The sequence below is a fragment of the Ovis canadensis genome, chromosome X (assembly GCF_042477335.2).
Source record: "Ovis canadensis isolate MfBH-ARS-UI-01 breed Bighorn chromosome X, ARS-UI_OviCan_v2, whole genome shotgun sequence".
NCBI lineage: Eukaryota > Metazoa > Chordata > Mammalia > Artiodactyla > Bovidae > Ovis > Ovis canadensis.
The window spans coordinates 24570081-24642169 of record NC_091727.1 but is presented as its reverse complement, the minus strand read 5'-3'; the positions used below and the strand labels follow the sequence as shown (position 1 = coordinate 24642169).

General features: G+C 40.7%; 1 pseudogene; it reads left to right on the top strand.

Moving 5' to 3' along the window:
• Positions 1–16553: 16553 nt before the first annotated feature.
• LOC138930628 (small ribosomal subunit protein eS21 pseudogene) lies at positions 16554–27118 on the top strand (annotated as a pseudogene).
• The last annotated feature ends 44971 nt before the right edge of the window (positions 27119–72089 follow it).

Sequence of the window (72089 nt, the reverse complement as noted above, 5' to 3'; positions counted from 1 at the left end):
AGTGGAAAGAATTTAATTACCTAGACCCCCAGAATCTATCAGAAGAGACATCAATATTGCTAAAATTCCTCTGAAAGCAGAACTAGATTTCCAGGCAGAAGAAAGGAAAGAGACCAATAAATTTGGTTCATTAGCCCACATTGGCTCCCTTAGCAAGAAAGCAAGCAGGGGCTCTGAAATGAAATAAATAGAGTACTTGCCAATTAAAGTGATCTATCAAAAAACAAGATCAGACTCACTGTACAGAAAAAACAAAATCTCTACAGTTTCAAAAGTAGCAGGAAGCCCAGAATTCCTGGGCCCTGTTATTAACACAATAGCTTTCATAATATATTGGAATAAGCCCATCAAATCTTTTAGACAAACTAAATGACACTGTATGATGTGCATGCAAAAAAAAAGAAAAGAAAGCAAAGAAACTCACAATAATCTCAGAATAATGCATGGAAACCAAAAGTAAGATGGTCGTTCCTAAGACATTTAATCTGCTAAACCAACACTGACCAACAGGGCAGCTAGCAACTAACTTTGGCTGTTGAACACATTACATGTGGCCAGTCCAAATTAATATGCACTGTAAGTATGAAATATGCATTGGGCTTTGAAGAGTTAGCATGAAAAAATAATTTAAAAAATAAACTAATAGTTTGTATATTGATGATGTGTTAATAACATTGGATATATTTAGTTAAAATACATTATCAAAATAATTTTATCTGTTCCTTTTTGCTTTTTTAATCTAGATTAAAATTATATATGTAGTTTGTATTATATTTCTATAGACAGTGTTTCTCTAAGCAAATATGCAAGAATGAACATGTTCACAAAAAAACTCCACCATTTTAAATACTACCCTGTCTTAACAGATTTATCTACTCAACTGTTGTAGCCTTCTCTCTTACTTTTTCAAATTTACATACATAAGTGTGTTTTAATGATTACAGTTGCTATAACTATCCACTGGTCATACAGGCATACTATAAGTAGAGAGGCATAATTCAGGTGTTAAGCTTGTAGATTCTGAAGCCAAATTTGAATGCCAGGTCTGCCCCTTCCTATCTGTATAACTATGGGCATGTTATTCAAATGTTTTTGTGTCTCAGTTTCCTCAGATGTAAAATGAGAATAAAAATAGAGTTATGCTCAGTTGCTCAGTCGTGTCCAACTCTTTGTGACCCTATGGACTGTAGTCCACCAGGCTCCTCTCTCCATGAGATTTTCCAGGCAAGAATACTGGAATGGGTTGCCATTTCCTACTTCAAAAAATAGGATTATTGAGGGGATAAAACAAGTTAATAAATTAATCCTTTCCTGACAATGCCCAGCAATTAGAAAACATTATTATTAATGATACAGTTGATTTACTCTTTATGATTGACAGTTTAAAAGAGAACAATGAACATCTGATACCTTCAACTATTTTCAGAAGGTTAAAGAAGCATCTACTATATGTGCTTCTAAAATTATATCACACTCTTCAAGTAATGATTCATACAGCAATCTTTCTGATCAAGTCACTTACAATATTAACAATTTCTTCATTTTTTCTTTTTAAGAAAATCCATAATATATCTTCATTTTTTTTCTAAGTCCTTCTTGCCCCTTCCTTTGGTTAATCTATTGTAACCATGTTTTCCCTCCCCATTACCAAACCTTCAAAGCTCATTCAGACTCTTAATTGTTTCATCTAGGTCTAAAAAGCAGTTTCTTCATATTCTTTCCCTTTCTTTCCTAGAAATCCCTCATTCCTAGTCACATCTGCCATTTTTCAGACATGGCCCAAGTTCCAACTTCCCCACAAGGCCATCTCCATCTGCATTAGCCTGTGTTATTCCAATTCTCAAACTCTCACATTGTTGCCTATTCATTCCTTCAAGTAATGGTTACTGACTACCTACATCAGAGAATTAGGTCCAGGGATACCAAGGAAAGTGAAACACACGTGAATTTTCACCCTCATGGAAATTACAGCCTGAGTGGAAAAAGAGACATCAGATAAGTAAGTCCTCCTAAGAAAGATGAATGTCATGATACATGAGCCAGGGAGCTAAGGCACTGATATCAGGACACATGACAATGTTTGCTTCCCTGTATCTTTCATTTCTTTAATAACCTCTCCAGCATCCTACTAGACACATAGGAGGAATTTAAATATTGGTTGGACAAATATATACAATATTTTTTTATTAATTACATCCTATCTCTTTCACAATACCTACCATTTGACTCCCTAAGGTTCAACTTTTACCCTTGATTATTGCATGGTATAGAGAACAAATCGTGCCACTCAGGTGACCTAAGCTAGATCTCTGCACCCAAACCCAACTATACATTTGCATCTGTTAACCAAAGTGCTGTGCAAATTCAAAGAAACTGGCATTTTTGGTCTATTCCTGAAACATCTTCATCTCTTTAAAATTCAGCAAAATTTCCCCAAGTTCCTTTCCTTACATAACTTTAAAAAATTTAACTGCAATTCAATAGCCCAAATATAATCACTGTTGATAATTTCATGTAGACCTTTTCAGTTTTTTTTTTCCATGCACATATATCCATGTATTTTGCTTTCTAAAATTGGGGTCAAATGGTACATACATTCTTATAACCTAATTTTCATCTAATATACAATGAGTGTTCTCCCATATCACTGTAATTTCATCTACACAATGGTTTTTAATGGTCATATAATATGGATAGAGAGTAATTATTGAGCATTAGCATTGGAGGTGATGGAATTCCAGTTGAGCCATTTCAAATCCTGAAAGATGATGCTGTTAAAGTGCTGCACTCAATATGCCAGCAAATTTGGAAAACTCAGCAGTGGCCGTAGGACTGGAAAAGGTCAGTTTTCATTCCAACCCCAAAGAAAGGCAATGCCAAAGAATACTCAGACTACCACACAATCGCACTCATCTCACATGCTAGCAAAGTAATGCTCAGAATTCTCCAAGCCAGTCTTCAGCAATACATGAACCGTGAACTTCCAGATGTTCAAGCTGGATTTAGAAAAGGCAGAGGAACCAGAGATCAAATTGCCAACATCCGCTGGATCATCAAAAAAGCCAGAGAGTTCCAGAAAAACATCTATTTCTGCTTTATTGATGAAAGGTTGTTGTTTCACGCAAAGACGCCGGGATTCTAGGCCCCGGAGGAGAAGAATTCACTCCGGGGCCAGAGACGAGGCTTGATCACTCAGAGCTTTTGTGTAATAAAGTTTTATTAAAGTAGAAAGGAGATAGAGAAAGCTTCTGACATAGGCATCAGAAGGGGTCAGAAAGAGTAACCCCCTGCTAGTCTTCAGCTAGATTTTATGTAGTCACCAGCATTCTGTTAATGAAAGAAAGGAATGTCTTAAAACTCGGAATGGCACCAGGCCTCTCACCCATAAGATGCATTTTGGGATAATCTTGGCACCAAATAGTTCATCCTGGGCCATAAAATGATTAACTTGAATCTTGAAGAAGGGCAGATCACCATACAAATAGTTTCATTTACATAGATTAGAGGAACAATATCTGAGTATAACATACTGGTTTGTCGAGTAGGTTCTGAGCCAAAAGGTGGAACCGACTTGAAGACAGAGTTTGGGGTAAATGCATAGTACATTAGCATAGCTTAAGAAAAACATTTCCATAAGAAAAAGGCATTGGTTATCTCTACGTTTGAGAATAATTAACTTCAGGTGAAACCAGGTGTCATTATGGCAACACAGAATTTTAAGAGAAGCTTCCTTTTAAATTCGTATAGAGAAGGAAAAAATATCGCTAGTTTGTTTCCTCCTGCTGCTTAAGAGAAATAAATATGCCTGACACTTGCAGGCTATTTCCTCCGTTTGGAGACCCCTGGCCTTCCTGCCTGTTACCTTCTCATTGACTACGCCAAAGGTCTTTGACTGTGTGGATCACAATAAACTGTGGAAAATTCTGAAAGAGATGGGAATACCAGACCACCTGACCTGCCTCTTGAGAAACCTATATGCAGGTCAGGAAGCAACAGTTAGAACTGGACATGGAACAACAGACTGGTTCCAAATAGGAAAAGAAGTATGTCAAGGCTATATATTGTCACCCTGTTTATTTAACTTATATGCAGAGTACATCATGAGAAACGCTAGGCTGGAAGAAGCACAAACTGGAATCAAGATTGCCAGGAGAAATATCAATAACTTCAGATATGCAGATGGCACTACCCTTATGGCAGAAAACGAAGAGGAACTAAAAAGCCTCTTGATGAAAGTGAAAGTGGAGAGTGAAAAAGTTGGCTTAAAGCTCAACATTCAGAAAACAAAGATCATGGCATCTGGTCCCATCACTTGATGGGAAATAGATAGGGAAACAGTGGAAACAGTGTCAGCCTTTCTTTTGGGGGGGGGGCTCAAAAATCACTGCAGATGGTGATTGCAGCCATGAAATTAAAAGACACTTACTCCTTGGAAGGAAAGTTATGACCAACCTAGATAGCATATCACAAAGCAGAGACATTACTTTGTCAACAAAGGTCTGTCTAGTCAAGGCTATGTTTTTTCCAGTGGTCATGTATGGATGTGAGAGTTGGACTGTGAAGAAAGCTGAGCGCCAAAGAATTGATGCTTTTGAACTGTAGTGTTGGCAAAGACTCTTGAGAGTCCCTTGGACTGCAAGGAGATCCAACCAGTCCATCCTAAAGGAGATCAGTCCTGGGTGTTCATTGGAAGGACTGATGCTGAAGCTGAAACTCCAATACTTTGGCCACCTCATGTGAAGAGTTGACTCTTTGGAAAAGACCCTGATGCTGGGAGGGATTGGGGCAAGAGAAGAAGGGGACGACAGAGGGTGAGATGCTGGATGGCATCACCGACTCGATGGACATGAGTTTGAATAAACTCCGGGAGTTGGTGATGGACAGGGAGGCCTGGCGTGCTGCGATTCATGGGGTCGCAAAGAGTCGGACACGGCTGAGCGACTAAACTGAACTGAGCATTGCTTTTATTTTCAGTTGTCTATTTTCCATTAAATGGGCTTCCCATCAGCGGACAAAGCGGGGAGCAGGTTACAGAAAACAGAGGTGTATTTCTTCCTCCTACCCCTCAGCTTAACCCAACTGGTAAACCAGTATTTATTTCTTCCCTAAAATTTGATTCCCCAGCTTATGGTAAACAGGCTATGCACCACTATTTTCTAGCTATTGTCATTCAAGCTCCTTCTTATCAAATGAGATGATGGCTATGAAGCACTTTATAAAGTACTTAAAGATACAGAATTAGAAGCATATACACTTTTTTCTGAGCTAAAAAATAATGGCATGTTTACATAGCTAAAGATATAAAAACTATAACCATATGATTGTTCTGTTGTTACCATGGTGAAGTTTGGAACCATATTTCCTAGGGTCCTGTTCCTTATGTGCTTTCAGGTTAGAGTAGGCCAAAAAACTTTACAAAACTAAAAAATAAAAAATAGCATGTTTAATATGTATTGCTAAAAATAAGAACTGTTCACAAAGCCAGTGTATAATATACTCCTATTAGAGAGAAAAGTATCTATTTTACATAGATATATTGGCAGGCTATAACAAAAAATTTGACAATGATTATTCCTGGGTTTAGAACATGTGGTGAGCTCTAATTTCTTTCTTTCCTTTTTTTTTTTTTTTTTTTTTGCTTTACTTACCTGTAATTCCTCCCATAGCTACATTATTTGAATAGAGAGAAAGATTATTTTGAAGTATTATCTAAATATGATTTTGATGCTGTTATTTTTCTAATTTTATATTCCCTTCTCGGGATCTTCCCAACTCAGGGATTGAACCCAGGTCTCCTGCACTGCAGGCAGACTCTTAAGCATCTGAGCCACCAGGGAAGCCCAGCTTTATATCATTTTTAATTTATGTGCTTATACTATGACATGTATCAAAAAGGGTGATTATTGTCAAATTCTAATTACTGATTAGATTAGTTTCTTAGAGCTTCCTTAACAAATTACCACAAAATGAGTGGCTTAAAGAAACAGAAATGCATTGTCTCATAGTTCTGGGAGCTAGAAGTCCAAAATCAAGGTGTCAGCAAGACCATGCTTTCCCTCTGCTGGTTTTAAAAGCAATCCTTGGCATTTCTTGATGTGCAGTTATATAACGCCAATCTCTGCCACCATCAGCAGATAGTAATCTTCCTGTGCGCCTCACACTGTCTTCCTTAAAGACACCTGTCACCCTGGATTAAGGACCTGCCTATGCCAGTATGATCGCATCTTAACTAATTATAGCTGCAACAACCTTATGTCCAAACAGGGTCACAATTTGAGGTACTGAGGATCAGGCCTCCAACATAACAATACTATTACTACTACTACTTCAACCCATATGACTAATCAAGGGATTTTTTATTTTATTTTAAAAGCTACACATTTAAATAAATTATTCCCTCAGGTTTTTTTTATGTCTTGCTTTTCAAAAATTGATATAGAAAGTCACTTGACTAGGTCTACTCTTCTCAGAACACCATTCCAGGAGCGTTTCCACACTGTATAATTCATCATCTCTACATGATATGTTGGAAAATTATCATCTATACAGAATGAGTTTGAAAACAAAAAGCCCTATGTATGTGAACCATTTATCAATGCCCTGCCAGGAACAGATACAGCTCTTCTGTCACTTGAAAGACTGAACATTTCATAACACAACACCTTGTGAATTTGAGATAGATTAACAAAACATTTTTTCTTCTTTTACCAAGACTAAAATGTGTTTTTCAAGTCCATATGAAAGTATCACAAGAAATAAAACAGATTTCTTCTTTTATTTTACACTGTACTGAGAAACTGTTTCTTGCAAAGAAAAAATGGAGAAGCATAACCCTTAAGTAATCAAGATGAGCTCTTGAAAAGCAAAAAAAAGCTACTGAAGTCTAAAAGGCAGTGGATCCACCACACTGTGAACAACTCCTAAGTGTATTTAAGCAATCTTTTGAAAAAGTACCTTTTCATGTACAGCTGCTGATGATCATTCTCTGAAAAAAGTGAAACCTCTATTAAAAAGATACCTTTTGAAAAAGTATTAAAGGCCAGAATAAAAAATTGTCATAGTGTTGTTTCATAAAGTAACAAGTATATTTTCCCCCCCAAAATAAGTTTTTCTCACTAAGGGCTTCCCAGGTGGTGCTAATGGTAAAGAACCTGCCTGCCAATGCAAGAGACATACGAGATGGGTTTGATCCCTGGGTTGAGAAGATCCCCTGGAGGAGGGCATGGCAACCCACTCCAGCATCCTTGACTAGAAAATCTAATGGACAAAGAAGCCTGGCAGGCTACAGTCATGGGGTCACAGAGTTGGACGCAACTGAGCACAAGCCCATGATGGCCTTGGTGACGAGTAAGTGATAATGCCAAGTGGTTGAGAAATTCAATCCTAGGTAGGTACAACTTAAGACTTCAGTTTGGATTATTCCAATGAGAAATAAAATCACTAAGACAAGTAATTCTGCAATGATAACATATCAGTTAGCCACTACCAATAATAATGGTACATACCAAACATCTACACAAATCTCCATGGCTTTCAACAATAAGCATTTATTTCCTGCTCGTGCATCTATGAGATAGTTGGGTTTTTACTGATAAAGGCTGTGTTCAGTTGTGATTAGAAGGTATGAGTTAGGTCTACATCTGTTTCACACAGCTCTCCTCTGTCTTGGACAAGAAGCAATCCAAAGCCTATTCTTCTCATGGTGAAAGGCAAAACTGAATACATAAGCACATTTCAAATCTTTGTCTATATCATATCCACTAACATCCCACCCACCTACACAAGTCACAAGGAGAAACCTAAAGTCAGAGGAGAGGGAAGAAGTCTCTTGTCTTCCATGAGGCTATGACAAAGAGATCAAAGGACAGAGACCAGTGATCCAATCCACCACAAATAGCATATGAGCTTTATAGCACTAAACAAGATTCTTCTTCTTGAAATATACAGCGCAAATAAAAACCTATCCCTTGAAAGCATCTTGCCCACCAGGAAGCCACAAGGCCAGGGCAACCTATACCATTCTTATAGATTATTTCGTTTAGTGCTATGAGTGTTAAGCACCTCAATACAAATTATGATGGTATAGTTTATTGTTGTTGTTTAGTCACTAAGTTGTGTCCCATTCTTTGGGACCCTATGGATAGTAGTTCACTAGGTCCCTCTGTCCATGGGATTTTCCAGGTAAGAATACTGAAATGGGTTGCCACTTCTATCTCCAGGGGATCTTCCCCACCCAGCGATTGAACCCATGTCTGCTGCATTGGCAGGCCAGTTCTTTACCACTGAGCCACCAGGGAAGAATGATGGTATAATTTAGCCTCTATTATTTTGCCTTCTACTTTTATTTACATGATTATAAATTCTGTTGTTCCAAAATATATTTAATGATCTCTCTAAATCTGGCTGGCATACTCTTATTATTCATATTATCTATCACTATCCCTATTTAACTGTTAGAGAGTTTTTAATAATTGGTCTGTACAAAAATTAAAGTTTTTACATTCACCAGTAATTATTATAGTATTTCAGTCTTACAATACCAAATACACATTTATATTTCAACTGATGATATTTAAACATTTCAATATATCTGCTATGGGTTGTATTGTGCCCCAAGAAAGATGTTATGGTCCTAAATGTGAGCTTGTTTAGGAAAAGGGTCTTGACAGATGATCAAGTTAAGACAAGGTCATTAGAATGGGCTCTAACACAATATAACTGGTATCATTATAAAAAGGGGGAACCTGGACATGAGACAGGCACTTCCAGAGATAACACAATGTGAAAGTACAGGAAAACTGCCCTCTACAAACCGAGAACTGCCTGATGCCAGCAGTGGCAGGGGAGGAGCACAGAACAGATTCTCACAGCTCCCAGAAGGAATCAGCCCTGCAGACACCCTGCTTTCTGACTTCTGCGAGAGAATACATTTCTGTTTACACCACCCAATGTGTTACTCTGTTTTATGACAGCCCCAGGAAACTAATGTAATCCAATATAAGGAGAGTCTATATTCTAAATTAAATAGAATACTCGATATTACTAATAAATCCAAACGATGTACCTTTTATCTTACTGATATTGTATGCATTTATTTAATGGCAACCTATATGATCACATGATCAGCAAGCTCGGAAGTGTCAGAAATTACACTCAAGTAAGTATTTCGCTATCTGCACTTCTAAAGCTCAAAGACAAAGCCACTTTGGGATAAGCAGTGGAGCACAAGCTAAGAGCGGGTGCGTCCTCATTTATCACTGTCTAATATGTCATATATCTTTACTTCTTTATTTTGTGTATGGTCTACTTCCCTACTCCTCCTGTTACAGTATAAGCACCATACAGGCAGAGAGTTTCTTATGCTTTGCTCACCCTGGTATTCCCAATGCTAGAACAATGCCTGGTATATAACAGGTACTTAATTATTTGTTCAAAAAATGAAATGAATCTCCAAGCAACAATCTAATAATACTCCTCTTTAATAATTCTATAGCTATTTTCTGTCATGTCTTCACTTCTGCCCTTGGATGACCAATGATATACACAAGCTTGGCTTAATTTTTATCCTTCTCAGAGGAAACAAGGAAACCCTAAAACAAGAATATATGCTTATTTTCCAATTCCCCAAATATAAACTGCAAAAGTAAATCCACCATAAGGAAACTCCCAAGAGGGTCAATTATTTCAACACTGCTCTGAGCTTGCAATATTCCTTGGAAACAAATTCTTTCAGATGAACAGCAAGAACTGTAAGGTAGTTGGAAATGCATAGGCCTTGAAGTCAGACTAACCTTGGTTAGAAGCTCACTGCTACCATTAAAAATCTCTCCAGTTCCCTGGCTCCTCCCATGAAATGTAAAGAATAATGCTTCCTTCATAGGGTGTGGTACCATTAAACTGGATATATATGAAGACCCTAGCATTATGAAGGTGAAAGATTCAGGGACAAATCTGAGGAGTCATAGCATTATAGCCAGTTGAAGAGCAGCCAGTTCTGTCAAGACAAAAGATATGCCATCAATAAGTTCCTTAGGGACATCCCTGGTGGTGCAGTGGCTAAGAATACCTCCTGCCAGTACAGGGGACACAGGTTTGATCCCTGGTCTGGGAAGATTCCACGTGCTGTGGGGCAACTAAGCCTGTGCGTCACAACTACTGAAGCCCATGTGCCCTAGAGCCTGTGCTCCTGCAACAAGAGAAGCCACTGCAATGAGAAGCTCTCACACCGCAACTAGAGAGTAGCCCCCACTCGCCGCAACTAGAGAAGAGCCCACACAGCAACGAAGACCCAGCAAAGCCAAAAATAAGTAAATAAATATTTTTTTAAAAGTTTCTAAAAGTTTACTGTGTAATTTCTGGCTTTACTTAAAACTGGTATAAGAAAAATCACTGTGAGAGCTATTTGCCTCAAAGGTCAAAGGAGAGTTGTTGTTTCCTCCAGTTTCTAGAGACTGTGTAGATTGCTCTGTGTTGAATGGTAGCATTAGCTGAAGCAGCATTTAGCAGTTCAGCACATGGTTGAGTAAAGCCTGGGGGAGAATTAGATGATAACATTTCAAGGGGAAACTGCCAATGGACAAAAATAGCAAGGAGGCAGGGTTTAGCAATAGAATTTTTAAAGAGGCAAAGCCACACAGTCCTATTCTTTTCAGTGAGTATGCTCCTGAGAGCCAGCTCTTTACCTCCAATCAGTGCTCTAATAGCTGAAGACTGTGGCCTTTAAAAGCTACAACAATTGCTGAGACACAAGCTGAACTAACATTTAATTCTGCATTTGCTGTTTCTTCCACTCAGACTGTGAGGCGCAAACCCTGTCTGCCACCAGAACCAAGGATTTCACAAAGCTACATCTGCAGATCTAGTATTTCCCATCACAGAGGTTTCAGGGAGTAAAAACTCTATAGACTACAGCTCACACTGTTACCATCTGAAAAATGAATGCTATAAACCAACAACAGCTTGGAAGATGATTATCCAACGTGAGGATGATCCTAGTCTTCCACTGCTCATTTCTGGCACTTTAATAATTTTGCCAAGTCTTCACAGAGGTTATGCATTGGCCTCCAAACAGGAACTTCAAATAACACATTCTGCTATTTATTAGCAGTTCCAGGGGTATCTTTAACAGAGGTCATTCCTTGAGTTCTTGTTCACTCCACTTATGAACAGAGACATGATTATTGTCACCAAGAGTCAAAAAGTAGTCATTTTACATTTGACTTCCCCTTACCCTTTAGTTGTTGGAAATGGTTTAGGACCAAGCATGTAAGCAGCTGAGCTAACACCTTCAAGACATAATTATTACATAGTTTAAGATTGATGGCATCAGTATGTTTTCCCTCTAGCACTTCATTAGAAGAAATACTCTATCTAAAGTCTCTAGCACTGGCAGGGCACATCATTGAATATTAGTTCACATTCACCCCCTCCCCAAATCAATCACCTAACCTCCCCAAACCTTATTCTCCACATCTACCCTTTCATCAAATGTCATTATTGCTAAAACTGCTAGAAGAGCCGAATACCAGGACCACTACTTTCTCATCTCCAATCCTTCAGACATTCACCTGGCTTATACACCATCTCTTGAGAGCAGGATCGCTGCTTCCTGAAGTACCACCATGAAATAGAATAAATTAATTTGCATTAAGGTAAAAATAGTAAAATCCTAGAAACAGGCAGAGGGGATGTTCATACCTCTCAGTGGCAGTTAACATGTCAGGTGGGCAAGAGTTTCTTTGAACACAAAGAGAAGAGAACTGAGATGAACTTAATCAAATCCACTAAGGCTTGAAGAATTGTATATAACAATGTCTTAGAAATTAAATATATATTTTCTTAGTAAATTCACCAATACTCTATACTCAAAGAGACTATAAATACAAAGTAGGACTTCTTATTTCTAGCCATGGTTTGCAAGTTTATTCAGATAAAACTACCTTTTGAAAACAGGTGGGGCAGGAGCTGGATAAATTTATTTTTAATCTTCTTAAATCATCATCAAATTGCTCAAAGACTAAATTCTGGGTGAAAGCCATTGTTGCCCAGAGTGCATTTCCCCATGTAAAACTACACATTTATTTCAAAGTGGACAGAAAACAAGGCCAGGGGCTTCCAAACATAAGAAATCTTACAGGAGGGTCTCCACGTACTAGGTTGTAAAACAGAGTTACACACTCTGATCCCTGGTTCCCAAGACTACTAGAGTAAAGAGAAGTCTTCCATGGCAGAGAAAAGAATAAGTAGGAAGATAATCCATGAGATATTTTTCCATAGACAAGTGCTCAAATGGATTTGTACCTTTTGAACAAAGAACTTGGTTTTATATCAGCTCTGATTGACAGTGTCTGAGCACCTGGCAGAATTAAAACCAAGGTACCTCCGGAGGATGGCACACCATCCTAGGCTTCAAAGAATCTCACACATAATTCTGTGAGGCCAGAGACCTATTAGCAATCAACAAGAAACAGATATGCACAGACTTCAGATGCTGTAATTGTCAGAAATAGATATTAAAACAGCAATGTTCAAAGAAATAAAGAATGAACTTGAAAATATCTGCAAGGAACAGGATGTTTAAAAGTGATAGAGTAGGTTAAAAAAGAACTTTTAAAAACAAAAAATATGATTCTGAAATTAAAAATTAAATGGATGAACTGGGCAGCAGATTAGACAGAAGGAAAAATGTGAACTGAAAGATATGCCAAAAAAAAGAGAGAAAGAGAGAATGAAGGACAATTACAACCTGCTCCAGTATTCTTGCCTGGAGAATCCCATGGACAGAGGAGCCTGGTGGGCTACAGTCCATGGGGTCGGAAAGAGTTAGACATGATTGAGCAACTTTCACACATTTAAAATACACAATTAATGAGAACATACAGTATATCAGAGGGAATTCTACTCAGCGCTTTGTGGTGACCCAAACGGGAAGGAAATCCAAAAAAGGGGGATATATGTATCCACATAGTTGATTCCCTTTGCTGTGCAATAGAAACTGACACAACATTGTAAAGCAACTATACTCCAATAACTAATTTTCAAAAAGAGAATGAAGCACAAAGAGAAAAGAATGAAAAATAAACAGTGTAACGGGTATGGAATACACAGTGAGAAGGTCTAAAACATATAAGATTCAAGAAAGAGAGGAGAGAGAATGGATCAGAGGCATTATGTGAAGAAATATTAACTGATCATTTTCCAAAACAGATGACAGAATCAAGTGCCCAGGAAATCTCAAATAGGATAAATAAAAAGAAGTCTATTCCTAGATCTATTAGGATGAAATGGTAGAAAATCAAAGGCAAAGAGAAAACAAATTAAGCAACAAGAAGAAAGGATGACAGTATGCTTTATAGGACAGCAGTTAGATCAAGAGTTATCTTCAACAACTGAAGCCAGAACACAGTGGAATGATATTTTCAAAGTGAAGAAAGAAAATAACTACCCAATCAGGAAACAAAAAGAAATATTTCGAGCAAAAATAAAATAATTCTAAATGGAAGGTATATAATTAAAGAATGAAGATCAAAACTAAGTGGTAAATATGAGGACTAATATAATTGAACATTCATTACATAAAGCATTACCAACAAAGTCAAGTGACACTTAGGAAAAAAAGACTTATAAATCTTTAATATTTATATTAGAAAAGAGGCAGGATTGAAAATGAATGAACCAACCACCCATATCAAGAAGTTAGGGGAAAAAACAGCAAAATACAACCAAATAAAGAAGTATGGAGGAAATAAAAGAGGAGAAATGAATGAAATAGAAAACAAATATGTAATAGACAGAAATACTAAATCCAAAAGTTGATTTTTCAAAAGGCTAATAAAATTGATAAACCCTAAGGAGGCTTACAAAGTAAAAAGAGACAAGACACAAATATCCAAAGTCACATATGAAAAAATGATCATGAAAGCAGGCATTTTTAAAAAGACAATTAAAAGGTATTAAGAACGTTTTAAATAAATAGGTAACTTCCTAGGAAAAAATGTAGTCTCAAAACTGACTTAATAAAATCTGAAAAGTCCTATAATAATTAAAGAACCTGAGTCTGCAGTCAAAATCTTCTTACAAAGAAAACCCAAGGCCCAGTTCTCCTCATTGGTGAGTTCTATAAAATATTCAAAGAAGAAATATTCCAATTTCACACAAATTCTTCCAGAGAAAAGGGAATAAAGGAGCACTACTCTGCCTGATTTTATCAGCCTAGGATAATCCTGTTTAAAAAATATGAGAAAAAAAAGCCTCAAGACAATTTCAAACTCAGGAACTCATGCAAATATCCCAAAGAAAATATATCAAAGTGAATACAGCAGAATATGAAAGAAACAATACAACATGACCAAACTGAGTTTACTCCTGGAATGCTGGAAAAGTTTAATATTAAAAACATAACTAATATAATTTGCAGCCATGAAATTAAAAGACGCTTGCTCCTTGGAAGGAAAGTTATGACCAACCTAGATAGCATATTAAAAAGCAGAGACATTACTTTGTCAACAAAGGTCCATCTAGTCAAGGCACTGGTTTTTCCAGTGGTCATGTATGGATGTGAGAGCTGGACTATAAAGAAAGCTGAGCACCGAAGAATTGATGCTTTTGAACTGTGATGTTGGAGCAGACTCTTGAGAGTCCCTTGGACTGCAAGGAGATCCAACCAGTCCACCCTAAAGGAGATCAGTCCTGGGTGTTTATTGGAGGGACTGATGTTGAAGCTAAAATTCCAATACTTTGCCCACCTGATGCGGAGGGCTGACTCATTGGAAAAGACCCTGATACTGAGAAAGATTGAGGGCAGGAGGAGAAGGGGACGACAGAGGATGAGATGGTTGGATGACATCACCAACACAATGGACATGGGTTTGGGTGGACTCTGGGAGTTGGTGATGGACAGGGAGGCCTGGTGTGCTGCGGTTCATGGGGTCGCAAAGAGTCAGACATGACTGAGTGAACTGAACTGAATGTTCTATATTACCAGATTACATTTTGCTGAGCATTTTGCTGAGCACACTAGTTGGCATATTAAGGCAAGAAAAATAAATAAAAGGAATAAAGATGGGGGAACTGTTATTATTTGCAAGTGAAAGGATTATGTCAAAAGCGAATGCAAAATTATTCATACTATTAGGATAATAAAATAATTTAGCAAAGTTGTTGGATATAAAAATTAACATGCCAAAAATACATGATATAGAAAGTAAACTGAGTTTCTACATGCCACAACAAGCTTTCATTCAAATTCTGAAATGATACCACTTATGACAACATGAAAAAATATTAAACACCTTAGAATAAGTCTATCAAAAGATGTGTAAGACTGCTATGGGAAAAAATATAAACATTATGGAAAGACTTTAAAGAACTTTATAAATTGAAAGATACTACATTTATGGTGTGGAATAGTATTTTAAATTGAATTTGATCTACATATTCAATGCAATCCCAATCAAATTCCCAACAGATATTTTTCACTGAATTTCACAGGCTGACTCTATAATGTATATGGAAATACTAAGCACAAACAGAGGTCTAGACACACCTGAACAAGTACAGGGTGGAAGGACCTCACCTCCTAGATATCAACTATAAAGTTATAGTACTCAAAACAAAGAGACCAAAGCAACAGAGTGTGGAAAAATAGACCCACACACATATGTACACTTGATATACAAGGGAGAACACTGCATAGAGGCACGCAGAGTGTTCATCATCACTAATTATCAAAGAAATGCAAAACAAAATCTCAAGGGTACTGAAGCATGTGAATATCTATATAGCAAAAAAAAAAAAAAAAAAGAATTTGGACCTTGAGTTCACATATGCAAAAATCAATTCCAGGTGACTCAAAAACTTAAGTGTAAAAGTTAAAGACTTTAGAAAGTAATACAGAAAAATATCCTCATGATCTCAGTGTAGGAAAGAACTTACAACAACAAAAAGCACTATCAATAATGAAATAGGCTACATCAAATTATGTTTAAAAGTATGTCCTCAAGAAAGTGAAAAGATAACACATAAAACTGGAGAAAATATTTGCAAATCATATATTTAATAAGATGCTTGAACCTGTCTTTGGAAGAACTCTTTACAACACAATAACAAGACAGCAAAATTTTTTAATAGACATTTCTCCAAAGAACATATATAAATGGCCAATAAGTACATGAAAAGATCCTCAACATCACTAGTAAGGAAAATCAAATCAAAATCAAAACAATGAACTACTTTACCTCCATTCAGTTTAGTCGCTCAGTCGTGTCTGATTCTTTGAGACCCATGAACTGCAGCACACCAGGCCTCCCTGTCCATCACCAACTCCCAGAGTTTACCCAAACTCATGTCCATTGAGTCAGTGATGCCATCCAACCATCTCATCCTCTGTCGTCCCCTTCTTCTCCTGCCCTCAATCTTTCCCAGCATCAGGGTCTTTTCAAATGAGTCAGCTCTTTGCATCAGGTGGCCAAAGTATTGGAGCTTCAGCTTCAACATCAGTCCCTCCAATGAACACCCAGGACTGATCTCCTTTAGGACAGCTATAATTTAAAAAAATGGGGGAGGGGGAGATTAACAAAGAGGAAGAGGAGGAAGAAGAAATAAACAGAGAGAGAAAAAAGAAACCTAAGTGTTGGTAAGAATATAGGTCTGTGAGTAGCAGACCTATGAGAAGGGAAAGTGTCAAGGTAGGCAATTGCTTTATATTTATTATAAACTTTCTAGGATTTCTGTTGTTTTTCAAACTATGTGCATATATTACATTGATACAAACAAAAATTTAAAGATAATCATAAAGGAGGGAAAAAAAACCCAACCATGCCCCATTTCAATTTAGTTCCTTGGAAAGACTGATGCTAAAGCTGAAAATCCAATACTCTGGCCACCTAATGTGAAGAACTGACTCACTGGAAAAGACCCTGATGCTGGGAAAGATTGAAGGCAGGAGGAGAAGGGGACGACAGAGGATGAGATGGTTGGATGACATCACCAACTCAATGGACATGACTTTGAGTAAGCTCCACAAGTTGGTGATGGACAGGGAAGCCTGGCGTGCTACATTCCATGGGGTTGCAAAGAGTCGGACACGACTAAGTGACCGAACTGAACTAGTAAGTCCCAGAAGAGATTAACTTCTATGGTTTTGGGGTGGGGGTGCAGAAGAGGGGGAATGAGGGTAAAAGGCAGTAGTAGCAGAGCAGCTATGAGGTATAAAGCACCGACAGCAGACATTCTCCTAGGTTCTTTGTCTAAATTACTGTATGGAATTGTCACAGTGACCCTACATATAGGAAGATATTATCATTCCCTATCAACATATGAGGAAGTTGAGAATCAGAGAGGTTAAGTGACTTGTCCACAGTCACAAAGCTGGGAAGTGACACAGCTAAGATTCAAATTCAGTTGTATATGCCTTTACATCCTGCTTTTAACCTAGCCCTCAGGAATATGACCCCACCTGACCTTCTCCACATCTTTGTCCAATAGCTCATTAGGATCCACATCGCTTACTAAGTCCTGTAACTTCTTGGTGAAAGCCTTGAGCCAACTGGGGGGAGATTTTTCAGCAAAGTATTAAGGGAACAAAACAACTCATTAGCCTATAATGAAAAGAAAAAGCTGTCAAATTGTTGGGTTTCATTTGTCCTTTCCTGCCGGGAGCCAGTGTGAGGAATCCCACCCGTGACAAGGTCATGAGGAAGGAAGCTGACATACGCAAGGCGTGCTCAGACTTCAGGGACCCCTCTGGAAATTCCTAAGCATGTACCCCAACAAAAATCTGCCGGCTTTTGTGCTCTGCTTTTCCACTCTTCTGACATTTTCTGGAAAAAGTCAATTCAGGGCTTTAGTCTTCTGCATTTGAAAGAGTGTTTCAATCCAAAAACCCCTCTGATGGCTTTCTAGCCTGCCTGCAGGACTCGTACAGCTGCGCATGTGATTGTTTGAGGCCTCCTGACCGCAGGAGGCACAGGAAGCTTAAAACATCCTAGGAATGTAGGAGCTTCCGAGGAGTCAAAATCTTTAAAATAGGACTGATTAAAAGTTTCATTTGTTGAATCAATGCTTGCTGCCAAATTTTCATATCCTTTATTTTTAGATATAGTTGGTATATAGAAATGCAAGTAGTAGACCTGGTATTAGCAACATTAGATCTTTGAGTTAAGTACCTTCTTTGTTATATCCCACTGCACCTTTGTTCTATAGAGATGTAACTTTAATGCTTTAAGGAGATGTAGATTAAAGAAAAACACTTCAGGGGAAACAAAATTAACATTCATTAAGGAAGAGAGCCAAAAAGTGTTAACAAGCCTCTTGGCCAGAAGATAATGTAAATCACCTGAGACCTTTTGTATACAAAATGATGTATAGAAAGAGCCTGAGCTGCGAACGCTACAAAATTTTGTGTTACCCATTGATCTCCATGTTTTATCAAAAGTATAAAAGGCCTTCTGAACAATAAAGGATGGGGCCAGTTTCTCGGGCCAGTTTCTCAGGCCAGTTTCTCGAACTAGTCTCTGGGCCTGGTTTCTTGGGGCTCTGGCTCCCCCCGTGTCTCTCTCTCTCTTTCTTCTTCTCTCCCTTTCCTTCTCTCTGCTCTTTACTTTAACTTCAGGCTGAATCTCCACCTGGGGCGCGGAGGCTCGCCAGGTCTACTTACTTGCCCTGGCTGTTAAGACCCGCACGAAAGGGAGCTTAAGGCGAGGCACCCTTAGATATTCAAGCGGGCGCCGGTGGCCCAACGTAGATGGTGCAAATTCATTGTCTGGAATTTTATTGGCCTTCCGCGTAAACCAAGCTATTCAGCCCTCTTCCTCCACTTAATCTTCTTACTACACTATAGTTTCTTAATCTAATCTTACATTAATAAATAAACAAGTCTTTCCACGCCGACGCCGTCCACCCTTCGAATTCCCTGGATCCACCGGGGCTGGACCCCGGCACTTTCCAAAGATTTCCATCTGCCTGGCCTGGTGGTATTGTTACAAGGCTACACTATCAAGACAGAAGTGACTGGGGAAAAGCAGAAACAGCAGTTTAGGGAGAGGCCAACATGCAACTGTCAGGATCTCACCTTCATCTCTTTTCTTTCCTGTCTCACCTTCCTTCCCTCTTGCCCCAACTCACATTCTAGCTGTGCATGTGTGTGTTAGTTGCTTAGTTGTGTCCGACTCTTTGCAACCTCATAGACCGTAGCCTACCAGGCTCCCCCATCCATGGAATTTTCCAGGCAAGGGTACTGGAGTGGGTTGCCATTTCCTTCTCCCACATTCTAGCTACATTTAACAATTTGCAAGTTTCTGACCAGCACAAATCATGGCATGCCTCTGTTGCCTTTCTTTCGATTTTGTTGCCAGAAAGCTCATGGCATCTGCTTTCTCATGCCTCTTCTAGTCCACTCAGGGAAAAGTAACCACTCATTCCTTGGCTTCTATCATACCTTGTTTACCCTTCTAGCATTATAACACTTTAATGCACATGTTCATAAACGTGCCTATTTTTGACTCAATAAGTTATAAGCTCCCTGGAAGCAGAGAATGTGTGTTCATCTCTGTGTCACTAAATATTGTATAAATATGTATAACGGTGATCTCTCTTTCACAAAGGAAATGTCATGCTGCATATATATGCCATTAAAATGATCAAAAGATATGCTAACCTTATTTACGGAGAAGGCAATGGCACCCCACTCCAGTACTCTTGCCTGGAAAATCCCATGGATGGAGGAGCCTGGTAGGCTGCAGTCCATGGGGTCGCTAAGAGTCTGGACACAACTGAGCGACTTCACTTTCACTTTTCACTTTCATGCATTGGAGAAGGAAATGGCAACCCACTCCAGTATTCTTGCCTAGAGAATCCCAGGGATGGGGGAGCCTGGTGGGCTGCCGTCTATGGGGTCGCACAGAGTTGGACACGACTGAAGCGACTTAGCAGCAGCAGTAGCAGCAACCTTATTTACAATAGCCAAGATATGAAAATAACCTAAGTGTCCATCAACAGATGAGTGGATAAACAAAATGCAATATTATATATGAAGTGAAAGTGTGAGTTGCTCAGTCATGTTTGACTCTCTTCAACCTCATGGACAGTAGCCTGCCGGGTTCCTCCATCCATAGGATTCTCCAGGCAAGAATACTGGAGTAGGTTGCTATTTCCTTTTCCAGGGGATCTTCCTGACCCAGGGATCGAACCCAGGTCCTCCACATTGCAGGCAGACTCTTTATGGTCTGAGCCACCAGGGAAGAACCCTAAAAAGACGGAAATCCTGCCATTTGAAACACCATGGATGAACCCAGAGGGCATTATGCTAAGTGAAATAAGCCAGACATGAAAAGACAAATACTGCAGGATCTCACTCCCATGTCAAATCTAAAAAGAAAGAGTCAAACTCATTAAAACAGAATAGAATGGTGGTTGCCAGGGACTGGGCTGTGTACAAACTTTCAGTTACAAGATGAATAAGTTCTGGAAATCTAATATACAGCATGGTGACTACAGTTAATACTGTATGTGATACCTGAAATTTGTTAAAAGAGTAGATCTTAGTCATTCTCATAAAAAAAAAAAAAGGTAATTATGTGAGGTGACGGCAGGGTTAATTAACTTGATTGTAGTAATCATTTTACAACATATACACATATCAAATCATCACATTGTACCCTTTAAGTATATACAATTTTATTTGTCAATTAAACCTCAATAAAGCTGGGGAGAAAAACACATGCTAACAATGGCCATCTTTGGGTGATAGAATTATGAGCTATTTTTTCTTTCTTTCTTTTTAAAATTTCTGTAATTAAGAACTTGTTCATCAAAGATATAATTAAAACAGTAAAAAGGCAAGCTACAAAATGGGAGAAAATATTTTTGCAACACACATAAAAGGAACTCTCACAAATCAATGAGGAAAAGAAAAACAAACCAATAGTAAAATGGGCTTAAACTTTTAAAAAGAACTGAAATGGCCAAAGAATGCATTTGTATGTGTATATATTTTTACATGTACACATACATACATTCTTTAATATGTATAGATGAAAATATGATTAAAGTCATTAGTAATTCAAGAAAATGCAAATTAAAGCCATAATAGCATATCACGAGTTCAGCAAAAAACATTAAGCCCTATAATACCAAGTGTTTCAAGGATGTTCAGGAACAAAAACTCTTGCACATTGCTGGTATCAGTATATGGGTTCGACTGCTTTGGAAAATAGTTTGACATTATCTAGTGGCATGGAAAACTGTGTGCTCTTTTACATCAAGATATATACATTATTCATAATTTCCCCAAACTAGAAATAACTGTCCATCAAGAGTAAAATGGATAAATAAATTGTGGTATAGTCATACAGTGGAATGTTACACAGCAGTGAAAAGCCACAAATCAGAGCTACATACAAGAACATGAGTGAGTCTAACAAACTCAACATTGAGTAGTAAGACACAGAAAAATGCATACAGTATGATTTCATCAAAATAAAGCTCCAAACTGGGCAAAACTATATTGTTCAGGAGTAGCATACACAGATAAAAACCACAGAGGAAATCAAGAAAGTCACTCCTCTGAAAAAGCAGTGTGACAGTTACATCTGATGGAGGGAGGTATGGGGTTACTAGTGGGAATGGACATTTGAGGGGGTTCTAGGATGTTGCAAATGTTTTCTCTGTGAAGGTGGTGACTAACATGGCTGTTAGCTTTATTTTAAAAGTATAAATATGAAAATATATGTAGAAAAGGATAGATTGCACATAACTTCTTTAAAATGCATTTTAAATAAAACTACAAAAGTTCCTGCATGCGTGTGTGCTAAGTCACTTCAGTCGTGTCCGACTCTTAGTGACCCCATGGACTGTAGCCCTCCAGGTTCCTCTGTCCATGATTCTCCAGGCAAGAGTACCAGAGTGGGTTGCCATTCCCTTCTCCAGGGGATCTTCCTGACCCAGGGATCGAACACACGTCTCCTGCATTGCTGGTGGATTCTTTACCACTGAGCCACCTGGAAAGCCCATTCAAACCCACTCCGGTGTTCTTGCCTGGAGAATCCCAGGGATGGCGGAGCCTGGTGGGCTGCCATCTGTGGGGTCGCACAGAGTCAGACATGACTGAAGTGACTTAGCAGCAGCTCTTGTTTGACACAAACTTGGTCGCTTAAAATAACAGAAATCTGCTCACTCATATTTCTGGAGGCCAGAAGTCTGAAATTAGCACCATTATGCTAAAATCAAGGTATCAGCAGGACCACACTCCACCCCCCCACTCCCTGTGACCTCTAGGAGAGAGTCAGTCCCTTGCATCTTTCAGGTTCTAGTGGCTGTCAGCATTCCTTGGCTTATGGCTTCATAACTCCAGTCTCTGACTCTGTATGTGTCAAATCTCCCTCTACCTCTCTCATATAAGGACACTTGTGAAGCAAGTAGGGACCAACTAGACAATCCAGAATTATCTCCCATCCTAAAATGCATAACACAATTACATCTGCAAAGACTCTTTTTCCAAATAAGGTCATATTTATAAGTTCCAGGGATTAGGACCTGATATCTTTGTAGTGGGCTGAATGGCAGCCCCAAAGTCCAAATGTAAAATTCTATCCCACTCCTGATGACACCGTTTTGTTGCTCATTGCACCAAAAACAACTTAGCCAGTTTTCTTATGCTTGGTCCACAACTCATCAAAACTGTGCCCATGAACCATCTTCTGTGAATTTTGTTGTTGTTGTTTATAAATTTGTTTGTTCCATGAATTCTTAATGAGCAGCCTCCAAACATTCTTGATGGTGTGTCTCTATTGGAAAATAAATTAAGCATGCTCCTCTAAAATATGATGCTTATTTATAAATTATGATTGCCAATGTATCAGTGTATTATTATATTATCATACATATAAAAACAAAAGTTTGAAAGATATAGGGAAAATAAATGTAAATAGAACTACTACCATCTCCTTCCAACAACCAAATGAATCATCCTGTCAGTTCTCTGGGTTACTCATCCCACTACTCAAAACACTCTTATTGTGTATCCTTGCTCCCCAAAACTCCAAGGAGGCCTTTAAGGACTGCTGCTTAAGATGGGAAAGATGAATGAATACTGGGCCTCCCACTCTAACTTCACCCACTTAGTCAGCCCGGATCTCTGATACACTGGGGGTTTTTGCACATGATTTCAATAGGAAGATTATCCTCCACCAAAAAAAAAATTTGCAAAAAAAATAATAATAATAGGTCTGAAACCCACTTCTCTGGAGCATTTTCTTTTGGTGTGAGTCTCTGGGCGGCCTTTCATGCAGGTGGCGCATGACATCACTCGGCCCCAGCTGTTCCTTATTAACTCAGCCTCTCAGCGAAAGATACAGCCTTTTTACAACTTGACATTTTTTAAGGAGACAGCCCATTCTGCGAATCAACCAAACACATTAAATGCAGTTAAGACTGCCGCATTCCACAAATACAAATTTGACAAGAAAACCTTACGTCTTCACAGGCTCCACTGAAATATGGATTGATATGAAGTTCTGAAGGACACCAGGCTTGGCAGCAAAGCATCCCTGTTTTATCACCCTGAAAGAAATGCCTGCCAAGCCAACTGCACCTCCAGTGGGTCAAAACTCAAGAACCCCGAAGCCTATAACCCTCACTGAGGCCTCGACACCATCTCCAACATGAGCTGGCTTTGTAAATGTGTTCTTTGCCTGCTCATAATGCCTAATTAGGCCCTGACCATGAGGCTAAGAGGTGGCGAAGAAAAGCCAGGACGCCTGCAGGCTGCCACTTGAGTTCACAGCAAAATGACAGGCAGTGAGCGTGATCCAAGTAGAAGAATCTGACAGTCACACTTCAGTCTTTCAGCCGCATATTTTTTTTAACATGGGGAGGTTGTGGCATCAATAGTGTCATCCTCTAATAGAAAGGACAACTACATATAACGCATAATTGCCAGTCTAAATGACTTGTTATTTTGACTGCCTATTTTAAAATGTCTGTAATTGCCTCCAATGAGACTTGGAATAAATGATAAGTCAGCACAGGCAATCACTGGTGGAGACATAGCATGGCTTTGGAAAACTTAGTACAAATTATTTTGTCATGTGTCAATTACCACCAATCCCTGATTATGATCACAGGGCGTCTGTCCTGCTTTACTGGGTGTTTCTTCCAACTGTGTCCCACTTAAGCAACAGAAGGAGTATCACATGCAGGTGTATAAAAGACAAGGCAGTCTATTTTCAAGGGCAATGAGCAGAAGCTGCCTGAGCCTGATAAATTAGTTTCACAGAATTTTAGCTCGTGCCAAATCCTGGCCCTTTCTGTAAAGCAAAAGTGAGGCAGAAGCACACCTCATCGAGAATTACTGCCATCTCTCTAAATGAACTTTTTCTTCCCCCCTCGTATGCTTGTTTGCCAAGACTTAAAATAACAAATCACTTTTTTATAACAAAATTTTCTCCCTGGAATAACAGGCTTCAGTGTGAGTACTGATAGAGCAATAGCTCCTCTAAATGACAGCAAAGGCTTGCAGCAGGGATGTGAGGCACATCTATTTCAGGGCTTCCATTAAAGAGAAAAGTGGTTAGGTAAGAAATGAAGTCATTTCCTGACTCATTGGGATGCCATGTTTAAACCACAGTTTTTTGCCTGAGGATACAGAGGTTAGAAAAATGTGACTGAGCCTAAGAGATGAATCATCCCTTGAAGATTCAGGAAAGCAACTTGTTACAGTCCCTCACACACTACTAGAACATATAAGATAGGGAAAGAGGCTTAGGGAGAGCCTTCTCCTTCTTACCACAGGAAAAAGAAGGTTCTCCTGCCTACATACTTAAGGGCTTAGTCACTAAGTTGTCCAACTCCTTGCAACCCCATGGACTGTAGCCTGCCAGGATCCTCTGTCTATGGGCTTTCCCAGGCAAGAATATCAGAGTGGGTTGCCATTGGCAGGTGGATTCTTTACCACTGAGCCACATGGGAAGCCCCTCTCCCTCCTATACACTTCGTTAAAGCCAGTTCCTGAAATAATTTAAGTATGATTACATTTCTAAGTAGAAACATCAATATTTAGGCATTAAAAACATCAGGAAATAGGGGAGAAGATGGATTCAAAGTCTGTTAATTTTGCATATTTCTAAAATAAGTGAATCAAACGACTCCAAAAATCCACTTTTGAAGGATGAAACACAACAATTAAGGGTTCCAAGAATTTATTTTACTAAAAAATTTTTAAAACTCAGTTTCACTAGTAATCAAAGACAAATTCTATAATTTTAAAATAATAGTGAGATACCATTTTCAACTCTCAAACAGTTGATAAAATAAAGGGGGGGGTGGATATCACTCAGAGCAGATGAGAGACTGCAAATTGGCTCAATTTTCTGAAAGATGGTTGGGCAAGACTTATTAAAACCCTTTAAATGTTCACACTCCTTAATCCAGTAATTCTGCTTCTAGGAAACTTTTTTTCTCTTTTACTTTGAGATATAATTTACAACCTTCATATAATTAAGATATAATTTTAAACACTATTGCAAAATGATTACCAAAATGATGGAGGTGTTAATGTTAGTTAACACTTCCAGCAGGTCACACAATTACCATTTCCTCTCTGTAGTGAGAGCATTTAAAATCTACTTCCTTGGCAACTTTCAATTATATAATAGAGTATTGTGAACTATAATCATCATGCTGAACATTAGCTTCCCAAAACTTATTCAGCTTACAACTGGAAGCTTGTACCCTTTGACCAACACCTGTCCATTTCTTCCACCCCTCAGCTCCTCATAACCAGGGTAGAATATTCCATCAGTTTGATTTTTTAGACTCCACAAATAAGTTACATCACACACACAGTATCTGTCCTTCTCTGACTTACTTAGCATAATACATTCAAGATCCACCCATCTTGTTGCAAATGGCAGGACTTCCTTCTTTCTCATGGCTGAGTAGTATTCATGTGTGTGTGTCTGACATCTTCACTCATTCATCTAGGAGTTTACCTTAAAGCAATAATATGATATTTGGACAAATATACATTCACAAAACTATCCTTACAGCATTGTTTAGAGTGGAAAACTCAAATGTAACTTAAACGACCAGCAATAAGAGAATAATTATATTATTACAGAACACTAATATGATGCAGTGGTATACAATCAACTTGAACTATATTTAGGGATTATCTTTAATGAGTCATACCAATGAAAAAAGCAGTGTGGAGAACTATATATAAAGGAAGAAAAAATATGCAAAGGATTTCTTAATTGGGTATCACTCTGGAGACTGGACTAAAAAGATCTTCCCCGTTTTTAATATACCAGGACATTATTGATGTCATACTGGTGTCGTCACACACAGTGAACCTTTGAAACCCTGGTGATGTTTCTTAATGAACTTGAATCAATAAGTATCTACATAAACTTCTCAAAGAACAACAGAGTTGAGCTATCTACTGGCTGACCCTGCCTCCAGGGCTCTGGAAGCTCAGAGCCAATAAGAAGAAGGTAGTGTTGGAAGAAGCCAGTCTGCAGACTGGCCAATAGATTATAGTACATAAAGTACATATATACCCTTTTTGAAATACTTTTACTGTACTCCAGTATTGCCATAGATGCCAAAACCTCACTTAATGGATGTTTGTTGAGTCTTGGCTGAATTCTTATGAAATATTAAATATTTAATGCATATGGGAAGAGGGATATCAGAGAAAGATATATAGAAACAAATCTGGAAAAAGAAGCAAACTGAGTGAAAAAGATCTAAGAAATGTAGTAGAAAAGAAAGAATAGGAAAAAAAACCAGAAAATTATGAATTACGACTTCCTCAAGACTATCCAATTAGAGCAAATTATTTTACTGATTAAAAAATTGCTTTTTGAGCTCAAGTTCCCTCAACATCCAAAACAACAATTTCATGGACCTGTACATGCCACAGAAATTCTCCTCCGGGAACCCCATCATCAGCACCAAGGACCATCCAGATGAATGTGGCCGAGGTTGACAAAGTGACAGTCAGGTTCAATGGCCAGTCTAAAACCTACTCTATCTACTGGGCCATTCACAGGATGGGTGAGTCAGAAGATCCATTCTCCACCTGGCCAAGGCCAAAGCCATCATCTCAAAGAACTTCTGACTGGAAAGGATCACAGATGTGGAATATCTGTTACAAATAAATAGTGAATTCTCCTCAAATTAAGTTAATATATCAAAATACAACTCTAGAAAGTTGTATTTCCTAACAGTGACTAAAATGTATAGGAGATTGGTTCAAGATGGCAGAGTAGCAGGATGTGCGCTCATCTCCTCCTGCAAGAACACCAAAATTACAACTAGCTGCTGAACAACCATTGACAGGAGGACACTGGAACCCACCAAAAAAAGATATCCCATGTCCAGATACAAAGGCGAAGCCACAAAGAGACACTGGAGGGGCATAAACACAATAAAATCAAATCCCATACCTGCTGAGTGGGTGACCCACAAACTGGATAGCAATAATACCAAAGAAGCTCTCCCACTTTGTGAAGGTTCTGAGCCCCTCATCAGATTTCCCAGCCTAGGGATCTGGCAAAGGGACTGGGACTCCCCAGGGAATCTGACTTTGAAGACCAGCAGGACTTGATTATAGGACTTCCACAGGACTGGGGAAACAGACTCCACTCTTGGAGGGCGCAAAGAAAATGTGATTGCTTTTCATATATATATGGCTTTCCATGTATCAGGCACTGGTAAATGAAGATAATACATATAGTGAGATATTTATATTAATTCACTTAACCCATATCACTGCTTTACAGGATAGGCATTTCTGTTGTTCTCTTTTATAGAAGAAGAAATAGTGAGGCCCCAAGAGGTTAAATAACTTCTATAAGCACTCAGAGCTCTTAGGTAGAAAGGTAGAGATTCAGCCCCAGGGGTTCTAGCTCCAGGTCTTCCTCACTAAGTATAGCCCCCACCTACTCAAGCCACCATGGTACCTCCTTTTTAAGTCCTATAGTTACCATCAATCATGCATATTTAATATTGAACACTTACAGTTTTGCATGTTTGTTGCATTTTCATCTTAGTACAACATGTCTTCCCAACTAGACTCTAAAACACTGAACGCAGGAACTGTAAATAATACTTCTCTATAATCCTCACAGCACTTAGCACAATTCTCCACTCATTAAATAAGATTTAATTGGACCTTCGGCAAAGAGATAACTTTCAAAACATTTATTCCGATAATTTTGCAATCAAATAAACTCTGCCAACATTCTTTTGCTAAGAAGCAGTCATCTTTTGAGATTGCTGGAAATTTAAGTGCAGAAAAAAAAGAAGTTAATGCTTTTTTATCTCATTCTATTCCCTTTGATGGATGAAACCAAAAATAATCACTTTGCATCTCCAAAGTGCTCCACCCCCATGAAAGTAGGGGGAGAGTGAGCCATCACTGGGACACAAATGTGTTCTGTTCAAGGCAAGGCAATCAAATAAATCAAGCAACCCCCAAAATATAGTTAAAGCAAAGTGACTCAGACATAGTTCATGTTTTTAGTCACTTAGAATCCAAAGTTACTCTGAAATGCAAGTAGTTTTTCAAGCATTACTCATTTTGCTTTCTCTGATAAAACTAAAATAATCCAATACAATTATCTAGATGGTTATAATTTAAAGATTTAAAATACACACTCAAAACCTAACATTTCAAATTAGTGCCACTCTTTAGGACAAACTCTAACTAATAATAATGATCTGGTATAAAAGTATCCTGGAGAAACTAATTTCCTACCATTTTCTTTTTATTAAGCTAATCTGAAAGGAAAAAAAAAAAACACATTCTTCTGTGGGGCTGTCCTAGAGAAAGCACAGCACTGGAGAAACCACATACCTAAAAAGTCATTATTCAAAATTGAAAGCTGTTTTCCTATCTTATCTAAGGAAGCATTTATTCTCACATTGGAAAATTAAATAGAGTTCAGAACATTCGTTTAGAAATAATTGAGTTTCACCAAATCAATACACTAAAATAATTTCTAAGTAACCTTATCTGTAGCTCAGATAGGTTTAATCATATATGCCAGCTCCTGCTGATTGGTAGTGGAGACCTAGATACTGTGTTGAGAAGGATTCTGAGGTCACATCCAAGAGAAAATATGTTTGCATCAATCAGCAATAAGCAATGTGTATGTACCAGTACCAAAAACTTGGGCTATAATTTATGGAAAGTAAAATACAGACCCTCAATCTGAAATGAGAGATGTGGGCCAAAGATGCTACTGGATTATTTGGTAGTTTACGAGAGAAAATTCACTGCTTAGTAGTGCCCCAGATTTATTGTGCTCTAATCAAATAAGCAAAAGTTGGACATGACTAAGCAACTGAACTGAACTGGATGAAATAAGCAGTAAAGAAATAGGAGAAGGACTAAACATTTACTCACAATCTACTACATGCCACACACTGAGCTTCACCTTAACTTCCATGGCCACTTCCAAGATTTTTGTCATTATTAATAACAACACCTCTCCATTATCTTAATTTTAATCATTCTATCCCTCAAACACCATTTCCTATCTTTCTGGCTCACTCCCTGTGGTATCCAGTCTCCCCATCATCCCTCCATTCCACTGATATATCCAATCATTGGTTGTACCACTCTTTCACTGTCTGTCACCTCCCTACAGGGTCCTCATCTTTCCTACTTAGCCATCATACACTCCACGATCAATTTTCACTCCTTTGCTTTCACCGTCAACTTCATTGCTCTTTTCTCTTTTCAACATAATTGCCAACCAAAACCCTGCACGTTGTTAAATCCAGATCTCTGCTGACTCCAGATCTGTATCTATGGAACCTAAATGTTGCTGGGGCCGGGGTGGAAACTATAGTGACTGGTCTCATTCTAAATTTGTGATTACTTGAAGAGGGTCCTTGGTAAGACTGGCCATCCACTATATTTCCTTCATCCATTCGCCCTCCACTAGACATCCATTGCACAGCTTCTCCTCTCTCTTCAAATCTCAGTGCCTCTTCCTCCGTATGCTCCTTGATGGCCCAGTTTTCAGCTACATACAGAAACAAAAGAGAATCCCCACAGGTTGTCACCACACATTCTGCCCACCCACCTACATCTGTCCTCATGTGCGCTCCCCTCTCTTCTGATACAGTGGGTGGGCAGTCCTGACTCTAGTTGAAAGCCAAACCCTCCACTTGTACATTAGATCCCATCCCTCTTCTTTAATCAAGAACATCTCTCCAGCAAGTCTCCCCTCTCTCAGCATCAATGTTTCCTTTTCTACTGAATCATTCCCACCAGTATTCAAATATTCTAGAAATAAACCCAACTAAAACAACAACAAAACATTGTTGAACCTTTTCTTGAGCCCACATAACCCTCTCCAGGTATTGTCCCATGTTTCTGCTCCATTTTTTATGGGGATAGAAATACCTACTCAGCAGGATTAGAAATGATGTGTATGCCACCCCAGCACAGTGTCTAGCAGAGAATGGATGCTCAAGAGATAAGTGTTTATTTATAGCAATGTTACAATCCTACAATAGGTGCTAAGAAACAAGCTGGATTAAGAAATATACTCCAGACATTTTAATTATTTTTTACTTTGATAGAACTTCAAACTTATTGGAGAGTTGCAAGGAACTCCCACATATCCTTTACCAAGATTCTCTCAGTCTACATTTGGTCTATCACCATCACCATCTTTTTCTCTCTTACCATCTCTTATCTCTGTTTTCCCAAGAATAACTACATTCCTTTTACATAACCACAGTTCATATCAGAATTAGGAAATTTAAATTTCCTAAGTAATTTTCAAATTCAAATTTCAAGAGTATTTTTATTCAATTTATGATATTTAAACTAAAAACCAAAATCAAACAATTAAAACAGTTCACCCATTTCTGCTCCATTTTATAACCAAAATCTTCAGGGAAACTCTTACTGTTTTCATTTCTCTTCTTTAATCTACTCTAAACAGGTTTTGCTCCTAACTCCTGTCCTGCCCCACATATACCACTGAAAGAATTCTTGTCAAGATCACAAATAGCCCTTTCATTGCTAAATTCAATAATGGTTTCTAAGCACTCATCTCTCTTGACCTACCATAAGCATTCAATATGTTTGATTAGTCCCTCCTTAAAAAACAATCTTTGCTGGCCTCCAGAACACCAAAGACTCCTGGTTTTCTCCCTAGCCCACAAATGACAATTTCTCAATACCTTTTGCTGGTTCCTTCTCATCTCTCCAACCTCTAGATATTGGAATGTTCCAGGACCCCATCTCTTCTCTATCCAAATCCAATCTTTTTGGTAATCTCATTTTGATTTCTTCATATTAATAACTTCCAAATATGACCTCCATCCCAGACTTCTCTCCTGAACTTCAGACTAGCATGTGCAACTGCCAATTCAGTAACTCCACTGAAATATGTAATCTGCATCTCAAACTTTTCCTATCCAAAATTAAACTCCTGTTATTCCCTACCAAAAACCCACTCATCACATAATCTTTCCCAACTTAGTAAATAACAGCTCTATCAATTCAATTGCTCATACCAAAATACTCTGAGTCATTCTTGAATCCTCTCCTCTCAAAACCAATACATCAATAAATTCTGTTGGCTCTACCTCTAAATTTGACCATTCTGCATCTGACCACTCACTACTTTCTAACACAAGCCACCATTATCTCTTGCCTGGTTTCATTGGTAGTAGCTTTGCCACTGCAGAAGGCAATGGCACCCCACTCCAGTACTCTTGCCTGGAAAATCCCATGGACAGAGCAGCCTGGTAGGCTGCAGTCCATGGGGTCACGAAGAGTTGGACATGACTAAGCGACTTCCCTTTCACTTTTCACTTTTCATGCATTGGAGAAGGAAATGGCAACCCACTCCAGTGTTCTTGCCTGGAGAATCCCAGGGATGGGGGAGCCTGGTGGGCTGCCGTCTATGGGGTCACACAGAGCCGGACACGACTGAAGTGACTTAGCAGCAGCAGCAGCTTTGCCACTAGGGTCTATTCTTAATACAGCAGCTAGAAGGACCCTTTTCAAAGAGTAAGTCAAGTCATGTCATTCTTCTGCTTAGGCCCCTTCAATGACTTCCTGCTTCACTCAGAGCAAAAGCCAAAGTTCTCTCAAAAGCCAAGACCCTACAACAACCTCCCTATGGATGTCTCTTACTTCAGCCCCCACTGTTTTTCCCTCCTGACTCTGCTTGAATTGCATTAGCCTCCTTATTTGTTCTCTGAACACAGTCTTCATCCTCCCACCTCAGGGCCTTTGCACTTGCTATTCCTTCTTCCTGTAATGCTCTTTACCTAGATGTCTACTGTTTGCTGCTTTACAGTCTTAAGGTCTTTACTCAAATGTCATCTTCTCAATGAAAATTCTTTCAGATGTCAACACTTGTCTATGTGGCAAAAGCTAAAGATAATGTTGCACACATGAAACTTAGATAATGTTATAAATCAGTGTTACCTCAATAAAAATAAACTTTAAAACAGCTTCAAGATAAAATTTAAAAAAATTTTAATTAAAAGCCCCTAAATTTCAATCATGTGGTATGAAATAAACATAAGTATTCTGAGAAGACAGTGGTGGTGATGGTACGTTTGACTCTGCTCAAATCTCCCCCATAAAAATCAGATAAACTTAGCAAAACCCCAAGCCTTTAGACAACATGTATAAGAAACAAGGTGGCAAGATGTTCCCAAGAAGCAATACAAGGTGAGGATAATGCACCAACATTCACAGGACCTACATGGTATCAGCATCTGCACAGTACTGCTGCTGCTGCTAAGTCGCTTCAGTCGTGTCCAACTCTGTGCGACCCCATAGATGGCAGCCCACCAGGCTCCCCCATCCCTGGGATTCTCCAGGCAAGAGCACTGGAGTGGGTTGCCATTTCCTTCTCCAATGCATGAAAGTGAAAAGTGAAAGTGAAGTCGCTTAGTCGTGTCCGACTCCTAGTGACCCCACGGACTGCAGCCCACCAGGCTCCTCCGTCCGTGGGATTTTCCAGGCAAGACTACTGGAGTGGGGTGCCACTGCCTTCTCCCATCTGCACAGTATGCACAGGCAATATATTAATAATATTATTAACATAATTGTGTTGCCTTTAAAGGTAACAATTCCTTATCTTGAAAACTATTAAATGAAAGGAAAGAATCAAGTATGTATGCTACCCTTCTTTTATGAATTGTACCACTGGTTAACCAATGAGATGAGGAAAGGGTCTAATATTAAAATACTCCAACTAACAAATGAAGGAGAAATTAGAGACATATGACATCAGTATCTTGTAACCACTAACCCAGGCATTGAGCATCAAAAGTTGCTAATATCATAAAAATAGAGGTATAGAGATGTTATGTGCCTGCTGATGAAAGATCATGACACCTATAGTCTTGCCACACAAGAGGCCACACAAGATTTGTTCATACCTAAATATGAACAAATTTCTAAATTGGGATATCTCAACCTCAGCACTGATGGAATTTGGAACCAGCTAAATTCTTGCTGTGGGGCTCTGTCCTGTGCATTGTAGGATGTGGCAATAGTACCACCCACCTTATTGTACAAGTTTAAAAAAAATTTAAAAATTAAAGTGTCTCTAAACACTGCCAAAAGTCCCCAAGCAGGGAGAGCAAAAGCACTCTCCATTGAAAACCACTACTCTAGATGAAACTACCATTTCACAGGTTACAACAAGAGGACAGAGGAACGTGTCAAATTAAACCATATGGCTACAACCAGCAAATTACAGACTATGGGAAACTTCAAAGATCAAATGACCCAGATTCTTCAATGAATAAATTTCCAGGGGAAAAGGCAGCAGTGGAGGGGGGAACCTTTCAATCAAAATAGACTTAAAAGACTTTCTTTTCTAAAAACAGGCAAAACTAAACCACAGGGTTTAAGGATGAATTTTGGGGTTATAAAACTATAAAGAAATGGCAGAAAGTAATTACCATAAAAATCCAACAGGGAGAAAAGTAGGTAGGTGAGGTTGGGATGGGACATTTGATTAGCCTTGGGACTTCTTAGGTGACTAGTGATGTTCTGTTTCTTGACTTTGGTGTCATTTAAAAAGGTGGGGACCTTATAATAATCCATTGAGTTTTGAATTTATTGTATCCAGTTTTCTATGTCTGTTTTCCCAGTAAAATGCATAAATAAATGGGTAAGAATCTGTTTTCCTTTCTACTTCACTTGAGTCGAAGTTCTGTGGGAACTGTCCTTGAGCCAAGAACTTTGAATTTATTAAGTTCAGGTCGATGTTTATGTTTCTCTAAGCCCAGAGGTGTAAATCCTGATCATCGCTTCAAAAACAACTTTGGAAATCACAGCAGGACTTATCACAACCCTTCACAAACCATATGCATGATGTCCGTATCTTGGCCTACTGTTGAAAGAACATCTTGCATCAAATCACCAAATACCTACAAAGGAGCCTGTGGTGATCCAGGCGATCTGCCAGGCAGTGCAAGGAAAGCAAAATGCAAAGCAGTGAAGTGTTTGCAAATGCAAACATGGCTCATGAGAACTACGTGGGCTGAGTCGAGATTTGTGGAACAATGACTTTTAGGAGGATTTACAGACCCACTAGGCAGAGATACTCCACAGGTGTTATCTCCTTTCTTGCAAAAGATATGTTCCTGAAGAGTTCCACGGTGATTAAATTTTTATAAATTTAATTATATTTTCTCATTGACTTACATTATAATCAGAGAGCGGCTTTATCTACATTTTGGATTAATCTTCAACTGGCAGTGGCTCCCAACAGTTCAAGTTTCCCTGCTTCTCTGTCAAGTAGTTGATAGTTTATAAACAAACATTTAAAGGCACTATTTAAAGGAACCCTTGAGTGAATCCTTCTGAACAACAAAGGATTCTTTCATAACATTAATAAATAATCATTAGACTGAAGGTTCATCAAGATTTCTTAAATTATTCCCAAGACTCAGATGTCCTTTGATGAAACTTCATTGAAATTATATCATTTTACCAAGGACCAGAATCTATTTTATGTGTTTTAGGACAGTATCTTGCATTACTGATGTTCTTTTTCCAATAGCATTCAGAAGAGCATTTTGTCCAGATACTCACAAGAAACATTACTAACTGTAGTGTGTATTATTGAGTTATGTGATGTAATAGGACTTTGGTTGGCATGACTCAGTTTAAATTACACAATAAACGCAAAATGCAACTAAGTCCAGGACAGAGTTAGTATGAAATGACTGGCCTTCTGGTTGGATTCTTTGGGACAGAAGATGCTTAAGCTGCTCACTTCAGAAATGTCTCTTGAAGACTGGGCTGCCTGGAAATCTCACTGGAAGGCTTGAATTGAGGATGGAGCTCATTGGCCCCACCATTCCCAACCATGTCACCACCATGCTCCCCTGCTGCCTGAACACCACAATTCCTTCTTAACACTCAGTTATTCCTGTCAACACTTGATTCTCACTAGGCTCCCCTGATAACTTCTCCTGGACAAGTCAAAGAAAGATGCCATCCTTGGAGCCAACAGCATGAAAGCCAGTCACACTTCACAGTGGTCGATCACAATTGGTTCTAGAACATGGTGAGTGATCCCCTGGCTCCTAGAGAATGGCAAAACCCTTGACACTAAGGCTTCTCCAGTTGGCTTAAAGATGCTCCTCTTGACTGGGATCTGTGGACTGGTTTTTAATATAATAGCTCACCCTGCTGGTTACGTATACCCAAAACAATGTGATTTATGATCAGTTTTAGTCTGACGAACTTTGCTATTTCTGATTAAAGACCTCATTTATTTGGAGCAAATGGGTAAGGGTTGGTTTACTTTGTCTTTGGTGACAAGAATATAACTTATAATTTGCTTATTTAGAAAATGTACTAGAGGTAAAAATTTGAATGCAGCATAGAAGAATAAATGAAGAGTCTGTTTTACCAAAGAAAGGAAAAATGATGCTCTTGCCAAATCAATTACTTTCTGTGGCTTATAGAATTGTTTCCCAATGACTAGACACTGCCTTCCACACAATGCTCAAGAAGCTTTATCCATAAGGCATTTATCTGAACGCAGTGATATGGCCTCGAAGTTACAGTTCTGGAGTACCTTTGGAATTCTGCAGCTTTTGACATGTATTTTGCTATAGTCTTTGTGGTAGGTAAAATTCTAAGATGTGCTCAAATGATCCATTACGTCTTAAAGATCTCCTCTACTTAAATGTAAGCAGGACCTGACGGGCATATAACCAACAGAATGTGGTAAGGTAGAAGATTTCACATAAGTAATCAAAGTCCCTAAGCAGCTAACTTAACACTAATTAAAAGGGAGATCTTCCTGGGTAGGTCGGATCTAATCAGGTGAGCTGTTTAAATGAGAATCTAGAGGTCAGAGTGGAGAAGGCAACGGCACCCCACTCCAGTGTTCTTGCCTGGAGAATCCCAGGGACAGGGGAGCCTGGTAGGCTGCCATCTATGGGGTCGCACAGAGTCAGACACAACTGACGCAACTTAGCAGCAGCAGCAGCAGAGGTCAGAGACTTGAAGCAGTTCACTCTCTCTCTTGTCTCTCTGATCTTGAAGAAGCAAATGTCCATGAATTCTACAGTCTCCAAAGTATGAATTTTGCCAACACTCACTCTTACAAATGGATCCTACCCTAGTGGAGCCTGTGGATAAGAACTCAGCCTGGCTTACACCTTGATTTCAGGCCTTGGAGACCCAGAGCAAAAACTTCTGCCAATCTGTGCCTAGACTTCTCTTCTACAGAAACTTGAAGATAATCAAGGACATTTGTTTTAAGCCTCTGAGTTTGTGACAATTTGTTAGGCAAAATAGAAGATGAATACAGTCATGAAAAAAATCAACAATGGAATAAGAATCTTCCCCTAAGTTCATCCTTAACCCCCAACAGTCAGTGAACAGAGAAATCAGAGGATCATAAATCAGAACAAGTGCTTCCACTCTCAACCAACTTCATCTATTTTCCCACATCTAAAAGCAAAGGATCTAGAAGGGAGACCTAATGTGCATTTCAGAAAGGTTTTCCCTCCCCCAGCATTGTTGGCTGACTACAGACCATCATTCTGGGTCTACCTTTTCCAACATGTACAACTCCTAAGTGCAAAGAACTGTATGAACCAAATATGCCTCAGAAGAAATAAGAAAATGCTAAACACAGTAGGTAACTATGAGTGCCAAACTAAAATGCATGCCAATGTCAAAATCAACCTCCACAGGCAAAGGCTAAGCCAGGAATAGTAATGAAGGGAGAAAGCAGTTATTGCCAATGGTGTTCAAATTGAAAGAAAGATTTAATGGAAGAAAGACACAGGAACACTGCCCCCAGCACGTATCAGGTGTCTTGGACTTGTCTACAAATGAATGGATGGATGGATGAGTTAGAATCAAAAGGAAAGGGTATATCATTACAAAAGAGAAAGAAATGAGAGGGAAATGTAGTGGCAAGGACAGGGACAGTGTTAGAGAAATTCTGAAGGCAGCAAGTCATCAGAGTTCACGTAGCCCACAGAGCAGTGGTTCTCAAAATGTGGCCCCATGACCAGCATCATCAGCATTACCCAGGAGCTTGTTAGATATGCAAATCCTCCAGCTTCCACTCAGTCCTTGTGAATAGAAACTCTGCGGATGGTGCCCAGCAACCTGTCTTCAAGCCCTCCAGGGGACTCTGTTGCACACTCAAGTACAAGAACCACTGACAGAGAGAAAGGAAGGAATTTTGTTAGGGTGTTTAAAAAAAAAAAGTCTGAAGGTCTGAACCCTGGCCATATCCTAAAATCAGCTGAGGAGCTTTGCAAGTACTAATGCCCAAGCTGCCCCATTGTCAGAAATTGATTTAATTGGTGTCCAAATTATTTCCCAGCTCTCCAGGAGATTTAAATGTGCAGCCAAGGCTGGGAAGCTCCGATGTAAAAGGTGAAGCGGTGTGGGAGGACGATTCAAGAATGCTACATCAATGACCTCGAAGAGAAGGTTGGACTCCTTCTGACCTGGTGGTCTGCTGCCTTCAAAGGATTCACACATATGCTCTCAGCTGTCAACACTGCTGTGATTTTTGCACCCACAGGGAAATAGCTTTTATTTCAGCAGTACAGAAAAACAAATCAGCGGCCAGCCCTCTTTGCCCATCCCTTGTTCACCCTGGGAGCTGGCTTTGTACAAGCAAGGCTTCCCTGCCCTGCCCCCACTATATGGGAGCCAGGGAGGAGAAGAGGCTGCAGTTTCTTCTACTGCAGAGGCAGCAGCCATCACAGGGTCATTGGTGTATTTGTCCCCCAGACTTCACTCAGGCCCCAGCATACACAGGCAGAGGCCCCAAGAGGTCGAGATATCTCACCACCAACTTTAAGCCATGCAACCCCTCAGCTAGTCTCCAGAGACCATCTTCTCCCAAACCCAGCCATGAATAAAGGTCTCCAGTGGGAGAAGAAAGGAAGCTCTAAGTCCACTCCAGCTGCCTGGGACAACAAAAAAGGCTTTCAACTGTGTGGGAGCACACAACCCTCTCCTCCTCAGGGCTTAGCCTCAGGAACAGCTGTCCACATAACCTAAGTCCACTTGCACCCATGGGTGAGCGGGGACACTCAGGAAAGGACAAGCCTCCAGATAGAAGGTTTCAATTGTCCCAAAGCACCATAGAACCTGCGTACCTTCATTCAGTGACAGCCAGATGTTTCCCCAGTTCTATGCCTGTGCATGTGACCTCTGAGGCTACACCTAGTGGAGACGGCTTCACCATTAAAGAACACAGTGGTGACCTGACTGGCAGGTTCACATTACATGGATGTAGTAGGAACAAGCAGGAATGCCTGGTCACAGAGCCTCACAATGTAAAGTATAACAGATGACAATGATGATGGTAACCAACTCCCCCACTGGAAATTTAAGTTCTCCATAAACTTCAATTTAGCATTCCTTAAGAAGGCTAAAAGAACCTCTAAGCATTCCTGAATCTGTATGCATGTCACCTCAGTGAAAAAGTACAGGAGCACCCAAGGGTGGATGTCAGGGCAGGAAAAGGAGATAGAGCAGGTAGAGGATCAGGCCTTACATTTGTCAGGATCTAAGTGGACAAGCTCTCAGGTGGGGGTGGCTATCCAGAGTAGGGTTCTCAACTAGGGGCATTTTGCATCCCAGAGGACATTTGGCAATATTTGAAGACATCTCTGGTTTTCATAACGGAGTAGGGGTGGGATGCTACTGGCATCTAGTGAGTCAAGGCCAGGGATGCCACTATACATCATACAATGCATAGGGCAGCCTTCCACAGCAAATAAGTACCTCACCCCAAATGTCATCAGTGCCAAGGCTGAGAAACCCTAGTCTAGAGAAATGGCCCCACAACAAACAAAAAATGCTGATGGATTTTTTTTCTATAAAGGCCCAGATACTAACCATAGTTTCTATTATCATCCTAGAAGAACAGAGTTGTTCTCCATGTTCTCCTCAAGGAGACAGACAAATAAATTAATCTTGACAGATTATCCTGTCCACCCCCAGCTTTCAAGGGAACTCAATGTCTAAATCATCCAGGACAAATAATTATCTAGTCTCTTGTCAAGTATTTTCAGGAGTAAAAACCCCACACCCTCCCTATAGCAACTCATTCCAATTACTTGTCTTCCTAATGGACAAATTATTAAGTTGAATCATTTGAAATTGCCAATATTTGAGTGATTCTGGCCTTCGAAATGGCAGTTTCATGTGGTTCACCCTAACATTACTCTCTTCAACAAAAACGTGCCCCACTTCTGGAGACCATTTTCCTGAGTTGACTCTTCAGTCAGTGCCACAGTTTTTGGCGACAGTGATAGCCAGCCACTTGCTATCTGGGACACCTCCCTGCCCCTTCTCCACTCCCCACCCAAAATCCTCACACCCAATCTTCATTGACTCTTTCTCCAGCAAAATTACTAGGTTTTTGTCCCAGTCAAATGTTACTTCTTTTTTATTTTTTGCATTTTCAGATCTAATTCATTTAATCCTATGGGAAGGAGCAGAGATAAAAATTGCTACAGAATCATATATGAGTCAGATATGAAAGAAAACCCCATATCTAGGTATCTGGGGTCTTATTTTGATATACAGTGTAGGTCTTATAGGTTCATATAGGTCTTATATACCATATATCCATTTAAGTAACCTGACCTCAACTTCCTGCTGTATAATTTGAAGGGAAGACTCACAGTTATTAAATGGCTACAATGTGCCAAGCAGTGTGCTATAAGCTTTCACATATATCATCAACTTAATCTCTAAAACAAGGCTGTGAGGAAGGTATTCTTATTCTGCATCACAGATGATAAAACTGAGGCAGCTCAAGGTGAAATAATCTTCAGTGCCAGCATTTATGAGCCAGGATTCGCATCCATGTCTGTGGGAAACCAGCGCCCACATTGTCACCATTATCCTAAGCAGACTGCGTAAAGCTCTGTAGAGATTTAGAATTTCAAAGTGACCATTTGAAAAGTACATAACATTGTTACAGGCGAACTCACCTAACCTGTTATCTTTACTCTTTATTCTAGTAGAGTGCCCCTTCCCCAAAACACAAAATTACTTCATGGTAGATAGGATTTCTTTTAACATAGCCCCATCATCTCCTTTTCTCATTTCAGGATAAAAAACAAAGCAGCCAATAAAACTGCCTGTGAGCTTTTAAAAAAAAAAAAAAAAACAAGAGTCTTGCTGCATCCCTTTTCAGCTGAAAAACATTATCTGTTGCTTTTCATTCAGCTCTTTCATAAAGAATCATAAATTCACTGATTAAAGATGAAATCATGTTTATTCTTGTCTTCCAAAAACACTGCTTAACGTACTTAAAATTCCCTTCATGGGAGATGTGGGGAAGGGGGACGGGGTGGATGGAAAGGCAGCAGCGGGCGGGTGCTGAGCAGGTGATGGGTGAGCTGCAGCCACCTTGTGGCTAATTGCTTCGGGGAGCCATGACCCGCCACCGGCGCTCCCACACTTCTGTGGCACAAAGGGACAAAGGCAGCGGGCCCCGCCCTTCAGCCCCAGGCATCTGCTAACTGCTTCTTATTCTTCCTTTACTTCCGAGTGCAGTCAGTGGGCATTACTGACCAGGGCTATGCTCTCCATGATGGGAGAGAGAGAGAAGCAACACAGCTTCTTAAAGTTCTTCTACGGTAGTTACCTGTTCAAAGTTTCACAATTTAGTGTTAGAGGCAGACTTGAAGGGGCATTGAAAGAGGCATTCCAAAGCAAATGAAAATTTCTCCTCATGGCTGCTAAGGGCAAATTCTGCTCATGGCTGGGGACTTTTCTCTTTTCTAGAATAGCTATGTGTTATTTGCTTGAAATCTCAAGTAAGTATATGCTCTGCACAAATGTGTAATACAGTCATCCTAAAGTACATTAATTTGCTTCTAAATATCAGTTAGACAGAGAATCACTGCATTTGTGTAGAACAGAGACTCTGACTTCTGTCATACCCTCCACCACTAACTAGCAATGTGATTTTAACCTATTCATCCTCAGTTTCCTTATCTGTAAAATGGGATTACAAGATCAATAGGTTTTCAATTATTTTTCACAATGAAACATTTTTATTCTTTTCAGAGTTTCCAGAATCCTAATATGCCAGTGATCAATAGGCAGTTGCTATCACACTGGATAGCAGGCCAGACTGTCTGGATAGGCAGGCCAGACTCAGCCACCATCACCACGCCCTCCCCTCCTTCAGTCTCCAAGCCAAGCCCCTTAATGCACCTCTGCAGAACGGTGGGCATCAGAACTTGAAGCTCACTGGACCAAGTGATTTCTAAAGACCTTTTGTGCCCCACATGCCTATCAGGTTAAACAGCCAAAGTTTTTAAAAGGCAAACATTTTATGAAGACATTTTCTAGACATACATCAAACTTATCAGCCTGGCAGGAAAAAGATTTCACACACTGAGCAATTAGAGGGCAATTTAATTCTCTACATTAAGCTCTGTGGCCCTGGCTTAGAATATAAGAGAAGGTCCTTTGAAGAACACTCTTACAGAGTTCCCAGACTACTTGTGGCCCATGCAGAATCACTGAGTGTTTCCTCCAGCAGCCACTCTCATTGGCCTTGTGGCCCCCGCAGGACAAGTGAACTGGGCACAGGTAAGGCCCAATCCATTAGTGTTGAGCTCTACTCAGAACCATGCCTGTGCTGATGTCTCCTTTAAATCCAGTGCTTTCCCTACCCTGCTGACAACTGCTGCCTTTATTAATGGCTGTTTTCCTGCCTGAATCATAAAATGTGTCTGCATTTGCCCTTTAGCCCAGAAACCTAATTATTGAGTGACCTGGGGTGGGGAGAATTATAGTCTTTTTGATAGACTATAAGGCCCTGAGAGAGACAGTGATATGAGAACAAAATCAACAGAGCCTTGATGGAAATTAGCAAAACTTCACTTGAAAAAATATCTACCATTAAAGTAAATTAAAAATATTTTTCAAAAGAAATTACAATTCAATTCAGTTCAGTCACTCAGTCGTGTCCAACTCTCTGCAACCCCATGAATCATAGCACGCCAGGCCTCCCTGTCCGTTACCAACTCCCGAGTTCACCCAAACTCATGTCCATCGAGTCGGTGATGCCATCCAGCCATCTCATCCTCTGTCGTCCCCTTCTCCTCCTGCCCCCAATCCCTCCCAGCATCAGGGTCTTTTCCAATGAGTCAACTCTTTGCATGAGGTAGCCAAAGTATTGGAGTTTCAGCTTCAGCATCAGTCCTTCCAATGAACACCCAGGACTGATCTCCTTTAGGTTGGACTAGATGGATCTCCTTGCAGTCCAAGGGACTCTCAAGAGTCTTCTCCAACACCACAGTTCAAAAGCATCAATTCTTCAGCACTCAGCTTTCTTCACAGTCCAACTCTCACATCCATACACGACCACTGGAAAAACCAGAGCCTTGACTAGATGGACCTTTGTTGGCAAAGTAATGTCTCTGCTTTTCAATATGCTATCTAGGTTGGTCATAACTTTCCTTCCAAGGAGTAAGTGTCTTTTAATTTCATGGCTGCAGTTACCATCTGCAGTGATTTTTGAGCCCCCGCCCCCCCCAAAAAAAAGTCTGACACTGTTTCCCCATCTATTTCCCATGAAGTGATGGGACCAGATGCCATGATCTTCATTTTCTGAATGTTGAGCTTTAAGCCAGCTTTTTCACTCTCCTCTTTCACTTTCCTCAAGAGGCTTTTTAGTTCCTCTTCACTTTCTGCGATAAGGGTGGTGTCATCTGCATATCTGAGATTATTGATATTTCTCCCGGCAATCTTGATTCCAGCTTGTGCTTCTTCCAGCCCAGCGTCTCTCATGATGTACTCTGCATAGAAGTTAAATAAGCAGGGTAACAATATACAGCCCTGACGTACTCCTTTTCCTTTTTGGAATAGAACTACAAATCAAAACTACAATGAGGTATCACCTTACACCAGCCAGAATGGCCATCATTCAAATATCTGCAAACAATAAATGCTGGAAAGAATGTGGAGAGAAGGGAACTCTCCTACACTTTTGGTGGGAATGTAAACGGGTGCAGCCACAGTGGAGAACAGCATGGAGTTTCCTTAAAAAGGCTAAAAATAGGGCTACCATATGACCCAGCAATCCCACTCCTGGGCAAACATCCAGAGAAAACCAGAATTTGAAAAGATACATGCACCCCAATGTTCACTGCAGCACTATTTACAAAAGCTAGACATGGAAGCATCTTAAGTGTCCATTGACAGAGGAATGGATAAAGATATGGTACATATGAACTATAGCCATAAAAATGAACAAAACAATGCCATTTGCAGCAACATGGATGCAACGTGAGATAATCATGCTAAGTGAAATAACTCAGAAAGAGAAAGACACACATCATATATCACTTAGATATGAAATCTAAAACAAATGGTACAAATGAACCTATTTACAAAACAGAAATAGAGTCGCAGATACAGAAAACAAACTTATGGTTATGAGAGGTGGGGGCAGGGCAAAGGGGAAGAAGGAATAAATCAGGAGACTGGGGTTGACACATACACACTACTATATATAAAATAGATAACTCATAAGGACCATAACTCATAACTCATAGGATCTTCCCGACCCAGGGATCGAACCCAGGTCTCCTGCACTGCAGGCAGACATTTTAACCTCTGAGCCACCAGGGAAGCCATATAGCACAGGGAATTCCCCTCAATACTCTGTAATGACCTATACAGGAAAAGAATCTAAAAAAGAGGGGATATATGTATATGCATAACTGAATGACTTTGCTGTACACCTGACACTAACACAACATTGTAAATCAACTTTATTCCAATGATTATTTTTTAAATTACAATGAATTCATTCAATAATTAACTCAAGCAATTTTTATTGAGCATTTACTCTGGTCCAAGCACTGAGCTAGGTGTCAAGGATACCATTGCATCCTGAGGACATTGTCCCTGTCCTCAAGTCACTGAGTCTCCCACTACCACTCATGTAAAGAATTGAGTAAGGGTCTTCCCTGGTGGCTCAGTGGTAAAGAATCTGCCCACCAATGCAGGAGACTCAAGTTCGATCCCTGATCCAAAAGATACCACATGCCGTGGAGCAATTCAGCCTATTGGCCACAACTACTGAGTGCACGTGCCGCAACTACTGAAGCTCGGTGCCCTGGAACCTGTGCTCCACAACAGAAGAAGCCACGGCAATAAGAAGCCTGCACAATGCAATGAAGAGTAGCCCCCTGGTCTCTGCAACTAGAGAAAGGCCCATGCAGCAACAAAGGCCCAGCACAGTCAAAAATAAATAAATTTTTAAAATTATTTTTTAAAAAAGAACATGAGTAAAACACAATATGGCATGTGCCACAATTGAGGAGAGGGGTACAGTGGGGTGACAAAGGATGGAGTGCCTGGCTTGGTCTGAAAAGTTTGGCAAGAGCGACTCCTGAACTAGTTCTTAAAGGGTGAGCTGGCAAAGATTATTTTTCTTCTTCCCACCATAGCAGAAACTGCTCGTGTTCCCCTTCTTTGGGGGAACATGGCCAGACTGTATTCTGAAATCTCCCTTGCAGCCTGCACTTAGATGTTGCCATGTGGCTGAGTTCTGAATCTAAGCAGAAGTGATAAGCATCACTTCCAAACCTGGCCCATAAAAACCCTCTCATAGGAGCTCCCCAGTGGTCCAGTGGTTAGGACTCCACACTTTCATTGCCAAGGGCGTGGGTTCAGTCCCTGGTCAGGGAACTAAGATCTTATAAGATGCACAACTGAAAAACAAAACAAAAACCCTCTCACCTTCAACCCTCATGTTCTTTCCCTATCTGCCATCTGACTGAATGGAGAGGACTCCAAGGATGTAGAGCAGGGTGATCTTCTCAAGATAGGAGAAGCAAGGATCCCTGAATGCATGGAACAGAGCCCCCTCCAGTCTCAAAGTGTTCAAGAAGATGGTGGGAGATATTTATAATTCCAGTAACCAGTCATGTCTGACTCTTTGTGACCCCATGGACTATATAGTCCATGGATGGAGTGGGTAGCCTTTCCTTTCTCCAGGGGATCTTCCCAACCCAGGGATTGAACCCAGGTCTCCTGCATTACAGGCAGATTCTTTACCAGCTGAGCCACAAGGGAAGCCCAAGAATACTGGAGTGGGCAGCCTATCCCTTGTCCAGTGGATCTTCCCAACCCAGGAATCGAACCAGGGTCTCCTGCATTGTAGGCAGATTCTTTACCAACAGGGAAGATTCTTTACCAATTAGGGAAGCCCTTTCACTTTCACTTTCAACCAAAAAATACTGGCAAGTGGAAAACTTTGTTTGCCATTCCTAACTCTTAATGAAGCAGTGGAAGCCTTTAAAAGCCATTATAAGAAATAACATGATCAGATTTGGGTTTTTTGTTAAATTTGTTTTTAAGAAACTTCACTCTGGTGGCAATATGAATGGAGAAGTGAGGCAAGACAGAAAGCAGAAAACAGAAAACAGAATAGTTTCATAGTAAAGGAAAGAAAAAATGTGTACCCATTAGCAGTGGAGATATTAAGAGGGTAAGACTTGAGTGAGGCCATTAGAAATAAATACCCATTAGATCATTACTGGGGTGGGCAGGAGAGTTAGAAGACATATACAACTTTTGGACTCCTGGCTTGTGTCAGGTTTAAATCCCATGAAATACAGAGCGTGAAGGTTTGGGGAACAGGCTAAGAACACTTTCAGTTCAGTCGCTCAGTTGTGTCTGACTCTTTGTGACCCCATGAACTGGAGCACGCCAGCCCTCCCTGTCCATCACCAACTCCCAAGGCCTACCAAAACTCATGTCCATTAAGTCGGTGATGCCATCCAACCATCTCATCCTCTGCCGTCCCCTTCTCCTCCTGCCTTCAATCTTTCCCAGCATCAGGGTCTTTTCAAATGAATCAGTTCTTCACACCAGGTGGCCAAAGTATTGGAGTTTCAGCTTCAGCATCAGTCCTTCCAATGAACACCCAGGACTGATCTCCTTTAGGATGGACTGGTTGGATCTCCCTGCACTACAAGGGACTCTCAAGAGTCTTCTCCAACATCATAGTTCAAAAGCATCAATTCTTCAGCACTAGGCTTTCTTTATAGTCCAACTCTCACATTTATACATGACCACTGGAAAAACTATAGCCTTGACTAGATGGACCTTTGTTAGAAAAGTAATGTCTCTGCTTTTTAATATGCTGTCTAGGTTGGTCATAACTTTCCTTCCAAGGAGTAAATGTCTTTTAATTTCATGGCTGCAATCACCATCTACAGTGATTTCGAAGCCCAGAAAAATAGTCAGCCATGGTTTCCATTGTTTCCCCATCTATTTGCCATGAAGTGATGGGACCAGATGCCATCATCTCAGTTTTCTGAATGTTGAACTTTAAGCCAATTTTTTCACTCTCCTCTTTCACTTTCATCAAGAGGCTTTTTAGTTCCTCTTCACTTTCTGCCATAAGGGTGGTGTCATCTGCATATCTGAGGTTATTGATATTTCTCCTGGCAATCTTGATTCCAGCCTATGCTTCCTCCAGCCCAGCTTCTCATGATGTACTCTGCATGTAAGTTAAATAAGCAGGGTGACAAGATACAGCCTTGACGTACTCCTTTTCCTATTTGGAACCTTTGAACATACTGAATCTGACATCCAGGTAGAGATATCTAGGAGACAGCTGGATATACAGGTCTAGAACTCAGGAGAAGGATCAGAACTGAAGCTCATACTTGAGCATCACTCGATTAGCACCTGATGAGGTGGCCCAAGGAGAATATGTAAAGGGAAAAGCTTAAAATCCAGAAAACAATGAAGAGAGCATGAAGGAAGAGAAGGCAGAAGGAAACTGAGAAGGAACGTTCTGGGGGTAGGGGAAGAATCAATAAAGTGACAACACAAAGACCAGAGAAAGAATTTCACAAGATTAAACACAGTGTTCAACAAGGTTAAATGCCATCAAATAAGAACTGAAAATTAATGACAACTGTATCAGGCAGGATCTAATCAGGAAAAGAGAAGCCACTCCAGGCACATTTGTCAGCTTGGACTGCCATACCTAAATACCATAAGCTGGGGGGCCTAAACAACAGAAATTTATTTTCTCATATTTCTGGAGGCTAGAAACCCAAAATCAGGCCAGGTTCTGGCCTGCAGATGGTCACCTTCTCACTGTGTCCTCACATGGCAGAGAAGGAAAGACCAAACCCTCTGATGTCTCTTCCTACAAGGGCATGAATCCCACCATGAGGACCCTACCCTCATGACATCATCCAACCCAACTACCTCCCACAGGACCCAACACCAAACACCATCACAGCAGGGTCAGGGCTTCAGCAAATGAATGCGAGAAGAGGGGAAGAAGGGAGAACACAATTCAGTCCATAGCACCAGGCATTTGAAACAGGGAATATAATACAGTGGAGGGGTGATGGAAAAGCTGAGAAGCCAAGCAGGGAATGATGGGCCATTCCAGCGATTATCAACAGCAAAAGGCCACACTCATCCCTAGGACTGCAAGACAATGAGAAAAGTGCTGCTGCTGCTGCTAAGTCGCTTCAGTCGTGTCCAACTCTGTGTGACCCCATAGGGCAGCCCACCAGGCTCCCCCGTCCCTGGGATTCCAGGCAAGAACACTGGAGTGGGTTGCCATTTCCTTCTCCAATGCATGAAAGTGAAAAGTGAAAGTGAAGTCACTCAGTCGTATCCGACTAGTAGCGACCCCATGGACTGCAGCCCACCAGGCTCCTCTGTCTGTGGGATTTTCCAGGCAAGAGCAAGAGTACTGAAGTGGGGTACCATTGCCTTCTCTGCTAAAGTGGTGCTACCTAAGCCCAAATCCAAGATCACCCCAGCTGAAGTGGGAGCACTGTACAGTTGCCCTGGAGTAACTGATACCCCAGAGGGAGAGGCTCTGTGACAGGCCTGGAGCCAAAAAGACGACATGGTCATCAGCAGAGATAACACATAAAAGAGAGCACAAGAAAGTGAGAAATACCCTGACTTCCCTCCTCCTCCTCCCCTCTGCTAGTACACCCCACAGGCTGAGCCCACCTGGCTGCCAGAGGGCAACAGCGGCTGTTTCCTATGAAGTAGATCTGAGCGCAAAAGGGGGTTGGAATAATTAAGAGAAGAGTAAACTGACAAGTCAAAGGATTGACAAGAGGCATTAAGACATCAACCAAAACTAGAGGTCCTAAATTTCTGTTGCTGCTGCTAAGTCACTTCAGTCGTGTCTGACTCTGTGCGACCCCATAGACAGCAGCCCACCAGGCTCCCTGTCCCTGAGATTCTCCAGGCAAGAACACTGGAGTGAGTTGCCGTTTCCTTTTCCCATGCATGAAAGTGAAAAGTGAAGGTGAAGTTGCTCAGTCATGTCCGACTCCTCGCGACCCCATGGACTGCAGCCTACCAGGCGCCTCCATCCATGGGATTTCCAGGCAAGAATACTGGAGTTGGGTGCCATTTCTGTTAGTAACAGTCAAATGTGTGATGCCTATGAGCCTCTAAATGTGTACCTAGCACAAAGCCTGACATACAGTAGGTGTTCAGTGTTTCATGAAGAGTGGATGGATGAATAGAAAATCTTAACTAGAGAGCCCTTGAAGCTGACCTTAAGTCTACAGGATTCTCATCAGACCTAAAGAGAATCTGCATTTTGGAGTGGTAGCATCGTGACCCTCTTAGGTCCTTCCTGTTCCTGATGCCTTGACTTCCAGGTCTTCCTGACAGCAACACTTCTGCTAAGTCTGGAAATGGCTTCTTTTCAAAATCTCCCCCTAGAACGCTCATTCTAGACTGAGGCTCATTCCCCACAGCCTTGCCTTCTCAGCTCCTGTCAGACAGTCTCTAAATGCAGTGAATTCTGAGGCCACTCTTGCCTTAGTTTACCCATTTCTCATGCTTCCCTGGGTTTTTCAAGTGAATCCTCCAAGAAAAGCATTTTTAGAGACTTCAAATCAGGACTTCTTCAGAAGCACATAATAACTCAATACAGTTAGAGAAGCATCCCTGAAAGCATGTAAACAGAAATCCATAGGCTCTCTCATACACCAGTAGCTAACACTCTCCGCCTGGAGTGCTGGGATCTCCATTTAACATTGTAAGAAGCAACCCCCCAAACTCAGTATAACCTCACCTGTAGGTGGATCACACAAAACAAAGTGGAGACGAACTGAAGGAAAGAACATTATAGGAGGAAAACCTTTACAATGATGTTGCTATAATTTTTTGACAACAATGCTGAGGCTCTTTCAGTCAAGGATATCTACACCTCAGTCCTCTATCTCCTTTCCCCCAAGGTGTTCTCTTGGCTGTCCATTATTGGGAAAGAAGGCTGTTCTTTAAAAGGGTTTTAAGTGGTGTTAGAAATTACTGGAAGCTCCCCTAAAAGCTCTTGGGAAAAAAAAGAAAAAAAAAAGTCTTCATCTTCTGCTTGTGTTGCATAAAATGCAAGGTCCTCTTCTGTTTGTGTGAAAGCTGGAAGCAAAGATTGAGTACAGTTCACTAGGTTAAGTGAGAAACGAATCACCAGTAGTGTTTCTGACCTAAGAATTCAGGGCCCTCTCTGACCTTTTTGTGAGACAAAACTTCAGCACAATCTGTGAGCACACCTCTCTTTAGAGTATCAGTGTGTCACTGGGATGTCTCATGCAACCCTGTTCCCACTGAGGAGCATGTTGCATTCTAAAACATTTGCTTTATTTAAAAAAATTCATTCACTCAAAACATTATCCAAGTAATCACCCTCTTAACTTGTGTTTTAGTGCAAATTTCCATCCATCGGGGGAACAGTAGTATCCGCATTGTCAGTGTACCACTATTGATTGGTACCACATTGACAGGGTTTGCAGTTAATTTTGCATCATCACCATAAGTGTGCTATTTGCCACTCCTGATGCTCACACTACTACTTTCTTCTTGTGATCAACATCTTTGAGAGGCCTGACAGGGTTTTAAATGATGCAGATTCTCTCAAGGATACTCACTGGACTAGCCCTTCCTAGCCCTCTTGTCCATCCAGCAAGCTTCTCCTTTTATGAGACATCAAAGACTGCCTTCAGGCCTCTGGACAGATCATTCAGGAAGTGTTGGGCAGCTCGTCTTCTGTACTTGAATACAGATCTCGTGAGCATTTACCACCTAGCTGCAAGCACTCACTTGGTTGTCTGGCTTGCCCACTGGACTTCCTGGGGAATGATTTTGACTTCTTCTCCTTTGTATCCCCATAGCTAGCCCTTTAGTGCAGGCAGAGAAAGCCCTTGCACCAGGTCAAAAAGGCTGGCCTGACCCTTCCTCTGTGATGAGTGGATCCCCATTTCTTGCCTGGTCCCAGAGTCAGCCATGCTGGCTGGCAGCTCCCGACTAGAGCAGAGGGGAGCTGCAGCGTGAAATAAATTACATACCTCTGCTGAGAGAGATGACATGCGTTTCATTGTCACCTCAAACGCTCTGTTGAGAAGAGCTGGGCAGTGTAGACCATCCAGGTCCACCATGGCTACTAACGTGCAAAAGTTGCCCACAGAGATAGTCATATTTTCCTAGGAATACAATGGGCACCCAATGTGACCTTCAGAGCCATGGAGAACACAAAGGATATGATGCATTTATTAAGCTAACATCCAGACAGATGTCCATTCATTAATTCCTTTATTCATTCAACAAATATTTACTAAGCAGACTGGACTAGAGTCATGATAAGTGCTGAAGATACCCGAGTAAGCAAGAGGAACCAAGCCTCTACCATCATGTGCTCACATTCACAAAGGCAGCACCTATGCCAAAGTGTACACCTGTCTCATACAACCAGGACACTTTAGGACTGGGGATACCAGAGTCTAGCTACCGAAGCATACTTGTTCTGAGAATTCTCTCTTCATCACATTATTAAACATTCTAATAACTTTTATTTTAAACTTTGATTCCATATTAACAATTAAACAATATGTCAAGATGATGAAACCCAAATCATAGAGTGGAACAGAATAGTTTTGAAAGCAACTTCTTTGGGTCCAGACACTTTGCAAACATCATTTAACTCACTCCTCACAACAATCCCAGAAGATGATACTGAATATGATATCTGCATTGCACAAAATAAGAAAAAGTGACTCAGAGGGAGTGAGGCTGTTTTCCACACGTCATAGGAAGCTAAGATCTAAGATTCACACTCAAGTCCATCTGGTGCCGACGTCTTTGCTGTTTCCACAACACCTTTTAAAAAATGACTTTCAAATAATCCATTTTAATGCTCCCTTTTATCAAAAAACACCACTAAGTGCTTCTAATGTATATCTAATTTGCTTCAATTTCCTATTTAGTTACACCAGTTTCCTGAACTATACCTTATAATCTCCTCCTAGCTCTACAATCAATGAGAGTATTAAATGGATTGAGCATCTGCCCTCAGCATTATTATTCTAGATAGGAAAATGATTACCAATGCCTATGAGTTCACCTTTCAACATTCATTTAATCAAGATGAGTAATTACCCTAGCGGGCAGTAATTAGGTAATTAGTAAAACTAGTTAATACAAATAGCATATTAATATAACCAAATAAATGCTAGTATAATTTTTATAATTATTATGGCATATAGGTCTACTTGATTTTTTTTAAGTAAAAGACACATAATTTCTGGGCTATGTATTGCACAATTTCAACTTGCATGTGGGAATGCCTTTTGACATCTGTGACCCTGCAGAGTAAAAAGGAGATTGAGACAATTATCTCGGGTACTGAAGCAAAAGCTTGCTTGTACTAAAATTATCTGCCTAGTCTTTGCCTGATTTTTCTCTAAATGGTTACTCCATTTTTGAAAAAGAGCCACCGTATAGCATTGTACCTAAATATCCTTCTCTGCTTAGAAAATGAAAACATTCTAAGAATAATTTAATCAAGATAGACAAATAGTTTGGCACATATACAGAGTATTCTGATTCTGTAATGCAATCCTTGGTTGACATTTATCCTCCCCAAAAGAAAAGCTTTCTCTTTATCAACAGCACCCTGTGGATTTCCTAACCACTCCACCCCACACACATACACCGAAAAACCTAAAGCAACTCTAATGAATGAACACATTTCTGAAAAAAGTATCTCTTGATATTGTGGTATATACACAACATCAATCTGTTTGTATTTTCAGAGGTAGATATTATTAAGCATTATTAAGGTATCATTAACCATATCTTATCATGATCTGGGGCTTCCCAGGTGGCTCAGTAGTAAAGAATCTGCCTGTAATGCAGAAGACACAGGAAACCTGGGTTCGATCCCTGGGTCAGGAAGATCCCCTGGAGATGTAAATGGCAACACACTCCAGTATTCTTGCCTGGAGAACACCATGGACAGAGAAGCCTGGCAGGCTATAGTCCATGGGATTGCAAGACAGCTGGACACGACTTAGCGACAAAACAATAACAATGTTGATTTCACTCAAAATGGTTATCAACTGTAGGATAGTCTGGTGGTAGACACTGATTCATATCCAGGATATGTAACAAAGTATAAACATCATGTAGGAAAAATTTTCATCTCCCCTAAAGCACAGCCACCAACTGGTTTATATACATTTATAAAGCCTCTAATGCCCAAAATATTAGAATACTAGCAGCACAAAGTAATTGGCAAACCCTCTAATTGGGGTCTAGTTTACAGTTCTTCTGTTTGAGCTAACCTCTTATGACTGAATTATGTTTCATTACTGTTTATCAATGTAAGATAACAGCCCGATTCCCAGGCCTTTCTTTTATGGCAGAAACTCAGGCTCAGACAGTATTTTTACATGCTCATATTCATAATGAGGTCATACACATGACAACTAATTCATTAATTTCCTTGATAGGTGTTATTCCTTCCTATTATCCTAGGAAGGATTCATCTTTAGCCGCAAGGGTTCATCTTTAGCCACAATTATATATATGACAACATACCTCAATTGAATTAAAAACTCTTTTACTTTCTTACAAATTCTAATACAATTACATCTGATGGTTCAGTTGCGATTTTTCTAAAAGCAACTGATGTCTTCTCTGTAATCCAACCTCATCAGTTAACTTTCCCTCCGATCTCACTAATACATAAATAAACCCAGAATTCTGCATGGCTTCCCAAGCCCATGCAGTTCCATTTTCACACGGTATTTCTGTTTCCAAGAAGTGATCATTTCTGGAACTCTAAGCTCTTCGCTTGAATTTCCGATCTGTAAGCTGTGAAGAAGGCTTGTGGGTATGATACAAAAGAAGAAAAATTACAAATTGGAGCTACACAGAAAATAAATACAAGATTTTAGTGGAATCTAATTGTTTTCCACATATCATAGTAAGAGCTATTATCCTGCCTTCTAAATTTATGTCATGTGCACATTTATTTATATTCTTATTTCTCTGTCATCTGTCTGTCTTCCTCCTGCCTGTTAGTGTCTATTTATTTGGCATGGTAAGTTGTGCTGTCTTTGTCTGCAGAGAAGAAAAGAAGGGGGAAAATGATGAAAAATCTTGATGTAGCGTGAATAGCAACGAGGTGAGGCTGATGCCTGATGTGCGGATGAATCCTGTAAATGAAGTGGCCCTTGAATTAAATTAATTTAAAATCTGGCAAATATTACCCGGCATGTTTGTCAATGTGCTGTATAATTATTAATTTGTTCATTGAAGCAACTGTATAAATAAATAGAAAGCAGAATGCCATGATTAAGCAAGCATTGAAAACCCAGGGTCAAGGAGCCCCGCAATACGGGGATCTCAATAGCTTTCCTGGGTCCTACTTTTACATCTCCTTGTAAACCCGTACGTTGCTAACAGCAAATTAATTGGCCCACATTTAGATGCCAACAGGGCTTTTGTATTCTCGGTACACATTTTTGTCTTCTTGGAGTGAGATGCTAGTAATGGGGGTTTTAATATTACCCCTAGGGGAGCACCAGAAAATCTTAACAATTTCCTTCACTAGAGTATTTTCATTAGCGCTAAATGCCGTGCAATTTACATTCGAAATCAGGTGTAGGGGTGAGCAGAACGTGACAAGACACATTGCCGTGGTGCCATTTTTTCTTTTTTTTTTGTTCCAATGTTCTTTATTTACTGCCACAGAGCCTCAGAAGAAAAGCATGCAAGTCAAAAAGGAAGTATTCCTTGATTTCTCTTTGCCCTTACTTTTAGGAAATGAAGTCTCTATCTTATTCTAACACTCAAAGCACAGATTTGAAACAGACCTCTTTCACAGAAGAAAAAAGTACACTTTTAAAAAATAACAATAATGCATCTAAAGTAGAATTAAACTAAATATCACCTGACAGCTGTGAGCAGGTATTCCAGTAGGGGCAAAAATCCTCTAAGGGAAGGGATTAGAAGTTAACTCAAAGACTAGGCTGCTAAGTTTATGTCTGTGCAGCTCAACTGCCTAATTCAAGCCTGAGTTAATGCAAAATTCCCCTGCTGCTGCTTCACTTCAGTCGTGTCCGACTCTGTGCAACCCCATAGACAGCAGCCCACCAGGCTCCCTCGTCCCTGGGATTCTCTAGGCAAGAACACTGGAGTGGGTTGCCATTTCCTTCTCCAATGCATGAAAGTGAAAAGTGAAAGTGAAGTCACTCAGTCGTATCCAACTCTTAGCGACCCCATGGACTGCAGCCTACTAGGCTCCTCCATCCATAGGATTTTCCAGGCAAGAGTACTGGAGTGGGGTGCCATTGCCTTCTCCGATAAAATTCCCCTAGTGTTATGCTTATTGTACATCTAGACTACAAGTAGATTTCATATTGAGGATGTGAAAGTAAGTGAAAAAGTGAAAGTCACTCAGTCATGTCTGACTCTTTGTGACCCCATGGATTATAAAGTCCATGGAATTCTCTAGGCCAGAATACTGGAGTGGGTAGCCTTTCCCTTCTCCAGGGGATCTTCCCAACCCAGGCATAGAACCCAGGTCTCCCACATTGCAGGTGGATTCTTTACCAGCTGAGATATCAGGGAAGCTCTTTGGATATCAACAAATATTCAAAGACCTCTCCTGGAGAGAATGGCAATTAGCATATGTTAAATCCCAGCTGGTAAAGAATCCACCTGCCAATGCAGGAGACATAAGAGACATAGGTTCAATCCCTGGGTCGAGAAGATCCCCCAGAGAAGAAAATAGCAATCCACTCTAGTATTCTTGCCCAGGAAACCCCATGAACAGAGGAGCCTGGCAGGCTACAGTCCATGGGATCACAAAAGAGCTGGACATGAATGAGCGCACACACACTCTTGGAAAGAATGGCAATTAGCATATGTTAAATCTGGGCTCAGTTTATACAATTATTTTGCATACAAACCTCTTGTTAGAGTTAGATCTTCTGCTTTAGTTGGATGTTTCTGTTACTGAATGCCTCAGTAGAGTCTAAACCCTAAGGAGGAAAATAAAGCCAGATGAACAGTTGGAATACGGAGCTCTTTAAGGAGCTGCTTAGTGCCAGGGAGGGTTCCAGGTGCTCTACACAAATATATCCCAGCTAAATTTCCCACTTGCCCAAGGAGGTTGCTGTGGTTCTTCCCATTTTACAGGAGTTGAAACTGAAGCACAAACATATTCGTACACATTCAAGAGCTACTTATTGCATACACTAATAGCTCTCGTTGAGACAAGGCCTCAACTGCCACTGCATTAGAAAAGCAAAGGAAAGCCTCACCGATGAAGTTAGCCAGCCTGTGAACTTCAGTTATGACAACCTCAGGAAGGTCTCTGGATGAATGAAAGGTGCAGCTAGTCTCCAAATTTGACTGAGTGTCAGATTTATGTCTCCTGGTTGTCAGTGTGACTTAGGCGGCTCTCTGGCCTGCTATCATGCTAACAGATTAATGAGGGTACATTGTTTATAGCCTCAAGTTCCTAAAAATGTTCCCTAAAGAAGACAAAGGCAAGATAATAGAGCAAGAGGAGACTTTTCTAGTCCAGTGGTTCTCACTTTACTGCACCTCAGAATCAGCTTCTGAAAACCCCAGGCCACCTCAGGCAAACCTGAATCAGAATCTCTAGGCTGGTACTCAAGCCTCAGTAAAGTCTTATTTAAATACCAAACAAACATTAACCAGCATTAGCACCAGTTAACACAAAAGAGACATACAATTTATAGTAAGACTTAACTATGTACAAATTCCTACATATGTTTAGGTACTGTGGTGTGAAGAAAAAAAAAAAAAAAAAGAGAAGATTCCAGTTAGCTCTACTCTGTCATCTCTATGAACCTGGGTAAATTACAGAAACTTCTTAAGCCTCAGTTTCCTCTGGAAAATAAAATCATACTTGTCTTACCTCACAGAGAAAGCAACGTGTCAAATAAAACTTTTCAAATTTTACAGGCTTAGTTTTTTAAGTTTCTTCATTTTTTTCATGTAGTTCAAGTGTGACCGTCACTGCTTAATCTAAACATAATTCCTTACCCAGACCCTAGTTGATCTAACCAACACCTAGCTTTCCTTTCTTGGACTTTGCACCTGCAGGGACCAGGAGCCAATTAGCAATAAAACTACATCCAGGATAGCTGATTCATGTTGATGTTTGGCAGAAACCTACACAATACTGTAAAGCAATTGTTCTTCAAATAAAAATAAATAAATTTAAACTTTAAAAAAAGAAAAAAAAAAAACTACATCCAGGATGAGTTCCTCAGCTGTCAGCTCATCTCTTTCACAGCCACTGAAGGTTTATTGACTCTGCTTAAACTATTCGTGGACAAAAATAACCTCATCTACCTTCTGATCAATTACCTCATCTTTACTATCTTCCTTCTACCTTGGTTCCTTCACATACTGTGACTTCACCAACTTGCCACAAAAAACTTTCAATGCTATTTTTTCTCAATCACAAAATGGCACAGAGAAGAAACAAAAACCCTACATTCAAAACCCAGGTCTACCATTTAAGTGTATAGCTAATTTACTCTGAGGGAGGGGGATAAATATACCTATCTCCCAAAACTGTCTGAAAGAGTCAAAGAGAGCTCATAGCTTTGTGGAAATTAGAGCTGCATTGTTACTAATTTTATTTTAATTTTTGTTATTAATTTTGAAACTGATAAGATCTACCTAATACAACCATCTCCAATGAATCTTGCAACTAATTTTAGCTACTATCCAAAAGTAGCCTGAATGTAAACATTAATGATATATTTTACTAAATCAAAAAGAAACTGAAATAAAAATGAAATTGCTTCTTTACATTATTCTCCATTTCTCTCCTTGTCTTAACATAAGATCAAATACTTAGGAAAGATAAGACTAGAAGATTTCCAGTTTGTATAGCTTTTTGCTGTCTTCAAATCCAGGACCAAGTTAAATGTTCATCTAGAATTTCCAGGTTTTCTGCTAGTCTCCCTGTGGTTTGTTGGAACCTACCAGTGTTTATTTTTGTCAGAGCTTGATGAGTAGCACAAAGAATCAGCTCTGGATCAAAAATGTCTCTCTAGGATTTATCTAAATCATAATTGTCAAGTCCCTCCTCCTCCCTGAATTAATTCAGCCATTAAACAGGTGGTATTGAGAGTGGTAATGGAAAACTTGCTATAAAGGTAGCTGTCCAGCCTATACCCCTTCCACCTCCCCAAATCTGACTCAGTAAGAAGTGGAGCCCAAAGCTCTGCATTCTCACTCCAGGTGCTCCAGGTACTCCAGGTGCTTCTGACCTAAGGGTCACTGTGTTTGGAAACTACCAAGTGAAATGCTTTCCTATGGCAGTATTCTACTGACAATCCCACCAAAGACTGCCGCTAGAGGAAACTTATGTTGGACTAATGAGAGTCAAAATTGGGATTTACTGATCTTCACCACAAATCGAGATTTCAGACTTTATTTCATCTCAGCCTATCAAGCTGTGGACATGCCTCTACATCTGGATGAATCATCTGCAATCCCTATAAGCAAGGGCAGAAAACTGGGACCCTCTATTAAGCTATTACCCCTCTGGTTTTCAACCGTAGCTGCACTTCTGAACCACCTAGGAATTCTGTTTTAAGCCCAGATGCCCACATCTCACCCCAGAGCAGTGGTTCTCAAACTTTAGCTCCATCAGAATCACCTGGGGAACATTTTACAATGCAGATTGCTGTGCCCCACCTCCAGAGTTTCTGATGCAGTAGATCTAGGGTTGAAGCCTGAGAATCTGCATCCCGACCAGGTTCCCAAGTGATGCAGATGTTGCTGGTCCAGGAACCACACTTCAAGAATCCCTCGTCCAAACAAACTAAATCAGAACTTCAGTGCTTGACATGCAACATTAGTAATATTTAAAGCTCTTCAGGTAATCAATCCCACGGTGCAGTCAAAGGTGGGAAACACTGATCTACACCCATATCACATGACATTTTCCTTAGATGAGTGATACATAACAGCGGGAGAGGTGCAGGGGGTACAGATAAATAGCCATCTTGATTCAGCTTTAGCAGGAACACCTAGTTTCCAGGGGAAGCAGAGCCAGTGATACCAGTAACAGACTCACTACTGTGTGCACTGTTAAGATGAACCAGCTCTCAAAAAATAAAATAGCCCCTGTTCATAGCATTTGCTGATTTTCATGCTGTAAAAACTCCCACCACAGCTGGTACCAAGGTTCCAAACAGACTAGATGTGAAGAACTAGGAAGAGAGGCAGGCAGTCAGCCCTTACAAGCTGATACAGGCCAGCTCCAACACACCACCACTTGTGGTACCAGCGGAGGCCTCAGTGAGAGGGGCAGCGATGTTCTCAGCAAACCAGTTCTCTGGTGTCAGAGGTCCTAGCTAATTAGCATCCCTTGCTGCAGTTTCTCAACCTGGCTCCCCATCCTTCTCAGTCATTCTGAGAACAATGAAATAGTCTTTCTAATCAATTATTTGAATCAGCCCAAGACTGTTTCTGTTGCTGACAGCTAGGAACTCTGACCTTCTAAAGGTAACAGCTGGAGGTCAAGAACCTAAGACCTAGAGTCTAAACCCCTGCACTCCTAGGAAGGATTTCTCTTTAAGACGTTTGCATCTTAAGAGGGATAAAACTCTTAAACCAGTGCCTCTCAGAATTAAATGAGAATCACCTGGGGATCTTGTTAAAATGCAGAGTCTGATTCAGTAGGACTAAGGGGAAACAGAAAATGTACATTTCTCACAGGCTCCTTGGAGATCTTAGTCCCGGGACACACTGTGGAGAGAGTCCTGAAACCAGACCTAAAGTGCTAAGAGTGGTGCCTTGGGCCTGGATCCTTCTGGACATCCTTGAGTTCAAGCCACATAAGGGCCTGACTGCCCTCCTTATTCTGGTCAGTGCCTCAGCTCACTCTCTATATTTGCATGGTTGATGCAGGCTGGTCCTAACTGCTGGGACAGTCTACCTTGGAATGCTTGAAATGCCATGGAGAATGTCACCTGACCATCTCTGACCACCTCTCTTGGAACACAAGCCATAAATTTAAATTCACATATTCATTTATTCAATAAACATTTGCTGTTTACCTCTTATGTGTACTGCTCTCAGCTAAGTTCACATCATTCTAGACTCTCCGTCTGTGCATTTTAAATAAGCTGAATTGGGAGCATTCCCAGTGCCATTAAATGAGAACTGGATTTAGCACATGTAACAAGAAGTTAAAGGTCAAAGGGATCTGTGTGGGCAAGGAAAAGTTCCAAGCCCGTCAGCAGTTTGGCTGTGGGAAAATGCAACCTGATAATCTGTCAACTCAAGTTGTCAATCAAAGCTCATTATTATACCACCCATCTGACACTCGATCAATAGGATAAGTACTTTCTGATGTCAGATCAATGGTATGACTAAGTTTGGGGGTGACAGCTAAACAATTGCATCCATCCTAAGTATGTGAATGTTATTGCCAAGAACATCAACTCAAAGTAAAATGATAAACCACTTCCTGCACAGTGTTGTGAAAGAAATGTTCAAATCCCCAGAAATGCTTGGTGCTCCCACCTACTAAGACAGAAAAGGTAAAGTGAGTGTTTGTTTCTAAGATGTATAAAGTACTCATTTTTCAACTGAGCTTATGCGGAAGATACATTTCACAGAGCCATAAGCTAACAATTGAGCCCCCAGGGCTGATAGAATAAGAGATTTTTGTCATGCCATAGAATTTGAACAAAATTCATAGGAACCGTGAAAATATCTCCCCCCCCCTTTTCCAACTGCAACAGTTTCCCCTTCTTCAACAGCTGCTATCCTAGAGATCCAGGAATGATTTTTAACATGAAAATTCAACTAAAGGAATCCCTTCTCACAACTGTGACCATCCATGTAACAGCCACTTCCTTATCCAAGAGCAAATATCAACATAGCCCATATCTAAGCTCTGGGGATAGAAGGGTTAAAAATTTTAGGACAAAGTATTAAGGGGCCCTTAGGTAGAGATGCATCCATAGTGTGGGAGAGGCCAGTGAAGTGATATCTGAGCTAATACCTGAAGGGTAAGTGGGATGAGTATTTCAAGGAGAAAAATCAGCATGTGCAAGGGCCCTGGGGTAGAGAAACTGTGGCATCTTGAAATAAGACCCATGGTGTAGGAGTGCAGTTAGACCTTGGCCAAGGTCTGTGCAAGTCCACGTGCACTCCCCTACTCGTGTGACTAAAGGGGATGGAAGAGACAAGATGGTAAGAGACAGAGAAAAGATCTCATTAAGAGTCAACGAATCGCCAGTCCAGGTTCGATGCAGGATACAGGATGCTCGGGGCTGGTGCACTGGGATAACCCAGAGGGATGGTATGGGGAGGGAGGTGGGAGTGGGGTTCACGAGTGGGAACTTATGTACACCCGTGGCGGATTCATGTTGATGTATGGCAAAAACAATACAGTATTGTAAAGTAAAAAAAAAAAATTTTTTTTAAAGGAAAAAAAATAGTCAACGTACTACAGGACAAGGTAGCCTCCCCTCTACTCTGTGACAGCCCTGAGCATGGTGAGGAGGATAGCACCACCTTGAACCTGCTTCTGTAGCCCACTCCTATTCTCAAACGCCTTCCTACAACCTCTGTGCCCGTGAAGCTCGGTACTTGGACTGTCTCCCCCCACCCCACCCCAAATCATAGTGAAGCTCAGATGGGTCGAGTGACCAATCCCATGGACATTAGTGCTTTAATGGGGACAACTGGTCACCGTAAGGTCAAAGTGACAATGAGTTGGGACAGGTATATACAGAGGGAAAGAAAGGAATAGTGTGAGGTACACTCTGATCTAGATTATTCCTGTTCCTAGAATGCCCTATTATTCCATGATATATTAGTATATGTAGATATTTATATGTGCATGTTTTATATGTATATGCATTGTGATGGTGGTGTCAGTCACCCAGTCATGTCTGACTCTCTGTGACCCCATGGACTGCAGCATGCCAAGCCTCCCTGTTTCTCACCAGCACCAGAAGTTTGCCCAAGTTCATGTCCATTGCATCAGTGATGCTGTCCAGCCATCTCATCCTCTGATGCCCTCTTCTCCTTCTGCCCTCAATCTTTCCTCAATCTATGCATGAATATATATAAATATATATTTGTGAGTGTGTGTATACATGCACGAGCATATATGTTTGAGTGGTTATGAATGTGTGTATGTGTGTCTGTAGTCACATCCATATGCATAAATTTGACATATGGCTCCTGATTACTGAGCTTACCTGCTTGCAAACACTCTGCTAAGTACTTTCCATATATAATTTCTCTTCATTTTCACAAGAACCCTAAGACATACATTCCTAATACTATACTCACTTTTCAGATAAGGAAACAAAAGCCTAGAGAGGCTCATTAACTTGCTCACAATCATAAGCTATTAAGTAAATCCTGACTCAACATCCATCTCCTCCAAAAAACATTTCTTTTCCTTAGCAGCTCCACACATTTTCCAGCCCACCAAAATTTTACTTCAACATCACCATTAATTCCATGTCTGTTAGACCCCTTGGTGGGGGAAGGGGAGAGGGGCAGGGGGAAGATGTGTGTAACCTAAGTGAAAATTGCTCAGTCATGTCCAACTCTTTGGGACCCCATGGACTATACAGTCCATGGAATTCTCCAGGCCAGAATACTGGAGTGGGTAGCCTTTCCCTCCTCCAGGGGATCTTCCCAACCCAGGGATCAAACCCAGGTCTCCCGTATTGCAGGCGGATTCTTTACCAGCTGAGCCACAAGGGAAGCCCAAGAATACTGGAGTGGGTAGCCTATCCCTTCTCCAGTGGATCTTCCTGACCCAGGAATCAAACCAGCGTCTCCTGCATTGCAGGCAGATTCTTTACCAACTGAGCTACCAGGGAAGCCCAAGTGTACCCTAAAATGCATCATAAATGCTGAGGCCAGCATTCCCTGATGCATGTTAACATTCACAAGGTGACCTTTGAGAAAACATCTTAACTTCAGGAACAGTGAGCTCTATGCTCCTGCCATATGGTCACCAAGTCAATCCAGATTCACAGGACGCCTCCGAAACCATGGCCTGCCACCATGTTGCAATCACAAAACATTCTGCAAAGCATAGGGTGAGATTCCAAACCAACCGAAAGGACACAGACATGAAATGTTCTGATTTGGACAAGAGGGGAGACTTAATCAGAGTGAATATTGTAGCCATACAATCACAGTAGCTAAAAGATGGATACTAACAGGCCTGTCTCCCTTTATTTATACGGCTTTACATCTCTACTTACCGAGGAACAGTTTTTACTTACCGTTTAAACAGCCAGAGTGCCACTTCATCATTAAGCAGAGATGCCAGGGAAGAAGAGAGTATTATTTAAAATGCAAACAGAGTGTAAAGGATGACTGCCAAGAAACAGCTCATCCCGAACGCCTCACAGCCACCGCTGCCTGCTACTACAAAATGTCTGCAGGAGCTGAAGTCCACACAGGCCTGTGGTTCGCAAACTGTGGCCTGCATCAGAATGACCTGGAGGTGAGTTAAAGCACCGCACGCTGGGCCCCTCGCCCAGAGGGCCTCATCCAGCAGGTGTGGGATGAGATGCACGAACTCAAGTTCCCAGGTGTGCTGCTGACCCCAACACACTTTGAGAGCACTGGTGGACAGCGTTAAATCCAGCCTGTTGGCAGTGCTAACAGTTAAAACTAAAAGGTGATTAGAACTTTCCTGGACAAAAGGATCCCTGGACCTGAAGGGAAATGTCCAGGTCATAATAGAGGCTATAGATCCCTCAGTTAAAAAGTAAACTGCTTCCTCCTGGAGGCCCAACATCCTCTAATACCCTGGGTTCAGCCTTTTCAGAAGGATAAAGAAACCCTTTGGGCTAGATAAAGGCTGCTGATGACATCAGGTCACCAAGGGGAAAGTGGTCTCATTGAATTACAGATGTCACATAGAAACCCCTGGAGTGATCAAGATGATTGTTCTACGTAGTGCAGAGAAACGCCAGCAAGATAGAGGTCTGCCTCTCTTCTTTGCTCAGTGAAAAAGAAAATTGTGTCAGAGAGGCTATTGTGCCAAGAAGGTATCTGATAATGAACTATGTCTCCTCCCTACCTCTTTCCAATAAAGCTTGTCAAAACAAACTGTGCCTGATGGCCAAGGACAGGCTTGGTCCCTGGCAAGCAACAGAAGAGCTAAACTCAGGAAGATTGGGCTTTTACTGCCAGCCCTTCCTCCCACAGTCCCCAAGTGGGATCACATTCCTATCTTCTTTTGCCCTGTTGTCCATGAATTAGCCAGTCCCGGGGTTAAATCAATTGCAAAGATACTAGGCTTGAAATACTATGCCTTAGAGCATTGTCCTCATGGAGAACTACAAAGAAGGGGACACCACGAAGGGCCATTGCAACTGGAATCCTGGCAGAATTCAGAGAACCACACATCGCCCCGGAGACCTAGGCTAAGTGTGACACCCCTTGGATTTAGCTGAGCCCAGTGAATCCTCCCTACCCTGAGTGTCTATCCTGTCAGGATCTGTGATTGAGAGCTGCTTAAACAGGTGAGAAAATTTCAGGAAGCTAATATGCCCCACCTAATCAAGGCTAAGTGTTCCCTCTTTGCCCAAGCCCTCTTATTTGCACGAGTACCACATGGTAATGGGTAAATAATTTTTTTCAAGCTTGTTTCAGATGCAGGCCCTTAAATAAGTGATCAGTGCTCAGTTTCATCTAAAGGAGTGGAAGCCTCAAGATTCATGCCCTCATCAGAGCCATTTCCAGCTCGACCTCATCGTTCAGAAACCTAATACTACAAAATTAGCTCCAGCAGAGTTAGAAACTGAGGGAGTCTTTCTTTGGGCACACCTGGAGACTCACTTTTCACCACCTTGAAGCCCTGCAGCAATGAGCTTCAGTTACTGAGCACTCCCATCTGTTATTTCATAAAAACATTTCAAACTTTTTTCCCTATGGTTTTGCGGCTTTCCTTCTTTTTGGTCCTGATACACTGTTCTACTTACAAAAACTTACCTCTTCCACCTAGCACCTGGAAACAGATTTTGAGCAAAACACGTCTCCTGTGATGCTACTAGGGCAGTGGCTCTCAAAGCAGGGTCACAGGATCCGCAATATCCTGACCTGGGAACATGTTAAAGATGCAAATCCTCCAGCACAAAGCATCCAGAAACTCTGGGGTTGGGGCCCAGCCCTGGGTAATTCTGAGGCCAGCAAGAGTGTGAGAAACACAGTAAGTAGAGAACGTGAGGGTAAGGAATGAGAACCCCAGTTCAAGGTAAGGGGTTTTCTTCACCCATGGACATATTTTCTGTGAATGTTTATATTATAGCCCAACACCACATATACGTGTTGCCTTCTTATTATAATGATGTACTGGAGCTAGCGTCTACCAGCTTGTGAAGGCGGCTGGTAAGCATTCAGGAAGTTTGCAAGCCAGCTGTTAAGGCACTAGAATCCTGCAGTCAGCCATGGTGGGAGTATTTACACCAGGGAAATCAGCAATCATCACACATCAGAGCTCTCATGCAGGGAGCTAGTTTACTAGCACACCACTGGCTGGTTTTTCAAAGGGTTGCCATGGTCTGTGTTGGGACATAAGACAGTGACAGATAAAGGATGACAGGGTAAGGAGCCAGGATTTGGAACTGGCCAAGAGATTAGGAGGGAATATGCACAGAGGGGCAGGCCCAGAGAGAGGCCAGAAGACCAGGAGTAGAAACAGAACTGGATGCTTAGAATAGCACTCTGAGCTGGAGCTGGGGCAGACTATGGAGTGAGACAGAGCAAGTTTAACATCACTTTGTATTTGTAAAGTTAAAATGGACCATTTTTGTCGTCTAGTGGTAACATGTTGATTTATTCATTCAGTAAATATTTACTGTCTACTAATACCAAGCACGGTGCTGGGCTCTGACGATACCATGGTGAGTAACACAGACAAGGTCTCTGCCATCACAAACCTTTTTGGCTTACAGACAACAACATAAAGCTAAGTACACACACTTTAGTACTCCAGTGATGATAAGGAGTTATCTGATGTGAGTGATCATAAGTGGCTATTTGATGTAAGATGCTCTAGGTGAGCTTCATTGATAAGGTGACATTTGAACAGAGAGCCAAGGGAAGTGAGAGAGCAAGTCACTGTCAGGAGACAATCCTCCATGGTCTCGAGCATTTTTGCACAATGTAGGAGCAAAGGCACTGACTGCCTTTGTGTTCAGTAGCATGTAAAGGGTTTTATATGGCAAACATCCATGGATGGCAGAGATAATGTCTTCCTCCAGAGTTAAGCACAGATTCAGTACTGTCCAGTATAACATACCTCCCCCTGGAGGAAAGGACAGCCATGCTTACTGCCCATTTTAAATGATTCAGGTTTCCTAATCTTAGGGTTCCTCTCCTCGAAGACAACCCACTGCATGTGCTGGTATCATCTGGCCCTCTGTGTTTCTTCTTGTGGGAATTGGGACTCAGAATAGCAGCACAAGAAAATGCTGATACTCCAGCTACAGATATTGCTGTGAATAATAAAGTCATCTGTCTATGACCCAGGAATGTCATGTCTTTTGCCAGCAACCATGATACTGTGGCAGGCTCACTCAATGGCCTGCAAGCAAGGTAAACTGTCAGGCCCTTCAGAGTTCATGACAGCACTGAGAATAAATGACGAAAGGGTGGGCCAGGCAGGGAAAAGAGCAAGTGCAGAGTGCCCTGAAATGGGTGATAGTCCCTCTCAGCTAGACTCACCCCTTGATAGCTGTGCAAATTGACTCCATCTTACTCAATTCGTTCTGCCTGACTAACTTTTGGAGGCCAATACTTCTTGCAGCAAGATCTGTGATTGCCAAGATAGAAAGAAAGGGCGAGCATCTGTCATGCCACCCCCACTCCCAGGCCCAAAGGGGGTCAGGTCGAATTTAGGGATACATGAAATGTGTTTCACTTAGTGGTTGAGAAAAAACAGTCCTAGAAAGACTTGTATCTAGAACAGACACTACAGAGAGCAAAGAAGGGTGACAGTGATCAACCCCCACCCCCAGAAGCAGGTGGGGACCCAGAACTCAGTAGGAGAAAAATGGGAAAATACAAAAAAAAAAAAAAAGAAAGAAAGAAAGAGATAAAGTAGAGACACAGTCCTCAAAGAGGATTTCTTTGGAAGTTCAATCTTCCAGCTTTTTGTAGATAAAGCCATGACCAGTCAACACAAAGTTAGCCACAATCACAATGCAGGGGGAAAAAAAAAAAAAAACTAGGACAGCTTGACTTATATAAAGGGTATGGAAGTTGGAGAAAATAGCATCTGGTATATACAGTTGAAGAGCCATGTTTGAATGCATTTTTAACATTTTTTTTCAGAACACATCTCCAATCTGATCATGAAAGGAACTGGAAAGAAAGATGGAATTCTATACACAGACATTTCCGTTATGAATCACTCCTTAGAAATGACTCATTTCCTTAAAATTAAACAAGACAGCACCTAATGAGGAGTAACACTTGAAAATTCCCTTTCATCTTTAAGAAAAATTTGAACTTGGCTTTAGCTTTTCAGTGTAGAAAAAGAGTGCACTCAGCTCAGTCTAACAGTCAATATTTTCCCATGTATCAGGATTCAATGTCAGCCACCCTGATGCAGACAAATCTTAAATGACAAAAGCAGATTGATAACTGTGGTTTCTGTTTTAAAACACTTCATTTTCTCTCCTGTCTCAAAAGTGTTCGGTTGAGGTAACTCTGTAACTTTTACAAGCTCACCATTCCAATGAGTAACAGAAGTGCAAGAATAACTTAGAGGGCACAGTCATTGCAAAGGACTGAATGTTTGTGTCCCCTCCCCAAAATTCATATGTTGAAACCTAACCCCCACTCTGATGGATTAGAAGATGGGGCCTTTGGGAGGTGATTAGGTCATGAGAGTGGAGCCCTCATAAATGAGGTTAGTGCTCTTATAAAAGGGACCCTAGAGAACTTTCCCATCCCTTCTGCCATATGAGGACACTGCAAGAAGATGGCCATTTAAGAACCAGGAAGCAGGCCCGCACCACACACAGAATCTGCCAGCACCTTGATCTTAGACCTTCCAGCCTCCAGAACTGTGAGAAATAAAAGTTTGCCATTGAAGCCACCCAGTCTGGTTGTTGTATCATGGCAGTCCCAACAGACTAAGACAGTTGTATCTACACAGCTAAGGTTTCAATCACAATTTGATCCCAAGGTCATCGAATCCATTTCCCTGCTTCTATACAGGACCACAGCAAAACTGACTAAATCAATATCTGCCACATTTTGAAGACCTTCAGTGAACAACATCTTGCCATCTCTTATAATCGTCTGCTTTTTAAAATTCTTTTGAAGAAGGATTTAGCTACAACAGTGATTACTGCTGTACTATTAGAAATGGGAAAAACTGGATACAACCTAACTGTTCCAGAATAGAGGAGTGGTTCAATACCTGAGGCCACATGCGCATGGCAGGACATCTTGCTGCCATGCAAGTGACAGTGTAGAATATAAATGACATATTTTCTGAAAGGTAACAGGTTTATGGAACAGCACATACAGGATGAACCCATTTTTGTTTAAAATATGAAGTGCATATATGTTCCCCACGTGTGCACAAAACGCATATCAAGCACTTATTACATGCCAGGCACTGTGTTAGGCTCTGAGAATGCAGCGGTGCAGACAAACATAATTCCCGCCCTCATGAAGCTTACAGTCTAGCCAGGAATGTAGACATTAGATAAACAAGCATACAAGCCATTAGTTAGTTCCAATTATGAGAAATGCTGCAAAAAAAAAAAAACCAAAAAACCACAGAATATTGTACTTTCCGCCTAAGAAAACCATAGCTCCAAACACCCAGCTCATCCTTTCCATTTTAGCTTTGTGAAGCCCCTCTGGGTGAGAAGGTTTTAGGACATATTCTGCTTCCTAATTATTCCTATGAATATATTTTTATAACAAGACCTACAAAAGGGAAATTTCAGAATTCCTGGGGAATCATTTCTCATTAAGCATGCCAAACCACCAAGAATAACCTTGCATAGACTAGAAATCCTCACTCCTCATCTCCTCTTTGCCAAGCTAATAATGTGAATTGTTTTAACCTTTCCTTATAGGTTTTATTTTTCAAGCCTTAAATCATCCTCATTGTCCTTTTATGAACTGTCTCCAAGTTTTACATGATGAATGCCTGCTCATTAGACACTGAACAAACTTGTGGATGGATGCACTCCTGTAACTTTAAAGGCTTTGGTTTTGTCAAAGAAGGGCTTGCAGCCAGTACACAATATATATCATCTGCATCTATGATAAACAGACCTCTTAAAGTTGGGTTCCCCATAAAAGCATTCAATCTTCCCATTTCTTTCTAATTAAGATCTTCTTCTCATCTTCAAAGCCCTGGATTGCATCCACAAACCCTAAATAATGTGTTTCATTTCTTTAAAAATAGCATTTCCCTGAAGCAGCATTATACAGACATTTCAACTGGCTTTTTTCTTCCCCTGTCCAAGCCTGTCAGCAGATTTGCTACTGCTCTGGCCATCAGACATAACGCATCAGGTCCAAGCAATTTTACCAGCACAGAACTTTTATTTTATCCCTGGAAGGCAAGGGAAGTCATTGCTGTAAAGATCCTAAATGGCCCGGATGATTTTTGAGTATCTAATATTTCTTGGGTACTCAATATGTATGTGATATTTCTCTCATACAACTAAACAAGAAGATGAATTTCCTATGTTCCAAAGGTTGACACAGAAATGGAAAAATAGTACCCACAGGTGAGTTTAAATGTGAGACTCAGTGACCTCTTTAATACACATTAAAAGGCCTGGGTCACTGAGCAAATATACACACCAATGCCTAACAACCCCGTACAACCTTAGCAGAGCATTAAGATTAAGCTCTACTCAGCTGTGGGAAGTTTCCATGGACTAGGTGACTTTTACGTGACGTTTTTATTACTGTTGCAAATAGCACACAGGGTCTAGCCAAATATGCAGTCAGCCACCAAGCTGAAGCACTTTCAGAACCACCATACCTAAAATTAAGCCTGATCCCTTCGCTGCCACCAAGAACTTGGATAGGCAGAATGATACATACATGTTTTCTTTACATTTCTGTCTCCAGCTGAATCTCCTTTGGAGATCATAGTGGACAAAGCTAAAGCTATGGATCCAAATAAATAAAAGAGCAATTTCTACAACCCTTTAGTCCATAAACTTTCAATCCACTTTCTCCACTATTATTAGGGTACTTGAATGTTGCCCCCAAAGGTAAAACTTAGTACCGAAATTTTGCTCTACAAATGGATTTTAATTATAGTTTGTAACAACATGAACAGAAGTTAAGTCATTTAGTTCTGGGACTTCCCTGGTCATCCAGTGGCTAAGACTCTGTACTCCCAGTGCAGGAGACCCGGGTTTGATCCCTGGTCAGGGAACTAGATCCCACATGCTGCAACAGAGACCCAACTCACCCAAATAAATAAATATTTTAAAAAAATTATTCAGTTCTGATTCCAGATCAACTTCCTCAGCATCTTCAGTGAGATTCAAAGTTATCCAAGAGATAGTGCTTGTCCTCTAAAAGCTAATTAGAATTGTGAATATTCAAAGAATTTTGAATTCCCTGAGATATAACAAACTAGAAACTGGCCTGAATCCTTCTGTATTTTTACTGTCTTTTTTATAAGGACAATTTAGTGTAGACTCCCTGGAAGGAACAAGGAAAGTGAAAAGAATCACTTCCTATGTAGGGCTGCCATATTAGGCCACACGAGTTGTGCACTGCAAAATTCCAAGAGCTGCCACTCAAAGTCTGAGTCCAGTGGTCTCCATTAAGCAGAAATCCAAGAGAGCTTGTGCTATAAAGGCTGCGGCTGGGTCATGTCTACTGAGCTAGAGTTCCTTACAATCTCTCTGGCTAGAGTAACCTTTGGTCCCAAAGTCTAAACAGCCAAACACACTAGCTAGGGTTTGAAAAGGCATCAAGTGGAAAAGTTAAAAGGATAAAGGGACAGAATGCTGGGAACTCCTTGGCAGTCCAGCGGTTAGGACTTCTCGTTCTCACTGCTGAGGGCCTGGATTCGAGCTCTGGTCAGAGAACTAAGATCCCACAAGCTGTGCATTGTGGAAGTGGGGGCGGGGGGCAGGGGGCAGGTGTGGAGTGGAACAGAATGTTATGCAGATTACGTCAGCTGAAGGGCTGACCACACTGACTACATTCATAACATTTCTCACCATAGTGCATAATCACTAAGTGCTTGCTGGATGGATGGACAACTACTACATAAATCATTTCATAAGTTTAGCTTGGTCCCAGCTTACATACTGCCACTTCTTTAGCATTCTGCAATCACTTGCTTCTTAGTATTTATAGATATAGGTTTGTAACTGATATTAGATAACAGAGGTTTGGTCTCAGCCTTCAAGGATTCTCTTTCTACACTTAAGTTGTTTTCCAAATCATCACCTAAATACTGTTGGAGGAAGACATGAATAGCTCCATGTGCTGTGAACTTAGTATATTAACTTGTCTGTTTACTGCCTTCAGTGAAGCATATCTCCTTCATTCAAATGTTCATCATCCTCCAGAACAGGTGTTGGCTACTTTTATTTCTTTGGAGAAAAAAGTTGGTTAAGGAGAGGAGCCTGTTCCTTCCTCTCCCTTGTTTCCTTGCCTTTATCATGCATGAATTACTTCCACAAATATAAATTCAGTCCTCCAAACAACTGGTACATGTTTATCAGGGAAGTGCTCAGTTTTGCCAGTTTTAGGTCACTGTTTCATCTAGCTTCAGCCATTTGTGCTGAGACACAGACACAGGGACAGGCAGACACACATGTACACACACACAGGCTTCCTATGGGCATTGTTTTCACAGTGCTTTCAATCGATCTGTTCTCGATGTTGTATTTACCTTGGTACTGATCAGTAACAGACAGACTTTACAACACGCACACATCTGCCTACAAAACCACAATGGGACTGTGTGGTCTTGCTTTTGCCAGATTGTGAATATGGAGAGAAACAAAGTTTGAACTTTGTCATAATCTCTTACAGAGAAGCAACTCACATGTAGACAGAATGGATCCTCTTTTACTCCACTCTTCTCCTGGAGTTATACCGGAAACTCATCCTTTTTCATGTGTGCCTCTCATACTTCACCTAAAAATATCCAACTAATACTTCATTTATTTGTTCATTCATTCTTCTCTTCTACAACCATCTATGA